The following is a 72089-nucleotide window of genomic DNA, read 5'->3' as shown; positions in this document are numbered from 1 at the left end:
ACAGTATCATATGCATGAAGTTTGGTTTAGTTTACATTTTAAATGGGCCACATTTATACAGTTTAGACAGTAACAAGTAAGGTGAGGCAAAAGTCGGGCGGCAGACTATATAGTGCACTATACCTTCCCGGCAAGTGTTAATAAGGCGATATCATTATATGGACGCTACTTCCAATTCTAAATCGATTTTGCAGGGCTTCGGCTGCAAAATTGATGAATAAATCAACAATCCCTATCACATTAGGGAAAATCCATGCAAAATTGTAAAAAATTTTGTAAATCGGAAGAGTCATGTTTAAGGCAGCTATATCTTATCTTATCATATTAGACACGTATGTTGAAAGTCATGGGAGAAATCATTGCGGCCAAATCGGATAATAATTGCGCTCTCTACAGGCTCAAAAAGTCAAAATCCCTGATCGGTTAATATGACAGCTATACCAAGTTATAGACCGATTTGAACCATATTGAGCACAAATTTTCAGCCAAATCGGATAGGAATTGCGTCCTCTAGAAGCTCAAGAAGTCCCCAGATATGTTTATATGACAGCTATATCAGGTTATGAACCGATTTAAACCATATTTGGCACAATTGTTGGATATCATAACAAAACACGTTATTTCATTCCAATCGGATAAGAATTGCGCCCTCTAGTGGCTCAAGAAGTCAAGACCCAAGATCGGTTTATATGGCAGCTATATCAGATAATGGACCGAGCTAAACCATACTTGCCACAGATGTTGGGTATCATAACAAAACACGTCGTGCGAAATTCCATTCCAATCGAATAAGAATTGCGCCCTCTAGAGGCTCAAGAAGTCAAGACCCGAGATCGGTTTATTTGGCAGCTATATCAGGTTATGGACCTATTTTAACCATACTTGGCACAGTTGTTTGATATCATAACAAAACACTTTGTGCAAAATTTCATTCTAATCGGATAAGAATTGCGCCCTCTAGAGGCTTAAGAAGTCAAGACCCAAGATCGGTTTATATGGCAGCTATATCAGATTATGGACCGATTTGAACCATACTTGGCATAGTTGTTGGACATCGTAACAATACACGTTGTGCAAAATTTCATTTTCCAATCGGATAAGAATTGCGCCCTATAGAGGCTGAAGAAGTCAAGACCCCAAATCGGTTTCTATGACAGCTATATCAGGTTATGAACCGATTTGAACCATACGTGGCACAGTTGTTCGATATCACAACAAAACACTTTGTGCAAAATTTCATTCCAATCGGATAAGAATTGCGCCCTCTAGTGGCTCAAGAATTCAAGACCTCAGATCGGTTTATACGGCAGCTATATCAGATTATGGACCGATTTGAACCATATTTACTGCAGTTGTTGGATATCATAACAAAACTTGTTGAGCAAAATTTCATTCTCATCGGATAGGAATTGCGCCCTCTAGAGGCTCAAGAATTCAAGACCGAAGATCGGTTTATATGACAGCTATATCAAAACGTGGACCGATATTTACAATCCCAACCTACTTACACTAATAAGAAGTGTTTGTGCAAAATTTCAAGCGCCTAGCTTTTCTCCTTCGAAAGTTAGCGTGCTTTCGACTGACAAACGGACGGACGGACAGATGGACGGACGGCTAATTCGACTTAAAATGTCATGACGATCAAGAATATATATACTTTATGGGGTCTTAGTCATGAAATTTTCACAGATGTTAGATTTTGAGCCCCCGCTTCAAATGGGGTACTACACTTTTTGATATCAAAAACGCCAGATATCGGAGATGGGTTCACCGATTTTAGCAAAATTTTGTATGCCACCTTGTGGTACTCCAAAAAATACGAAATTGTTATAAATTTTTGGGTCAAATAACCTGGGGGGAAGCAACATCCCAATACCCACCCGGACGGACATATTTATCGTTTGGGACAATATGGATATCAAATGAAAGGTATACAAGTAGAGTTTGAACTTGATATACAAATTTCGCCCAAAGTGTTGGAGGGGTCCCCCACCCAAAAAAACTCCTTTCAGGACAGTTTCACCGCTTTGGGCAATAAGGGTATCAAATTTAGAGTACAAATCTGACATTAAAATTTTGTTAATTAATTTTTTTTTTTTTTTTTTTTTTTTTTTTGCTAAGGGCCCTCACCACCCCCCACAACTTTACAGCAGTACATATTTACCAATTGGGACAATTTGGATATTACAACAGTGCTGATATAAAAATGTATTTCTTTGTGGTATAAATTTCGTGGCAGCATGGGTAATCACTAACCGATCGCCATTAAATTTCAGTTTCCAACAAAAAGCGAATGCATTTAAAAAGGTTAAGTGTTTTGTATAGCTCGGTCAAACTTTACACCACTATAATTGCTTTATTCTGCCTTCAGGATATGAACCCAGGTGTTTTTAGCATGAAAACTTGATACCTTCCTTGCTGCTCTCACAAAATCTAACAACTTCAATACTGGCAATGTTGCCAAAACCAAAGTTCCAGGAACTCTTCTTATATTATTATTTCTGTAATAGAGATCATCTCCTTTCAATATGTCCACAGACAAGGAGCTCCTCAAGCAACATGCATGTTTTTCCCACCCATAGTCAGGCCTTATGCTAATGGTTTTCCTATATTTACTGGCACCACAATTCTAGAAGATGACATGTTAACAAAATATATCTCTCCATGAAGCTAGAAAACTAACAAAAACTCTAAGTTTGTTAAATATTTAACAGAACTCAACATCCGTAGCAGAGAGTTCACATACACATCTAGTCCTGGCTAAGCTTAACGCCCATAATTCTTCTTATGTCCTTTCCTACACATTGCAATGTTTTGTGCAAAAGTCGACATAAATTAAAATGCAAATAAATCTTAATCCGAATATATAAACTCGCATGTGTGTATGTGTGTGTGTGTGTTTACATATACATACTCGTACACACTCGAACATATCAGCATATAATCAAATAAAACAACAAATGGCAAACACATACACAGTTACACAAGCACGCAGACAGACAGACAGGCAGGGAGAGACAGACACCGACAACATTGACAATGACAATGCCAACAAAAAAGAGCAAAAGTGTAAACAACACAAAACGTGTTAACAACATGTATTTTATTTGGGTGGAAACGGAAGCAAAAAGTCAACACAAACTCAAACAAGCATTCGTACTGGTACTCGCACAAGCACACTCAAGAAAAACGAGAAGGATTCTCCGCAAACGCACGCACACACATACAGTCTCTCCCTGTATCTCACCAAATCACGTACTTCCTTTGCAATGGAGAAAATGTTGTAGCAAATACGAAGAAAAATGGTCCTTGGGGAAGCATACCCCTTTATTTTTTTTTTTTGTTTTGAGGGGGAGCGAGATATTGAGAAATCAAAATACAACCACATTACACGCCCACTCACACAACTACTACTTTTTAGGGGGTCGTAGACATTCCTTCATGCACGACCATCCGTCCGTCCGTCTGCACGACCGAACGAGCGTAGCAAGGTGTGAGCGAACATTGTTGGCTTTGCCAACGTGTGAGTGTACAACACAATTAAAATGTAAATTTATTTTTTGCTTTCACCGCCTAAAAATCATCAACAACAACAACAATTGCCATAGCAGACTTTATGTTTGCCCATTGTTTCCGTTTCCTCTGTTGTAGCCAAAAGGCAGGCTTACAACCCCTCCCCTCCCCCCCCCCCCCTGCACACTTACAATCACATTTAAGTTTTCATATTATCTTGATGGTTTATTTGTTTACGTGCGTAAATAATCCACCCCTCACCAAAACAAAAAAAAAAAAAATGGAAAAAATAAATAAAGACTCAAAAACCTGGTCAAAATGTGGCAAAGTCTGGTTGCCGAAATGATTTCCTGAAAACAGAGCATATATAGGGAACAACAAATGTATTTGTTTTACAAATGACTTAAATTTTGTATTGTTCTTTGCAATTATGCACAGAGTTGGTTGGTTACATGGAAGCATTTGAACTAGTATGAGACAATTTTCAATGCGAGTGCTTTGGTGGTGGGTTAAATTGCTTAATAAATTTTGTGATATGTGGATAATTTGCAGAAGGATCCCACCAACGATGTTGTCTTGTGCTCTGTGAACAACGCCTAACACAACGCACTGGCCCAAATCTAGGTGAAATCGGACAATAAACGCGCCTTCAATGGGCCCAAGTCCTTAAGATCCAGAGATCGGTCTATATGGCAGCTATATCCAAATCTGGACCAATCTGTGCGATATTGCAGAAGTATCTCAAGGGGCTCAACTTACTCCCTGTCCTAAATTTTGGCGACATCGGACAATAAATGCGCCTTTTATAGGCTGAAAATCTTAAATCGAAATATCGGTCTATATGGCAGCTGTATCCAAATCTGAAAAGATCAGGGCCAAATTGAAGGAAGATGTCGATGGGCAAATCGGATAATGAAAGTGGCTTTTATGGGCTTAAAAACCTATATCGAAGATTCGGTCTATATGGCAGCTATATCCAAATCTGGACCGATCTGGGCAAAATTGACGAAGGACGTCGAAGGGCTTTACAGAACTCACTGTCCCAAATTTCAACAAAATCGGGTAATAAATGTAGGTTTTATGGACCTAAGACCCTAAATCGAAAGATCGGTCTATATGTCAGCTATATCCAAATTAATGAAGGTTGTTGTTGGGCTTAACACAACTCACTGTCCCAAATTTCACCAAAATCGGGTAATAAATGTGGCTTTTATGGGCCTAAGAGCCTAAATCGAAAGATCGGTCTGTATGGCAGCTATATCCAAATCTGGACCGATATGGGCAAAATTAACGAAGGACGTCGAAGGGCTTCACACAACTCACTGTCCCCTTTTTTAAGCAAAATCTGGTAATAAATGTGGCTTTTATAAGCCTAAGACCCTAAATCGGAAGATCGGTCTATATGGCAGCTATATCCAAATCTGGACCGATCTGGGCCAAATTGACGAAATATATCGAAGGGCCTAACACAACTCACTGTCCCAAATTTCAGCAAAATCGGATGTTAAATGTGGCTTTCATGAGCGTAAGACCCTAAATCGGCCGATCGGTCTATATGGGGGCTATATAAAGATATAGTTCGATATAGCCCATCTTCGAACTTAACCTGCTTATGGAAAAATAGAATCTGTGCAAAGTTTCAGCTCAATATCTCTGTTTTAAAGACTGTAGCGTGATTTCAACAGACAGACGGACAGACGGACGGACATGTATAGATCGTCTTAGATTTTTACGCTGATCAAGAATATATAATTTTTAGGATCGGAAATGGATATTTCGATGTGTTGCAAACGGAATGACAAAATGAATATACCGCCATCCTTTGGTGGTGGGTATAACAAGTAAAAGCGTGCTAAGCTCGGCCACGCCAAATCTTGGGAACCCACCACCATGGATTCTGCTAAAAATGTATACAAATTAAATTTAGTTTAAACTCATACAAATTGAGGTTTGCAAGGACTCGAGAAGTCAAATCGGGAGATCGGTTTATATGGGAGCTATATCAGGATATAAACCGTTTCGGGCCGTACATGGCACAGTTAGTGAAAGTCACAACAGGACACTATGTGTAAAATTTCAGCTAAATCGGAAAAAATTGTGTCTTCCATGTTTTCAAGAAGTCAAATCGGGAGATCGTTTTATATGGGAGTTATATCTAAATCTGAACCGATATAGCCCATTTGCAATCCCCTCGAAATATTGATCTAGGACCCCATAAAGTATATATATTTCTGATCGTCTCGAAAGTGGGATTCAATCTAACAACGTCCAACCGTCCGTCCGCCTGTCGAAATCACGATACCGGTCGAAAGCGTACAGCTAGCCGCTTGAAGTTTTGCACAGATACCTTATATTGATGTAGGTCATTTGGGATTCCAAATGGGCAATATCGGTTCAGATTTGGATATAGCTCCCATATAAACCAATCGCAGATTTGACTTCTTGAGCCCTAGGAAGCCAAAAATTGGCTAAAATTTTGCATAACGTGTTCTGTAATGATTCTCAATAACTGTGTTAAGTGCGGTTCAAATCGGTTAAAAAAACTGATATAGCTCCCATATAAACCGATTTCAAATCGGTTTATATTTCAGCCAAATCTGACAAAAATTGTGGCTTCCGGATTTGACTTCGTGAGCTCATAAAAGCCAAAAATTGGCTAAAATTTTGCATATAGTGTCCTGTTATGATGGCCGATTTGGCCTAAATTTTGCATATGGTGTACTGTTATGACTATCAACAATAGCTCCGATAAAAATCGATCTCCCGGATTGACTTATTAAGCCCCTGGAAGCCACAATTTTTGACCGATTGAGCTGAAATTTTCCACATGGAATTCGGTTATCGCTTTCAACAGCTGAGCCGAGTACAATTTAAATCTGTGTATAACCTGATATAGCTCCCATATAAACCGATCTCCCGATTTGACTTCTTGAGCCCTTACAAGACGCGATTTTTATGCGATTTAGCTGAAATTTTGCATATAGTCTTCTGTTCTGTTCAACTACTGCTCCAAGTATGGTCCGATTCGGTTTATAACTAGATATAGGTCCCATTTTTAGCAGAATACCTGATGGTGGGTTCCCAAGATTCGGCCCGGCCGTACTTAGCACGCTTTTACTTGTTTTGTACTCACCACCGAAGGATGGAGGGCATATTAATTTTGCCATTCTGTTTGCAACACATTAAAATATTCTTTTCGGCAGCCTACACATTTTTGGTCCTGTTAAAAATCTAAGACGATCTAGCAATGTCCGTTCGTCGGCGTGTCTGTTGAAATCACGCTATAGTCTTAATGTATATTTGGCTGATACATTGCACAGATTCTTTTTTTGTTCATAGGCAGATTAAGTTCGGAAATGGACTATGTCTTAATACAGCCTCCATATCTCCCGATTTAGGGTCTTAGACTGAAAAATTCTGTATCGATTTTGGCTACAATTTTGCACAGTAATTTGTGCTGAAAGATCCGATATGTGTGCCAAATATAATCCAGATCGGCCTGTGTCTTAATATAGCCCCCAACCCCAATCATATGCTCAAAAATCAGCATTTATTACCCGATTGGGTTAAAGAATGGCACAAAGATTTTTGCTAAGATCCTCGAAATTCGTGTCGAATATGGTTGAAATTAGTTGTTATCTTAACATAGCTCCCATATAGACCGATCTCTCGATTTAAGGTCTCAGGACAATAATAGCCGCATATTTTGCTCGACTTCGCTGAAATTCAACACAGTGAGCGGCCCTTCGACGTCCGCATCGAGTATGGTTTGGATTTACAACAACTATTAAATGACTACTGTAATGGATTGCGGGACTTGAATTCATTTCAGATTTTAATATTCTTTGACTCTATTTGTTCCTTTTGGAAACGCATTGTAATGCCAGGGGTGCATTGTGCCGTATTCGTAATTTTCTTGAATAAAGTATACGCACCCATCTACTGTAAACCGCACAGAATTCGCAAACTATGCTAATGATGGCGAACATCAGACTTTAATATTTTAAGGTACATATACAAAGGAAATTTAGATAGAATTGGGGCGGTTGGAGCGGATTAATATCTGAAAAGAGGGTGCAGATTTTAATGCGCCCCAATGCCACTATGGACATACTCCTAAGCCACTAATCGGCTTGTTGTGCTCTCTAAATATAAATTTTAAGTGAGGAATTCCGTGCTACTTACAAAATCCTTAATTGTTTCAATGCCACTCCCCTAAGTTGGTTCATGTCTGATATTGTGTCTCCACCTAAGTACCGGTATCTGTTGGACGCGAATGCCGGGCATTGGCAAAGGAAATGCTCCAACGGCTCATCACTGTCAGTCAAATCGGTCGAGAATTGCGCCCTCTACAGGCTCATGAAGTCAAGACCCAAGATCGGTTAATATGGTAGCTATATCAAAACATGGACCGATTTGGCCCATTTACAATCCCAACCGACCTATACTAAGAAGAAGTATTCGTGCAAAATTTCAAGCGGCTAGCTAGCTCAACTCCTTCAAAAGTTGGCGTGCTTTCGATAGACAGACGGACGGACGGACGCACGGACATGGCTAGTTCAATTTAGAATGTCATAACGATCAAGAATATATATACTTTATGGGGTCTAAGACTCATATTTCGAGGTGTTACAAACAGAATGACGAAATTAGTATACCCCCATCCAATGGTGGAGGGTATAAAAACAAGTAAAGGCGTGCTAAATTCGGCCGGGCCGAATTTTGGGAACCCACCACCATGGATTCTGCTAAAATATGGGAGCTATATCTAGTTATAGACCGAATTGGACCGTACTTGCAAAATCGCATGAAATTTTGCGGTTTCCTGGGTCTCAAGAAATCAAATCGGGAGATCGGCTAATATGGGAGCCCAAATTTCATTTTGGGTTTATGACCACGGTATGAGCGGTCATGACCTTGACCCTTATGACCATTGGGCGTTATGACGGACCGCCTTAAGACACTTGCAGTACTATTTATGCCCAATGATGTTAAATCTAGAAGAATAGAAAACAGTAAAATTATCATTGTTTTACCTAACCACGCTGAAATTAGTATTTTAAATATCCAGGTGCCCGTAAAATTTGTCGTTTTTGCGCATTCAAATAAATTCAAGTCATAAACTCAACTCAATCTCATAAAACGCATGCCACCATCAACATTGACATAATGGTTGAGTAACTTGAAACTTCATTATTACAAATTACCATGAATATAGAGCGGGAGGCACATAATGATTGTTCATAGCACTTGGTGACTAACAACCCTTAACAAATTGCCTTATAAGCATTTTGATATTTTCCCACATAGGCAACAGCGAGACATTCCAGAATGCCATTGGGTTAACAATAATGGATGCCATAAGAGTCTTATGTGGTTTCTGCCATAATAACCCTCAGTAAGTACTTGACGTGTTAAGAGATATCATTGCCAGTGAATGGCCAAATATTGTGGTATAGATTGCAGGCGGTATTGAAGATTCAATGGCTTGAAAGGTTTTATGGTAGCAGAATCGATTGTTTTCATTATGGTTGACATTTTACATTTTCTTGGTAAAGGCAGATACTTGTCTACTTTAATGGTTCACAGATTGTGAAGTTTTATGCAACAGTTCCTGGGTTTAATTTTAGCATTAACCATGACAAAATAGATATTCTGCATAGATTTCATAAGAAAATTTCTGAAGGATCGATATCCATAACAGGCGGCTTTATGATAAAGATTTTAAATATCTACTTTAGTAACACAAAAAGCAACACAACTTTTGTCTCCACGTGGATGATAAATCATTCACTTTTGCTCTATTTTTATGCACAGGGCGATATATTGGGTTGCCCAAAAAGTAATTGCGGATTTTTTATAAGAAAGTAAATGCATTTTTAACAGCTGATAACTGACAAGAGAAAAATGCAATTACAGAGTCACAAGCTGTGAAAAAATTTGTCTACGCCGACTATATGAAAAATCCGCAATTACTTTTTGGGCAACCCAATATATATGAGAGCTATATCAAAATCTGAACCGATTTCCATTAAATTCACTAGTAATATTGAGAGTCAAGAGAAAATCCCTCCTTCGAGAAAATCGGTAAACAAAAGACCATTTTATTGCAATATTACTTCAAATCGGACGAACATATATATGGGAGCTATATCTAAATCTGAACCAATTTTGACCAAACTCTATGTATATTGTGGTAGTTATTGAGGAAAGCGTTGTGCAATATTTTAGCAAGATTGATCAATAAATGTGCTTGCAGTGGCTCTAGGAGTGAAAATTGGGCGATATATATATATATATAGGAGCTATATCTTAATCTGAACCGATTTCCATGAAATTCACTAGTAATACCGTCGGTCGTAAAAAAATCCTTCCTGTCAAATTTCGAGGGAATCGGTCAACAAATGACCATTTTATTCCATTATTACTGAAAATCGGACGAACATATATATGGAAGCTATATCCAGATTTGAACCGATTTTTTCCAATTTCAATAGGCTTCGTCTCTAGGACGAAAAACATGCCCATACCAAATTAAAAGACGATCGGATGAGAACTGCAACCTGTACTTTGTACACAAATTAATATGGACAGACGGACGGACAGACAAGCAGACAGACAGACAGTCGAACATAGCTAAATCAGAAAGTGATTCTGAGTCGATCGGTATACTTATCAATGGGTCTATCTCTCTTCCTTTTGGGTGTTACACATTAATTCACTAACTTATAATACCTTGTACCACAGTAGTGGTGTAGGATATAAAAATTTTGTTCATGGGCTTAATTTTATTCTACTAATAAACTTCTGTCAAACCAGCAAAAATTAAAGCTAAAGAACCGAACAAGGATGATGAAGAGACCGGTTAACACGGGATCATATATCAGGTTCTTAACTGATTTTGACCGTACTAGACACATTTGTTGACAGTCATAACGGAGCACTATGTTCCAACTTTCAGCCAAATCAGTCAAAAATTGCTGCTTCCAGGGGCTCAAGAAGTCAAATCGTGAGATCGGTTTACATGGGAGCTATATCAGGTTATAGACCGATTTAGACCGTACATCGCACACTTATTGGAAGTTATAACAGAAAGTTCAGCCATATCGGATGAAAATTGAGGATTCCTGGAGCTCAGACTTCTTGAATCGGGAGATCGGTTTATATGGGAGCTATATACAAATCTGAGCCGATATAGCCCATCTGCAATCCCCAACGACCTAAATCAGCATTTAGAATTTGTGCAAAATTTCAAGCGGCTAGCTACACGCGTTCGACCGCTATCGTGGTTTCGACAGACGGACTGACGGACATGGGTAGTTCGACTCAGATTGTCTGGACGATCTAAAATATGAATACTTTATGGGGTCCTAGATCAATATCTCGAGGTGTTACAAACGGAATGACTTGGTTAGTATACCCCCTATCCTACGGTTGTGGGTATAACAATACTGAAATCTTTGTTTGTTTCTCTTTCGAGACGAGCTCAATGATCGGAGATTTTCTTTGCAAATGGAAAAGGAATACCAGAGATCGCAACATACACCAACCACCATGGGACGCGTTTCGTCATTGGTTAGAAGGCTTTTCACCTATATTAGCGATGGCTTCAAGGGCAATGCGTTGGTATGTTGTATTTAAATCGTATTTATTGCAAAAACGGCTCTATGATACAAATACGACATTAACCACGCTCGCCATCCCTCTCTATTAGTTGCACTTTTCCCAATGCATGTGTTTTCGTGTAATGACAGATTTTTTGTCTGCTACAATTACCCTACTTGCATGCTTCTGTGCATCTTTTGGAAGTTGTATTGATGGTTTCGAAGGTTTGACAATGTCTTCTTACCAAAGACGAAATGCGTCTCATAGTAGTTGGTGTATTTTGCGATCTCTGGCTTTCATTTTCCATTTGCAAAGAAAATCTCCGATAATTAAGCTCATCTCGAAAGAGAAACAAACACAAATTGTGAAGTTTTATGATCTTCGCCCTATCAGGCAAACAACTTGGAAATACTAAAATCTGTTTGTTGTATTTTAGTAAGGCTCCTGAATATTCATTCCAATTTGCCTCCAACTCAAACCATATATGGATATACATGCCAAATAAACCAAAAAAAGTAAGACGAAACACATCCTTTCGATAACCAAGGTACTAATGTGGTAAAAACCAGACTTTCCATAGATATGGTAGCCATATATACCAATCTTCTGATCTCCTGTAAATACTCGCGACGAATATGATATATTACGTTTAGGTTGAATGGTTAGCCCATCCTTAAGATGAGGTGTGTAGGTTAGGATATAAACGTCACCGATCAGAGTTGCCAGTTCAGACCATGAGGCGAGACAAGGATACAATAAACAAGTAAAAAGGGCTTAAGTTCGGCCGGGCCGAACTTTGGATACCCACCACCTCGGGTATATATGTAAAGCACTTTTCATCGAAATCCAGTGAAATTTGCATACCGTTTGTCCCATAGCAGTTATATCGAAATATGATCTGATTTGGACCAAATACTAATAAGTACAAGTCAATGTTCAATTATGTATAACAAAATATTGGTCTTTTTAGTAGCTATATCTAAAAATAAAGCGATCTGAACCATATACAATATGGATGTCCAAAAGCCTAACATAAGTCAATGTGTAAAATTTCAGTTAAATCGGATTATAAATGCGTCTTTTTTGGGACCAAGACCATAAATCGAGATATCGGTCTACATGGAAGCTATATCCAAATCTTGATCGATCTGAGTGAAATTGAAAAAGGATGTCGAGGGGCCCAACACAACTCACTGTCCTAAATTGGGGCGACATCGGACAATAAATGCGCTTTTTCTGACCCCAAAACCTAAAACCGAGAGATCGATCTATATGGCAGCTATATCCAAATCTTGGCCGATCTGTGTCATAATGTAGAACTATGTCAAGGGATTTAACCTAACTCAATGTCCCAAATTTCGGCGACATCGAACAATAAATGCGCCTTTTATGGGCCTAAGACCCTCAATCGGAGGATCGGTCTATATGACAGCTATATCCAAATCTGAACCGATCTGACAAAGGATGTCGAAGGGCCAAATATAACTCACTGTCCCAAATTTCGGAAACATCGGATAATAAAGGGTGATTTTTTTGCGGTTAGGATTTTCATGCATTAGTATTTGACAGATCACGTGGGATTTCAGACATAGTGTCAAAGAGAAAGATGCTCAGTATGCTTTGACATTTCATCATGAATAGACTTACTAACGAGCAACGCTTGCAAATCATTGAATTTTATTACCAAAATCAGTGTTCGGTTCGAAATGTGTTCATTCACCGTAACGTTGCGTCCAACAGCATCTTTGAAAAAATACGGTCCAATGATTCCACCAGCGTACAAACCACACCAAACAGTGCATTTTTCGGGATGCATAGGCAGTTCTTGAACGGCTTCTGGTTGCTCTTCACTCCAAATGCGGCAATTTTGTTTATTTACGTAGCCATTCAACCAGAAATGAGCCTCATCGCTGAACAAAATTTGTCAAAATTTGAACACATTTCGAACCGAACACTGATTTTGGTAATAAAATTCAATGATTTGCAAGCGTTGCTCGTTAGTAAGTCTATTCATGATGAAATGTCAAAGCATACTGAGCATCTTTCTCTTTGACACCATGTCTGAAATCCCACGTGATCTGTCAAATACTAATGCATGAAAATCCTAACCTCAAAAAAATCACCCTTTAAATGCGCCTTTTATTGGCAAAAACCCTTAAATCGAGAGATCGGTCTATATGGTAGCTATATCCAAATCTGGACCGATCTCAGCCGAATTGACGAAGGATGTCGAGTTATGTTATAACTCACTGTCCCAAATTTCAGCAACATCGGATGATAAATGTGTTTTTTATGGGCCTACGACCCTAAATCGGAGGATCGTCTATATGGCAGCTATATCCAAATCTGGACCGATCTGGACCAAATTGACAAAGGATGTCGAAGGGCATAACACAATCACTGTCCCAAATTTCAGCAAAATCGGATAATAAATGTGGCTTTAATGGGCCTTAGACCCTAAATCGGAGGATCGGTATATATGGCAGCTATATCCAAATCTGGACCGATCTGGGCTAAATTGAATAAGGATGTCGAAGGGACTAACACAAGTCACTGTCCCAAATTTCAGCAAAATCGGATAATAAATGTGGCTTTTATGGGCCAAAGACCCTAAATCGGCCGATCGGTCTATATGGGGGCTATATCAAGATATAGTCCGATATAGCCCATCTTCGAACTTAACCTGCTTATGGACAAAAAAATACTCTGTGCATAATTTTAGCTCAATATTTCTATTTTTGAAGACTGTAGCGTGATTTCAACAGACAGACGAACGGAGATGTCTAAATCGTCTTAGATTTTTACGCTGATCAACAATATATATACTTTATATGGTCGGAAATGGATATTTCGATGTGTTGCAAACGGAATGACAAAATGAATATACCCCCATCCTTCGGTGGTGGGTATAAAAATGAGATTAAAGAAGAGACCTGGTTTTAAGCTCATATCCGTCACATGTGAATTTGCCTCGACTGGTAGGTGGTCCCCTTGGCCTCCCATAACCGAGTATACTATATTATTATACGATATTATGCTGGCAACATTTGTGAGGTACTATGCCATTTAAAACTTCTCTCCAAACAGGTATTGCACTGTGGCACGCCGTTCGGACTCGGCTATAAAAAGGAGACCCCTTATCATTGAGCTTAAACTTGAATCGGACTGCACTCATTGATATGTGAGAAGTTTGCCCCTGTTCCTTAGTGGAATGTTCATGGGCAAAATTTGCATTTACATACGATATTATAGTGTTTCCTTAAGGTACCATCCCGTCTTGTTTACGTATTATAGCAATGCAAATGGAAATTTGCCTATGAACATTCCATTAAGGAACAAGGGAAAACTTCTCACATAACAATGACCGACTCAAGTTTTTTAGCACAACTCTATAGCCGAGTCCGGATAGCGTGCCGCAGTGCCGCAGTGTAACACCTTTTTGGGGAGAATTTTTTACTTGAAATTGTACCTTGCAAATGTAAACAGCATTAGAAGCGGATATCCACCGCTGCACATTTTTACAATTTTTTCTTTTTTTCTTGGACGGACATGGTAATCTATGCGCTACGGTGCCTTCTGATGTATTATAGCAGATCTCCAGAAAGAGGCATATTTCGAAGCGGCTGCTTCGTACGAATTTGGTCCGTGCCAGGATTTATGTTGATCTTGATCTTGGCTCGGATCGATTTGCCAAAACCGCATGCATAATATAGTGTTGGTGGTGAGTTGTAACCGGTGCATGGAGTGGGTACAATTCCGTCTATGCTTTCACATGACATCATTACGGGAATACAGTTATACTGACTACTTTACAAGGTGCGGTGCTAATGTAGTAAGCACGTTGGATTATGAGACTCCTCCCGTGTTGTAATATACGCAGCAGCGCTCCACACTAAATATTTTCGTGCCATCGCACGCTACAAACAACCCGCACACGAAATGGAGGCGGAGAACTAACTTTATGGATACAGCACTCCGTGCAGTTAGACCCATCTCGCTTGCGCCTGGGGCAAGATATTTCTATGTATAGAATCTATGGGGGTAGCAGTTAGATCTGGAGTTGCCCATATAAAGCTATACAACGTGTATATACCGCCGGGTAGCGGTTGTCAATGAGATAATAGGCTCATCATCAGAAGCCTGTTATGTGGCCATAATCGCTTGCTACTTCAATGTTTACTATGGGTTTTTATACCCTGCACCATATGATGGGGGTATACTAATTTCGTCATTCCGTTTGTAACACCTCGAAATATGCGTCTAAGATAATAAAGTATATATATACATGATCGTCATGACATTTTAAGTGCATCTAGCCATGTCCGTCCGACTGTCCGTCCGTCTGTCCGTCCGTCCGTCTGTCCGTCTGTCCGTCCGTCTGTCCGTCCGTCCGTCCGTCTGTCCGTCCTTCTGTGCGTCCGTCTGTCCGTCCATCCGTCTGTCCGTCCGTCATTACTTCCGACAACTGTGTCTGGTATGGAGTAAATCGGTTCATAACCTGATATAGCTGCCATATAAACTGACCTCGGGTCTTGACTTCTTGAGCTTCTTAAGGGCGCAATTCTTATCCGATTTGGCTGAAATTTTGCACGTGGTACAACTGTGCCAAGTATGGTCCCAATCGGTCGATAACCTGATTAACTACCATACAAACCGATCTTGGGTCTTGACTTCTTGAGTTTCTAGAGGCGCAATTCTTATCCAATTTGGCCGAAATTTTGCAACAAGTGTTCTGGTATGACTTTCAATAACGGTTCCAAGTATGACATATAAACCGACCTTCCAGTTTGAATTTTTGAGCCTCTGGAAGGTGCAATTATTACTCTATTTACCTAAAATTTTGAAGGTGGTGTTTTTCTATGACTGTGGTTTTTATACCATCCACCATTGGATTGGGCTATACTAATTTCGTCATTCTGTTTGTAAAACTTCGAAATATGCGTCTGAGACCCCATCGTATATATATTCTTGATCGTCATGTCATTTTAAGTCGATCTAGCCATGTCCGTCCGTCCGTCTGTCTGTCGAAAGCACGCTAACTTTCGAAGGAGTAAAGCTAGCAGCTAGAAATTTTGCACAAATACTTTTTATTAGTGTAGATCGGTTGGGATTGTAAATGGGCCAAATCGGTCCATGTTTTGATAAAGCTGCCATATAAACCGATCTTTGGTCTTGACTTCTTTAGTCTCTAGAGAGTCTAATTCTCGTCCGATTTGACTGAAATTTTGCACGTAGTGTTTTGGTATCACTTCCAACAACTGTTTTAAGTATAATTTAAATCGCTTCATAATCTGGTATAGCTGCCATATAAACCGATCTTGGATCTTGACTTCTTCAGCCAATAGAGCGCGCAATTCTCATCCGATTTGGCTGAAATGAGGTGTTTTGTTTTGTCCATGAGGTGTTTTGTTATGACTTCCAATAACTGTGCTAAGTATGGCGCAAATCGGTATAGAACCTGTTATAGCTGCCTTATAAACGGATATTGGATCTTGACTTCTTGAGCCTCTAAAGGGCGCAATTCTCATCCGATTTGGCAGAAATTTTACGTTAGGTGTTGTGTTATGGTTTCCAACAACTGTATTTAGTGTGGTTCAAATCGGTCCATAATCTGATATAGCTGTCATTTAAACCAATCTAGATTCTGGACTTCTACTGCCTCTATAGGGCGCAAATCTAATCCGATTTGGCTCAAATTTTTAATGAGGTGTTTTGGCATCACTTTCAACAACTGCGCTGAGTATGGTTCAAATCGGTACATGTTTTTATATGTGTGCCATATAAACCGTTCTTGGATCTTGACTTCTTGAGCCAATAGAACGCGCAATTCTCATCCGATTTGACTGAAATTTTGCACGTAGTGTTTTGTTATCACTTCCAATAACTGTGCTAAGTATGACGGAAATCGGAATAGAACCTGTTATAGCTGCCATATAAACCGATCTGGGTTCTTGACTTCTTGAGCATCTAGAGGGCGCAATTCTCATCCGATTTGGCAGAAATTTTGAACAAAGGATTTTTTCAAGACTTTCAACATACGTGTCTTATATGGTCTGAATCGATCAATAGCTTGATACAGCTCTCATATAAACTTATCTCCCGATTTAGCTTCTTGAGCCCCTACAAGACGCAATTCTTATCCGAATGAACTGAAATATTACACAATGACTTCTAAAATGTTCGGCATTCATTTATGGTCCGAATCGGATTATAACTTGATATAGCTCCAATAGTATAACATAACAGTTCTTATTCAATATTCCTTGTTTGCCTAAAAAAAAATACCGCGCATAGAACTCGACAAATGAGATCCATGGTGTATAAGATTCGGCCCGGCCGAACTTAGCACGCTTTTACTAGTTTGTTACTGAATTGGAGATCGCATTTTTTGTTTTCTATCAACAAAAACTATAGCCCAATAATGCAACTTCGGCCACTATCATTATATGGGAGCTATATCTAAATCTGAACCGATTCCAAATTAGTAATAAATCATTTCATAACTAATTCCGTGCGGATCGGTTAAAAATTGAGACAACTGCGACCATTTAACTGAAAATCGGGCGAAATATATATGGGAGCTATATCTTAATATGAACGGATAACAAATGCTACCTCTACCATGATTACAAAACACGGACAGACAGGCAGGCAGATTCTCTCCCAGACGGTCATAACTAGGTAATAATTTTAAGTCGATAGATATCCTTTTGACTGCCTAAATGATTAGGAGTATCTTTTGTTTAGCTAACAGAAAGTGCCATATAAATGTTTACTTTTTGCTCAAATTATATTCTAAGACGTAAAATCCTCCGATGGATCCCAAAAAGCACTTTTCCAAATTTTGGACGCCGTTGCGGCACGTTTTATCCTTTACCAATCGCCATGATATTTCGTATTTCGCTTATTAGGACGAAAAGCAAAGAAAGTGGAGGGTATGCGTTTCTCCATTGACAAAAAATTTGTCTCCCTTATGGTATGAACCGGTCTAATGTATATACTTTATGGGGCACAGATCAATATTTCGGTAGTGGTTATAATCATGTTGGTATTGATTACATTTTGCATACAAAGAATGCATGGGCAACATATTTTCTGTTTAAACCTTGAATTTGTATTAAAATTCTTGTGCTATGTATTTTAATGTCGTACGGTACGAGTAGGTAACATAATCAGTTAAATTTTTCGTCCACTTTGAAATGCTATACTAGTTTTGATGTGGGTTTCGTTAAAACTGTTTAATACCAAAATGTCACACTTAAAGTCAAACAACACTGGTCTACAACTATGAGTTAGAGGTAATTTCATAGTGAGCCATAACACACGGTTTTCTATCCCCACATCATAGAAGTAAAGATGTTATGTATCGGATATACTTGTACTTGCAAATCTTGATGAAATGCGGTGCGTTTACTTACTCCCCCCCCCTTTCAAGAGTTTCTTTCGTAGCTTAAGTTGCTTTCATTCAAAGAATGGCATAGCTTACTATGTATTTTCAAAATTCTTTTCCCTGGGTCCCTTCTTTGTAATGACCATGGCATCCGTTGGTACACGCCTAAAACCCAGCACCTACTACCCGATTTAAGTATAAACCACCAGCAAACTCTCCAAAGGAATGTTAAAATCAAACGTGGTTACGTTTGGGCTGGGACCGAAGAATCGGGAGCTCTTAGATATCTAAATTTAGCTAAATCTGTTAAATTAAAGTTTTTTTTTTCTTTCAGCCAACGCGCAGGGAATGTCCCCTATGAATGCAGTGCACTGCGTTGGCGTGAGGAAAGGGGAAAGAGGGTAGTGTGGGATGCAGTGCTTATTGACATTTGTCTTAAATCTTTGGATGTCAAAGTTGCTGGGAAAAACATTAGCCGGAAGTCGATTCCACATACGAACGGTTCGGGCGAAATAAGAATTCTCTCTATAATGGATTGTGCGAACCGAAGGCCAATCAATTACAAACGGGTGTGAGTTCCTGGAATGTCTAGTATCCCTGACATACATCCTTACATCAGGAATAAGAAGGCGAATATCAGACGAACATACACCATGAAAGTACCGATAGAACAGCGCCAAACAACCCACATTGCGACGATGATGAAGGAAGGCAATAGAGTTGGATACCCCACTGTCCCACATCAACGCGATCGCTCTCCTCTGTACACGGTCCAGTAGCTCCAGGGATGATTTTGAAGCTCCAGCCCATACATGTGGCTTTGTTAAGAAGATCAGACAGAGTGAAGTAATTCTTAGACCGTTTAAGAAAGCCTAAACACTTGAATGCTTCTTTCGACACTTCGAATACATGTTTAGCCCAACGGACATCACTTTGTATTCGCATGCCTGTTCTGCATCAAGAGTTTCTGTTTGCTCAACATCTAGACCGTTGATAGACAAAGATGATCGTAATGGGTCAGCGATTCATTTGTGTGACAACAAGCAGCACTGAGTCTTCCGTGCATTAAAATCTACTCGATTCATTCGACCCCACTCAGAAATAGCCACCAAATTCTGGCAGAGTGTATCGTCCATAACCCGCCTCTTGTCCTCAATCTCTCCAAGATTTGGCCTATGGTCGAATGAGTGCGAACGACAGAGATTACTGTCATCCGCAAATGAGTAGATCGGATTCGATGTCAGCCCCAACAGATTATTGATGAAAATTAGAAAAAGAGAAGGAGAAGGAACAGAGCCCTGGGGTACAACTGCGGTCAATTTGTGCTCATTGGATGTGACCCCATCTATAACGACTCGAATAGTCCGATCTTTGAGAAAGCTCGAAATAAATCGAATGAAGCCATTACCGACACCAAATGCGACAAGCTAGTAGTGCAACGTTTCAGACCTTATCAAATGCCTTGGAGATATCCAGAGCCACAACCTTACTCTCACCAAAGTGGTGGATTGAGCGACACCAACGTTCTGACAGAAGTGCCATGAGGTCAGCCGTAGAGCGATTTCTTCGGAACTCATACTGTTGCTCGCTAAAAAGGCCATTAGACTCTAAATACCTCGCAAGATGGTGATTAACCATGCTCTCCATGACCTTGGAGAGAGCGGAGCATATCGCAATTGGCCGATAATTTGCAGGGTTGTTTGCCTTACCCTTCTTGGGTATAGGTTGAACGTTCGCAACCTTCCAATGCTCAGGGAAGACTCCCGCACGGTAGGCAAGGTTGAAATGGTTGAAAAGGTTGCGTAATGGACGAGCGAGCATCGAAGAACGCTTGCAAAAGACAAGTGTTGAATGGCACAATAAATTAAATGGACAAACTGTTCTACGATGGTGCTGTATACGCCTTTTCAAAATTTGGAAATTTCGTAAGGCGTATGCTAATTATCGATTAAGCTTAATGACATTTCCTGACTTCTTTTACTTGGGCAAGCAACGGCATTTTAAAATTGATGACATTTTTGTAGTTGTGTGTATTGTCATGGTGATGGCAAATGTGGTAAACGTTATCATCATCCACACTAGCCTTTCAACGCCAAGCAAAACTTAAAGTCGAAAGTGTCTCCATGGTTCTTAGCCATGGTAATTGCAATGGGTCTAATGCAACGGCATCGTTGGTCGTGGTAAAATACCTTTTTGGCACCATTTAAAAAGTAAGTGAATATTTTTTTTGTGTGTTCCTCTTTTCAGTCATTGCAATGTTATTTTCACTGTTGGCGTCATTCCGATGAGAGGTTTTTCTATGGCTGCTCTGATCTTCCAAGTAGGTAGGTAGGTAGGTAGGTAGGTGGGAACTCTTAGGTGCATGTTGTGCATACCATAACATATGTTGTACATTAGATGGGGAACGTTTTTATTTTACACCCACCACCATAGGATGGGGGTATACTAATCTAGTCATTCCGTTTGTAACACCTCGAAGCATTGATCTGGCACCCTCCCCCTTACCCTTGTTTTCAGAAACGCCAGATCTCGAAGATGGGTGGTGCGATTTAAGCCAAATTTTATGTGCTCTCATATAGTGCCATAAAAAATAAAAATTTGGTATCCAAATTTCGGATGGGTTACCTAGGGGGCTGCCCCAACCTAAGACCTATCAAACATATATTTAAACCAATCACGATAGCATGGGACTCAAATGAAAGGTATTTAGGATACGAATACGTATCTGATATCCAATTGTCGGACTAAGTGTTATGGGGACTCAAATAAAAAGTATTTGCGATAATATCCAAATGTGGAACCACGTTTCTGGGCGTCCACCCCCTTCCCAAAACACCCCCCACACAGGACTTATCCCCCAAAGGGGACAAATTTACGACCATAGCAATATGAGGCTGAAATGAAAGGTCTTTGGGAGTAAAGCACGAATCTGACATCAATATTCGGGAAAAAGTGTTTATGGGCCACCCCATCTCCAAAACACCACCCAAATAGGAAGTATTTGCTGACCACTGCAATATGAGGCTCAAATAAAAGGTATTTTAGAGTAGAACACGAATCTGACATACATTTTCAAAGCCAAGTCATTGAGTGTCCGCCCCATCTCTCAAAACACCCCATGTCATGTTTGTCGACTATGGAAAAATTAAGGGTATATGGGAGTAAAGCATTAATATGACATAAACATTCGGGACCAACTGTCTAGGGGATGTCCCACCACCATAACAACTCCCAAGTATGACGTATTTGCTCACCAAGACAATTTGGGTCTTCTAGACAGTGGAACTCGATATTGATAGTTTTTAGGGCCCATACTCCAAACCGGACATATTTGCTGGCTTTTTCAATAGGGAGGTTAATTTAATGGTATTTGAGATTAGAAAGCGAATTTTTTGTCCAATTTTGAGGCCAATGGCAATATGGGGTTCAAATATATGAGAAAAGAGCCTGTTGCTGATATATTTTCAGGACTTGGTATTTTGGGGACCACCCATAAATCGGGCATATTTACCGACCATGTCAATGTGGAGCTTAAATGAAAGGTATTGGGGGGCAGAGCAAGAATTGATACCCACTTTCGACAACAATTTTCTAGGGGGCCTACCCCTTTCCCAAGATAACCCACAAACAGCTATTTTTTACTGACCATCGCAATATGGAGCTCAAATAAAGGTATTTGGGAGTAGAATACGAATTTGGTCTCCAATTGTAGGGCACTAAACACCCTCCAAAGGGTAAACATTTTTCAACAATGCTAATATGTGCCTCAAATGAAAGGTTTTCTCTGGGTTAACATTGGGACCCCTGGGACTAGCCCTGTCATATGCCATATGCAAGATCCTCTCGTCCCTTCTGCATAGCTGATTTGGATACTTACCCCTAAGAAGTATTATAACATCGTCTGCATAACAGACGGCTTCAAATCCCTCCTCAATCAGCATCCGTAATAGGTCATTTATGGTGGTCACCTAAAGGAGTGGTGATAAAATGCCCGCCTGTGGCTGTACCACTTTCTCTCTAATATTTATGTCATGGGACTTTACCCACCTTTTCCGTAGCATATGGTTTATCCAGTCTCTAAGGACCCTGTCCACCCGTTACTGGTCTAAGGATTGGATCAGTGTGTCGATCCGCACATTGTTTAAAGCCCCCTGGATGTCAATGCATACCGCCAGTGTGTACGTTTTAGCATCGAAAGATTCTTTTATTTTATGCACAACCTCGTGCAGGGCAGGCTCCACCGACCTTTCCTTGACATAGGCATGTTGTTTGTATTGGTGCAGTTTGCTTGATGTACTACTCTTTATCATGGTGTCCCCAATAAATTCCATGGTTTTGAGTAGAATAGACGTAAGGCTTGTGGGCCTGTAGGCCTTTGGTGTCGCATGACTTCCTACCAGGCTTTCGGAGTATAAAAGTCCTAGGAACGCTGTGAAAATAGTGGCCAGATGAGCCGCCAGATAGTCGGCCTCCTTTTGTAGTAACGCCGTAAATATTCCCTCATTTCCGGGTGACTTAAATAATTTGAATCTCCTCAAGGCTTCCTTGACAATAAATCCCGTTATGATAAACCATAATACCATATAGCATTGTTGCGTGGAGGCCACCGTAGCGCAGAGGTTAGCATGTCCGCCTATGACGCTGAACGCCTGGGTTCGAATCCTGGCGAGACCATCAGAAAAAATTTTCAGCGGTGGTTTTCTCCTAATGCTGGCAATATTTGTGAGGTATTATGCCATATAAAACTTCTCTCCAAAGAGGTGTCGCAATGCGGCACACCATTCGGATTCGGCTATAAAAAGGAGGCCCCTTATCATTGAGCTTAAAAACTTGAACCGGACTGCACTCATTGATATGTGAGAAGTTCGTCCCTGTTCCTTAGTGGAATGTTCATGGGCAAAATCTGCATTTGCATTGTTTGCTTGTTTGCAATATACAGAAGGACGGACATCTAGACTGCTGGACAGGGCCCAATTTCGTACTGTAGTAGGTATAGTGATGTAGATAAAGATTTCATGAAACCGTATCTAAATATTGATTTACTAAATGTACTGCCCTCTTTTGTTGCGAAATATCATTAAGGATCGATTTTTGACCACCTCCCAGAACTTTAGCATATTAAAAGATTTCTCGTTTATTTCAGCCACATGCATGGCGTTGGAGTTGTCGCTAAAAGAAAGAAATATCCAATCATAGGATCCTGAACTTTTTGATTCTGGGAAGTCAGCATTCTCATGGTGCTCAATGATGGACAAGATAACAGATATTCAGTGATATTTTCTCTACAGATTAAATGTCGAATGCATTTTGTTATCTGCTCCATGTCAGCTCCTTCTCCCCGCTACTTTAAGCTTTTACAAGTAAATTGCAATAAATTATGAAACCAAATGCCCCTGTAGTGGTGTAGTGGATATAAGAAATGGAACATTGCTTAAGTTGTTTTTTTTTTTCTGTATTACACCAAACCAGTCCCCAGATATTCTGGTAATGTACCCCATTTATTATTCAAATGCGGACATATGTTTCGGTGCATCCATGAATGTTGTTGAAATAAACGACATACTTATGTTCATATCAAACCAAACTGCACAAAAAAATGAAATTGAAAACAAAGACCGGAATGCGTTTGAACATTTTTATGTAATGTCAAATGATAGAGCCAGCAAAAAGCAGAAGATAACAAGTACATGAAACTACAATGTCGGTCATTTCATTTAAACCTCAGTGGACTGAGTGAAAATAAGAAAATATTTCTTAGGCCTTTGGTCTGAAGAAATGTTATCGGTCGTACCATGTACCATGTCCGTCCGTACGTCCTCTTGTCTGTTGTAATCACGCTACAGTCTTCGAAAATAGAATACCTGTAGAAGTCATTGTTTGGTACTCCCATGTACGCCGCCATGCGGCCTATGGCACGCCGACCGGTTATGACCCCTGTTACAGTACTCATCGACCTTTATCGAACGCCAGCAAATTTCCTATCAGGGACTCCAAGCAATCCACCAAGCAACTCGACCTCATCATCCTCGAACCCCAAGGCCTTGAGCGCCGCCATACTGGCCAGAATTTCTCTTACGGCTACTGTAATAGCACAGATTTCTGCCTGTGAGAGCGTATACTCGTCCGGAAGTCTCAGAGATAGACCGATGTTGAGTGCGTAAGAGTAGAACCCCAATCCTGTCCCTGTCTCTATCTTGGAGCCATCGGTGTAAAGCGAGGTCTCATCCTCTTCAAGTACAACATTCGTTCTACATTCATCCCTCCCAGGAAAACGAATCGCGAATGCCCCAGTCGGCACTTGTGCCAGGTATTCGGAGATCCTCCTCAATCTTTCCTACGCATCCATAACACCCAGCATCGAACTGTGCCCCCAACCGTCCTCATTCAGCATATCGACCTCTCTCAGCCTAAGTGCGATTTTGGCGGCGCAGTTCATAATATAGGCATCAATGGCCTGCATATTCAGCATCGCTTCCCGACCTGCCTGCGGTGCGGATCTTAGTTCCCCTGTGACCCCGATGCAAGCCAGTCTCTGGACCTTCTCGAACTTCATCGTACTGTCCTCTTCTCCACGGCCTTTCATCATACCAGTGCTCCATAAGTCATTACTGGTCTCACCATGGCCGTATACATCAAATAAATTATCTAGTGGGTTACCCTCCACTTCCTACCGAACATCCTCCTGCAGGAGTAAAAAACGTACAGTGCCTTACGTCTTCTTTTCTCGGTATTCCTCTTCCAGAATAGTTGCGAATCGAGGACCATGCCAAGGTACTTCGACAGCTTCAGCGCGATCCCGTCCAATGACGAGAGTATGAATTCCGGTATCATGTATCTAAGCGTGAAGAGCACCAGCTCCGTCTTCCCTCAACCCATTTCTGGTAGATCATCGGGACAATCTCCGCGATTACCCTTTCATGATCATACTGATCGTCGACAGAAAAATGCTTCAGCATAAACAATTATCCTTGTGCCATTCCCACAGAGATCCAATAGCATTTAATTAATCACGAGGTTCCATTGAATCGGCGAGAACACCCCTCCTTAGGGCGCTCATCTGGTCACCCGCCTTCTGACCACATTATCTCCCCGGTTCGCATTAATAATCCCGCCATAAAACATATTAATGGTCAACTGTGTGTTTATAGGGTGAATCCTTGTGCGACGACTTTCGATCCTACCTACACATTATTGGAGTCCCCCTCAATATCCAAGAAGGCCGCCAAAGTCTTCTCCTTATGTCGGAGAGCCGTCGCGACCTCCTAAACCACCTCGTGAACTGCCGTCTCTACCGACCTGCCTTTGAGGTATGCATGTTGTGCCCCTCTAAAGTTTTCCAGTGTCAGTCCTCCTTTCACCTTCAGCTCAATCAGTTTTCCAGTGTTTTCAGCAGAAACGATGACCGAAAATCCTTCGTCGTGTTGTGGTTTATTCTCCCCGCCTTGGGGATAAAGACTACCTTGGCCTCCCTCCACGTCCTTGGTATGTAGGACCATGCCAGACTCGCTCGGAAAATCCGCTCAATCAATGCAGGGTGTCTCCAAGGGACTCCTGCAGCAATGCCGGGATAATTCCGTCTGGACCGGACGAATTAAATGGCCGGATAGTGAAGACTGCACACACTTTCTTCCCCTCGTCAACGATGTCCCAAATGAGGTCATCCGTTGAGGCCACGTATGTAGGTATTGTGATATCTTGATCGCCGACCTCTTCCTGGCCACCCGGAAAATGCTCCCCCATCAAAAGTTCCATCGTATCTTTGCCATTCTCGTTGTAAGTACTGTTGTCCTTCCTTAGGGAGCTAGGCGTAGTGGATCCTTCGAGAGCACTTTGCGTTATCTAGATGCCTCGCTAGTGCTTTCCAACTCCCCATAGAATTTCCCCCAGGAAGTCCCCTTCGCCTTCCTCGTTTCCTTCTTTAACTTAACAAGGGCGTCGCGATACTCGTCCCAGCCCTCATCGGTGTTTTCTCTTTTGGCCGTGTTAAGAAGTCTTCTACTCTCCCTCCTGGCTGGTTTTACGTGGCGTTATCGGGACATGCCTTTAAAAAGGCCACGGTTGTAGAAAGTAAGGGCTTTGCCCCAAATGCATACAACCACACAGAATGTAATCAAAAGGTAACTCACCTCTTCCGTTGAATGTGACACTTCATGGTCCTCATCGCTCCGTCTATGCCAAGACAACATGTTCTCTGAACCTGTTGTATGGTCCTTATGTTGCACTTCTTCTCCATAGCAGTCCACCAAACTACTGAGGCGTTAGTAAGTATTGGTCTAATCACGTTTCTGTAGAGCCAGTGGACTATCCTCGGTTTCAGGCCCCATTTAGAGCCTACGGCATGTCTACATACTGGCCAACATCTGTGAGCCTTCTCAGTACACTCCTGAATGTGACACTTCCAATTCAGTTTCCTGTTCAAGATTACACCTAAGTATTTGACCTTGACATGTATCGAAATCGTCTTATTGAGGAAACGTGGTGCGTTTAATTGGCCCACTTTGGTCTTCTTCGTGAACAGGCATATTTCAGTCTTTTCTGTGTTAACATTGAGACCTCTGGGTCTAGCCCAGTCATATGCCATATGCAAGACCCTTTCGGCCCTTCTGCATAGCTCGTTCGGATCCTTACCCCTTAGAAGAGTTATAACATCGTCTGCGTAGCAGACCGGTTCAAATCCCTTCTCAGTCAGCATACGTAATAGGTCATTTATGGTGATCACCTATAGGAGTGGCGATAAAATGCCCCCCTGTGACGCGCTCTGTCCCACTTTCTGCCTTATATTTATGCCATGAGACACACAATTTATTCACCTGTTCCTTAGCATATGGTTTATCCAGTCTCTAAGGACCGGATCCACCTGGTACTGGTCTAAGGATTGGATCAGTGTGTCGGTCCGCACATTGTTAATAGCCCCCTCGATGTCATTGCACACCGCCAGGGTGTACGTTTTGGCATCGAAGGATTCTTCTATTTTATGCACAACCTTGCGCAGGGCAGTCTCCACCGACCTTCCCTTGACATAGGCATGCTATTTGTATTTGAGCAGTTCGCTGGATGTCCTACTCTTTATCATGGTGTCCACAATACGTTCCATGATTTTGAGTAGAAAGAATGTAAGGCTTATGGGTCTGTAGGCCTTTGGTATCGCATAACTTGCCATGCCGGGCTTGGGTATAAACACCACCCTTGCCTCCTGCCAGGCTTTCGGAGTATATACAAGTCCTAGGCACGCTGTGAAAATTTTGGCCAGATGAGCCGCCAGATAGTCTGCCTCTTTCTCTAGTAACGCCGGAAGTCTCTTAATGTTAGTCTCCTAATGTTAGTCCCCTAAAATTCTTAAATCAGTCAGTGGGTTAAGTCCATGACAACATTGTTGTATTTTGAATGGCATTAGTGGCGTGCAGGGCAAAAGGTACAAAATTATGATGCAACTTTTTTGTTTTTTGTTTTCTTACGCTCATGGAGATATTACTTGTTTATGTTTCCACTATGTTCCTTCTAATGATGGTACATATGTGTGCAGTTTTTGTTGGCACTTTTTGTGTGGTTTTTTGGTTTGCATTATCAGTTCGCTTTTGGCTTCGAGTTTCGTTTGTTTTGCTGACGCTTTTTGTGTACTTTTTCAACAAATAAAGTGTTAACACAAATGTCGCCAGAGTAGAGCAGCTTGTTAAAATGGTTTCCAGTGTGTTTCTTAAGCGATAAGCTTTTTAGGGCACTTTTACATTGTCCCAAATGTTAATGTTTTGCGAATAAAAAGTTATAAAATATTAAAGACACAAAGTAGTCGAGAGGGCACACATAATGTGGTTTTCATTTACTGCATTTTTGGCTGTAAATGGGAAACGGAAAGTTAAGAAGATAATAAGCTGCGCTGCCTTGCTGCTCCTAGCAATTATGCTAGTGCTTCAACTTGAAAGTAGGGATTTGTTAGATGCACTGGCGGTAGGAAAAGGCAGAATGGCATAATTTTTAATTTAAAATTCATAAAACGAATATGGAAATTTTAATTTGTTGAAAAACATAAAAAGCATTTCTTTTCTGAAAAAGGATTAGAAAAAATGCAGCATAAATTGAATGTTTTAAGTGAATGAGCTACATATCTATTTACCTTAACATATGGCTTATAATTCCACATAAAAAAAATTTCAAAGCGCTTTGGTCTTCTAGTTTTATTCCTTCTCAATTTACCATTCCATGTTTAAGTTTAGATGACAAAAAATTACGGTCATCGCAATCTTTGTAATGAAGACAACTGAACCAAGAAAATGTTGAAATATATTGGTTTGCCCAAAAATTAATTGCGGATTTTTTAAAAGAAAGTAAATGCATTTTTAATAAAACTTAGAATGAACTTTAATCAAATATACTTTTTTTACACTTTTTTTCTAAAGCAAGCTAAAAGTAACAGCTGATAACTGACAGAAGAAAGAATGCAATTACAGAGTCACAAGCTGTGAAAAAATTTGTCAACGCCGACTATATGAAAAATCCGCAATTACTTTTTGGGCAACCCAATAGTTTGTAGTTGAGCGTCCTGATAGATGGGTAGGTCAATAGCAGGATTCTTGGCTTTGATTCGCCTAAAGCCTTGGATCAGTCGCTACCACAGAAGTCATAGTAAAACCAGTAAGGAAGGGCAAAAGTCGGGCGGTGCCGATAATACCCTAGACCTACACTATAAGTACAATGTGGGAGCTATATCCCATTTTGAACCAATTATGATAGACCTCGGCGAGCAAATATGTTCAAACTGTAAAAACTACGGTTGACAAATGACAACATTATGGCAAATTACACAAAATCTGACGAACACATATATGGGAGCTATATCTAATTCTGATCCGATTTCGAGCGCACTTCTCAAATAATGTGGTAGTCGTTGAGAAAAACGTGGTGCGTTAAATTCGTGGTGGTCTAACAATGCGCTTGCAGTGGCTCTTGGGTTAAAAATCTGGCGATATACATATTCGACAACTATATCTAAACCTGAGCCGATTTCTATGAAATTCACCAGTAATAATATTGAGAGTCATCCTTCCTGCAAAATTTCGACAGAATCGCTTAACAAATGAGCACTTTTTTGCAATATTTCTCAAAATCGGACAAACATATGTATGAGAGCTATACCTAAATCTGAACCGATTTCGAGCAAACTCCTCAGATACAGTGGCAGTCGTCGAGGAAAGCAAAAATTTTGGCAAGATGGATCAATAAATGCTATTGCTGTGACTGTAGAAGTTAAAATCGGGCGATATATATATGGGAGCTATATCTAAATCTAAATCGATTTCTACCAAATTCACCAGTAATATTGAGAGTCATTAGAAAATCCCTCCTGCCAAATTTCGAGAAAATCGGTTAACAAATGACCATTTTATTGCATCATTACTGCAAATCGGACGAACATATATATGGGAGATATATCTAATTCTGAACCGATTTTGACCAAACTCTATGTATATTGTGGTAGTCGTCGAGGAAAGCATTGTGCAATATTTTGGCAAGATTGGTCAATAAATATGCTTGCTGTGGCTCTAGGAGTTAAAATCGGTCGATATATATATGAAAGCTATATCTAAATGTGAACCGATTTCCATGAAGTTCGCCTGTAATGTCGAGAGTCATTAGAAAATCCTTCCTGCCAAACTTCAAGAGAATCGGGTAACAAATGACCATTTTATTGCATTATTACTGCAAATCGGACGAACATATATATGGGAGCTATATCTAAATCTGAACCGATTTTGACCAAACTCTTTGTATATTTCGGTAGTCGTCGAGGAAAGCGTTGTGCAATATTTTGGCAAGATTGGTCAATAAGTATGCTTGCTGTGGCTCTAGGACTGAAAATCGGTCGATATATATATAAAAGCTATATCTAAATGTGAACCGATTTCCATGAAATTCGCCACCAACGTTGAAGTTCACCAACGAGGCTCGAGAGGAGTAGTCCCTCAAGCTTCTTGGCTACCGGTGAGAGTAGGGAGATCGGTCTGTACGACTCCCCCTTACTTGGATCCTTTCACCATCTGCCCATCTTCCAAACATCGGGTACTATAAGAGTGTTCAAAGACAGGTTTAGGACAGTCGTAAGGTATTCGAATCCAGATTGATGCAGATTCTTCAACATCAGTCTAGAGATTCTGTCGGGGCCCAACGCCTTGGATGACTTGGAGCCACGGATGACATTCGCAACTTTGTCCACGGTAAATTGTAATAGCTGCTCTTCCGCATGGAGACCGCGGATACGACGAATGGCTCTCCTCCGAGCCCTCTCACTCTCGGGATGCACATAAATTGACGGTTGAATAACACGGCGCACCTCTTAGATCAGTCACGGTTACGTCGCCAAAAGCGACTGAGGTCCTGTCGTCCAGCCGACAGCTTGCCTAAACCGGCACCTAAGTTACATTACCACAAATTGCGTTATGTTTGCTGATTCAGCTCAATGATTCTGGGGTAAGTGGGGTCTGTGCAAAGAATCCCATAACGTTCGTCTGTGAGTACCACTGCCTGCGCCGGGAAATTAGGTAGCACTTAAGGTATTCGACCGGCTGGTATAAAGCGAGCAGCTGCTACGTTAATAATGGCTCGGAATTTCCTCTCGACAACTAGCACATTTGACGAGGGTGTGCTCTCTGAAGCCGACCCAATCGGCCTTCTTTTGATTGAAAAACGTACGGCGCTCAGAGGTTATGAAGTCGGGTGGTCTGTCGATGATGTGAATTATGGGAAGTTGGTCCTATCCCAAAGAAATGACAGCTTACCAGGTTACGTCACTTAGGAGATCAGGGAATGCTATGGAAATGTCTGGCGAGCTGCTACACCACTCCGTTATCCTGTTGCTAAGTGTGGTTCAAATCGATCAACAACCTGGTATAGCTGCCATATAAATCGATCTTGGGTCTTGACTTCTTGGGACGCTAGAGGGCGCAATTCTCATCCGATTTAGCTGAAATTTTGCAAGAGGATTTTTGTTATGACTTCCAAAATCTGTGCTTAGTATGGCGGAAATCGGTGCATAACCTGGTATAGCTGCCATATAAATCAATCTCCCGATTAGACTTCTTGGGTCTCTAGAGGGCGAAATTCCTATCCAATATGGTTGAAATTTTGCATATGTCGTTTTGGTATGACTTCCAACAACTGTTCTAAGCATGGTCTAAATCGGTGCATAACCTGATATAGCTGCCATATAAACCGATCTGGGGCCTTGACTTCTTCAGCTTTTAGGGGGCACAATTCTTATCTGATTTGGCTGTAATTTTGCTGGTTATGCACCGATTTAGACCATACTTAGAACAGTTTTTGGAAGTCATACCAAAACGACATATGCAAAATTTCAACCATATTGGATAGAAATTTCGCCCTCTAGAGGCCCAAGAAGTCTAATCGGGAGATTGATTTATATGGCAGCTATACCAGGTTATGCACCGATTTCCGCCATACTAAGCACAGATTTTGGAAGTCATAACAAAACACCTGATGCAAAATTTCAACTAAATCGAATGAGAATTGAGCCCTCTAGCGGCCCAATAAGTCAAGATCCAAGATCGATTTATATGGCAGCTATATCAGGTTATGCACCGATTTAGACCATACTCAGCACAGTTGTTGAAAGTGATATAAAAACATCACGTGCAAAATTTCAGTCAAATCAGATGAGAATTGCGCCCTCTAGAGGCTCAAGAAGTCAAGACCCGAAACTTGTGAGGTGTTTGCCATTTTAACTTCTCTAGTAAGCGATGTCGCTCGGCATCAAACCGTTTTGGATTCAGCAACAACAAGTAAAAACATGCAAAGTTCAGCCGGGCCGAATCTTGGTAAGTCGCCATCATGGATTTTGCTAAAAATTTGCCTGTATTAACTCAGTGCCTATTTGGATTGGGTATTTAAGGGGCCTTCACACAGTCCGATTCGTATCATACTTGGCACAGACGCTGGTTGTCATAGCAAAAGTTAATGTGTCAATTTTCAGCTAAATCTTGCGACGATTGAGGCCTCTAGAAGCTTAAGAAGTCAAATCCGGAGACATGTTTATATGGGGGCTATCTCAGTGTATAGATCGATTTGGATCATAATTGGCACAGCTGTTGGAAGTCATAGCAGAAGTCTTTGTACCAAGTTCCAAATCGGATGAAAATTGAGGCCTTTAAGAGCTCAAGAAGACAAATCCGGGGATCGGTTTGTATGGGGGATATATCATTTTGTAGACCAATTCGGATCACAATCAGCACTGATGTTGGAAGTCAGAACGGTAGTCGTTGGGTCAAATTTTAGCCAAATCAGATGAAAACTGAGGCTTCTAGGGGCTCAAGAAATCAAATCCGGGTATCTGTTATCTACCCAAATCTTAATCGATATGACCCCTTGGCAATCCCCAACGATCGATAAGAAGTGTCTGTGCAAAATGTGAATACCTTTATTCGTTCGAACGCTATCATGATTTTGACAGATGGACAGACGAATTGATGGAAATGGCTGGATCGACTCAGTATGTTAAGACTACCAAGAATATATCTAATTTTTAGGGTCTCAGGTCAGGACAGACGAAATGATGGACATGACTGGATCGACTCAGTATGTCACGATGATCAAGAATATATCTAATTAGGGTCTCAGATAAATATTTCGAGGTTTTACAAACGGAATGACTAGATTAGTCAACCCATCATCCTATAGTGGTGGGTATAAAAAGGAGGTCCCTTATCATTGAGCCTAAACTTGTAACGGACAGCTCTCCTTGATATGACAGAAGTATTTCCGCTTAAAATTTTCGACACGGTCAGCCATGCCAAACTATTAGAGGACATCGCCAACACATTCCTCCAGCCAGGCCTGAAACGATAGGTCGCGAATTATCTGTGTGGTCACCAGTCATTTGTGGAATTTAGGGCTAAGAAGTCGAAGCACAGTAGAGTGAAACAGGGAGTTACCCAAGGTGGGGTGATATCTTCGGCACTGTTTAACTATCCTCCATTCCACCCCCTCCAGACGGCATAGAGATCATATCACCCCACCCATTGATGACATTTGCGATAGGTTGAACGTCAACGAACTTGTCTCATATTTCGCTGCAAGAAATCCGAAGATATCAGCCACCAAATCTTCAGCCACATTGTTCACTACAAATACGCGTGAGGTGAATACTGAGCTGAGTGTGATGGTCGATGGAGAAATGAAAGAAATGATGGAGAATGCATTCTATTGTTAAAGTTTCCACCTCTCCTCCTACGAATGAGGGTTTTTACAACATTATTCGTTAATAAAACTTCAAATCAATTTCAATGAACCTACATAGTCTAGAAAAATTTGCGGTAGGACAAGTTCTAAATTTAATTGAAATACTTTTGCTCTAAAATTTTGTCGGTTTTTTTGTTTCTATAATACTTACGGTTGCCCAAGCATAGTTTTCGCAATATCTTTACTCTCTATTCCGGAATCCTTTGTGTTTCATAGAAACCACTAAATTCATTGTTGCCCATTCGGCTGCTTGCCATAATCCGCAACAAAATCTCGAGTATATTTCAAATAGTTTCGACGTCCGTTTAGCTAACAAAATACATCGTTTTCTATGATAATGTTTATCATCCTTGAAAACCATTTATTGTAATTGATGCAACCAACCATAAAATAACTCAATTTCCGCAACGCCAGGAAACCCAGTAGAATGATTTCACTATAACAAAATGCTATGGCCAACCGAAATATAGCGGCCAGAATAAATTTAAGCAGTGCGCGAGGCACACACACACCAAATATCCTTAGGAAAAACTAAAATAGCGAAGATAATAATCATGTTTCAACTCACATAGATGCTGAAACATCGATGGTGGTTACTCGAATTTGTTGATAAAATTTTGCAGGATAGCATAAAGAAGATAGCATTGAATACCACCACAACATAAAAACACCAAAAGAAGGATAGGAGACCGCTTTTTGCCTTTAGAGTATTTTTGTAAATGTTTAAAAATGATGGACGTTATTATGTTTCACTTGCGTATTAAGAGCATTGCATTATGATTATTCCATATAGATGGCATCCACAAATTCTAGAGGCATTAAATTCAAAGTTGAAATCATTGATATTGAAGAAAAGTGGAAAAAGGTAGTAATTTGTCAAACATCCAAAATGGAAAAATAAAGCTTTTATGGGCTTCAGACCCTTTATCGGCAGATCGGTCTATATGACAGCTGTGTCTTAATATAGTCCGATCAGTACCATATTTGGTTCGGATATTGGGAGGCTTAAAACTGCGCAGCGAAATCAAATTTCAGCGAAATCGGGTAACATATAAAGCTTTTATGGCTTTCAGACCCTTTATCGGGAGATCGGTCTATATGACAGCTATAACTAAATATAGACAGAACTAATCCATATTTAGGTCAGATGTCGGGAGGTTTAAAATAACCCACTGTTGCAAATTTCAGCGAAATCGGGTAATAAATAAAGCTTTTATGGTCTCCAGACCCTTTATCGGGAGATCGGTCTATATGACAGCTATATCTAAATATGGACCGAACTAATCCATATTTAGGTCAGATGTCGGGAGATTTAAAATAACCCACTGTTTTAAATTTCAGCGAAATCGGGTAATAAATAAAGCTTTTATGGCCTTCAGACCCCTTATCGGGAGATCGGTCTATATCTAAATATAGTCCGATCTGAACCATATTTGGTCACAATAGACCTAACATTGTCTAAGTGAGTCTGTAAAGAACTGCCACTCTTACCTAACCTAACCTAGCTAAAATTTTGCACAAAGTGTTATGTTGTTACTTCAAGGACGGTTCAAATCGGTCAGAAACCTGACCGACCTAACTTCCGTATAAACCGATCTCCCGATTTAATTTCTTGACGCGGAAGTCGCAATTTTTGTCCGATTTGGCTGAAATGTTAACTTCCAAAAACTGTGCCAAGTATGGTCGAAATCGGTCAGGAACCTGATATAGCTCCCATATAAACCGATCTCCCAAATTGACTTCATGAGCCCCTGGAAGCCTCAACTTTCATCCGATTTGGCTGAAATTTTGCATATAGTCTAGGACTTTTGCATATAGTCTAGGACCTGATATAGCTCCCATATAAACCGATGTCCAGATTTTGCATCTTGAGCCCGCAATTCTTGTCCGATTTGGCTGAAATTTTGGACTCAGTGTTTTGACATGACTTATAATAACTGCGACAAGTACGATCCAAATCGGTCTTTAACTGGATATAGCTGCAATATTTAAGCAGAATCCATGGTGGTTGACTTGCCAAGATTCGACCTGGCCGATCTTAGCACGCTTTTACTTTTTTTTGGCCCAAAAAGTTAAATCGAAAGATCAGTATATGTATGTAGCACGGACGACAAACAGCTTGACAGGGCTCATTGTTAAAATCTCTGCGAAATTGGACAATAATTGCACATTTAATAGATAAAATACCTTAAATCGAGAGACCGTCTATATGACAGCTATATCAAAATATATAGCGATGTTATCAATATTAAGTGTTATTAGGTCGTTAGTATTCAAGAATTCTGTCCGCTTATTAAAATTGGTTCTACCCCACGAAATGTGTTGAGAGAGTTTGCATCGCACTCTATTAGTACCTCATTTCCTGTCTGTTTTGCTTTCCTCACCAACCATTGCATCTCCGAAGTAGGTGGCGGTATCGGAGAGTCAAAAGGCAGATAAAATGATGCCAGGTATGCTCCACCGTCTCATCACTGGATAACCTCAATCTTTGGTCCTCCAGTAAATGGGCATCTGTAGAGTAGATGGTAGTCTTATCGTCGGCTCCCTGTTTCCTTTCACTGCACTGCCTGATGGTTCTTAGGTTATTAGGCTCTTTGCCTATCCCAGTCTTCCGAATCTATACAAAGTCGGTAATGGTTCCATGGTTTGGTCCGTGTTCGTTAGGCTGTATTGAGTTTCCGTTCCCTGTACTGCCTGATGTTTCAATACCAGGATCTTTGCCTATCTTAGTCTTCCAAATCTTAAATAAATGGGCTCCTTCGGAGTTAGTGATGGTATTGTGCTGGGGGATACCCATCTTTCTCACTAGGTCCAGCTTTGCGCCCTCCCAGGGAGGATACCTCCGACGAGCTGTTTGACGGTATCAATACATTCCGCCGCAAAACGCAGCGTAAAGATATCCCCTCTATACTCGCAGCTCAATATTTGTATGGGTGGACCCTCTACAGAGTTCCACACATGTTCCAAGTGGAGGATCTGCCACTTGGGACCAATGATCTGGTGGAATCCTACAGGATGCACTGCCGATATTGACGACTGCGTAAGTCAGCTCATCTCTGTTGTGCTTCCTAGCCACTCTGGCGTAAGAGGGCGGCTTCTTACCATTCTCAGCGACCATCTTCCCCTTCCGTGATGGCTGTGACCTCCTTTTGGAAGTCACAGTCCTCCATGAAGACTCAGGGGACGTGCGCGCTTCCTTCGTTTCTGTTTGTTTCCTGGCTTTGTTTTCCTAGAGTACTTGAAGACGGTTAACTCTTTTTCTTCTTCAGTATTGCAGCAGTGTTAAGCTCTTCGGGAGATCTGATTCTTTTCCAGCTTCCGTAAAAGTGCTTAGAATATCAGTTTTATCCCTTTCAATATCCTACACTTTCGCCCTATTGCGCTGCCGGTACGTACCTCTTTCGTCGTGCCCCGGATCGCTGTCTCGGTCTGCTTGTGAGGTTAGCAAATCCATCGCACATTTCTGCCGTCATCTCGCTGCCCTCATTTCTCGATTCGGCTGCGATGGCTGTTTCATTGACACCGTCGCTGTCTGAATCCGAGTCGGAAACACCACCTTTACTTAAAGGCTGGGGACGAACTGTACATCCCTTTGGTTTAGCGTCTCTTCCTCATTAATTAGTCTGACGATTAGTTGTGCGCTTGAAGCATTTCTCTCGACTATAGGTGCCAAGGCATCAACACCTACAGGAGGGGAGAACAAGACGCTCCGGTCTGACGCCACCACCGCAGCTATTGGGTGTTTGGAGTCCATTTCTAGCCTCCTCCAAACAGGCTTTAACTTTTTTCGTAATAGGTAATACCTACTCCGAGATACGGATATTTTATCTTTGAGGAGCGAAATAAAAACACGTCCGATCTACTCAACGGCTAAATTGGACAGTAAATGCTCCTTTTATGGGCCTAAGACTTTCAATCGAGAGGTCGGTTTATATGGCAGATATATCTAAACCTAGACTGATCTTGGCCGTATTGCACAGAGATATCGAGGAGTCTAACACAGCTCGCTATTCCAAATTTCAGCAAAATTGGAAAATAAATGTGACTTTAATGGCCTAAGACCTGAAATCGGCTGATCGGTATATATGAGGGCTATATCAAAATATAGTCCGATATAGGGCATCTTCGAACTTAACCTGCCTAAGGACAAAAAACGTAACTATGCAACAGACAGACGGACGGACGGACATGGCTAGATCTTCTTAGATTTTTATGACGATCAAGAATATAGTCACTCTATTGAATGGAAATGGATATTTCAGACCCAACAAAATGTGTTACAAACGGAATGGCTAAGAGAATATACCAACATCCTTCGGTGGTGGATATAAAAAGTAGCCTCGCAAAGAAAATCTAAGTTTGGAACTCCGTTCCAAAATTGTTCCATCAACAAATCTCAGGAAACCTACCAGAGTTACATTCGCAAGTTCACCCAGATCACAGTAGAAACGGCTCCCCAGAAAGGAGAGCCTACGTCTCTGCAAACTCGGACAGAAACACAGCAAGAGCTCAATACTCTCCTTCTCATCCTCATCGAGGCAACTCCTACGGAAGTCATTATGCGGTACTCCCATGCGCGCCGCCATGTGGCCTATGTCACAGTGTCCGGTTATGACCCCTGTCAAGGTACTCATCGACTTCTTATCGAACGCTAGCAACTCTCTCATCCTCCTTTGATCGGTGACCGGCCATAGCGCCTATGCAGTCCGGCAACCATCAACAGAGTCCCACCTCCCTACTGAATCCGCCCTGGCTTCCCCCTCTACTGTGTTCAGTAGCTCGACAAATGACCCGTAGTAAAGACCGCTAGGCGCAGACGAACCACCCCACCCCTCCTCCCCCTAGCGCACTCGTGCGCTCTCTCATTCCCTGGAATGCCCTCATGCCATGGAATGCCCATGTCAGCGACACATCGTGTACCTGGGGCCTATACAGTGACTCCAAATAATCCGCCACACATCTCGACCTTCACCATCCTCGACCCTCTCCATCCTCGACCCTCACCATCCTCAACTCCGCCCTACTGTTCACATAAATTGTGAGTTTCGAGGGCGGTAAGTCCCTCACCATGATAAAGAGTAGGACATCCAGCGAACTGCTCAAATATAAACAGAATGCCTATGTCAAGGGAAGGTTGGAGGAGACTGTCCAGCACGAGATTGTGCATAAAATAGAAAAATCCTTCGATGCCAAAACGTTCACCCTGTCGGTATGCATTGACATCGAGAAGGCTTTTAACAATGTGCGGACCGACACACTGATCTAATCCTTAGACCAGTACCGGGTGGATCCGGTCCTTAGAGACTGCATAAACCAAATGCTAAGGAACAGGTGGATAAATTGTGTGTCGCATGTAAGGGAGAAAGTGACACAGGGCACGACACAGGGGGGCATTTTATCGCCACTCCTATGGGTGACCACCATAAATGACCTATTACGGATACTGATCCAGTGAGTTGTGTTAGGCTCTTCGACATCGTTCTTCAATTTGGCCCAGATTTGGATATAGCTGCCACATAGACCGATCTCTCGATTTAAGGCTTTGGACCCATTAAAGGCGCATTTATTGTCCGATGTCGCGGAAATTTAGGACAGTGAGTTAAGTTATGCCCCTTGACATACTTTCGCAATATGGCACAGATCGGTTCAGATTTGGATATAGCTGTCATATAGACCGATCTCTCGATTTAAGGTTTTGGGCCCATAAAAGGGGCATTTATTGTCCGATGTCACCGAAAGTTGGGAGTTGTGTTAGGCTCTTCGAGAGTTTACAGCAACTTGGCCAAAATCGGTCCAGTTTTACATATATACCCGAGGTGGTGGGTATCCAAAGTTCGGCCCGGCCGAACTTATCGCCTTTTTACTTGTTTAGAGCTTATTTTATAGTTTTTAGAACGCACAAGAAGCCGATTACTGGCTTAAGTATATGTCCATGGGGCGGATTAATATATGCACCCTCGTTTCAACCTAACCTTAATCCCTTACCAGAATTTCTCTTGGGGCCACTTCAATGCCACAGACCTCTGCCTGACAGACCGTACACTCGTCCTGCAGTCTCATTCGTACATGTTTCTTCTACCAATAACCTCCTTTTAATGTCATCAATTTAATATGTTCTGACCATTCAAACATAAAAGTCCACACAACTTCAAAACAATTTGAACTCCAACATTACGTAAAAAGTAAAGGATTTTCAATGTCCCTTTATTAAAATATACTCTAGAGTTTTCTTTTTAATAAAAAAAAGCCGTTCGGCAGTTCTTTTTTCCACATATTCTTTATATTGCTTGTAAATTTTTCACTTCAATTCTTTCCTTTGATTATCGTTGCCTGAGAACTGGATATGGATGAACTCTTTTGAAATGGACAAATATTACTATTTGTTTTACAACAGCTGCATGTTGAACACATATTTCGTAAAGGGTAGTATGGTTTTGAAAAAAGTATGCTTTAGAAAAGGGTTTTGGGCGGCAGACAAATTTATAGAAAAGTAACAATACATAAAATTTTCCGATATAATGTCTGGTACTACGTTAGATTTTGGCGAAATTTCGAAGCAACAAAAACTTGCTGCTTTCATTCAGTAGGACATTCCCCCATAACTATTTAAACAATTTTAATAAAATTATTATGCTATCATTGAGATTTTTGTAGTGTTTCAAAAAGTTATAGCGAAAAACATGTGTTGTCAACTATGAAAAACAGCCATAGTAGCAGCCATAAAGTCTTACATTTAGCGCCTACATTAATTAAACTTCCGATTAAAAAACATTTGAAAAGGCATTAAGTTCTGCAGGGTCGAACTTTGGATGCACACCACCTTGGGTATATTTGTTAACCCCCTTTCGTCACAATCCGCTGGAAATTGGATACATTAAGCATCCAAATTCGGCACGGACATTGAGTGGTCTAATAAGTCACTATTCAATTTTGTAGAACAAAATATTGGTCTTTTTGGCAGCTATATCCGAATAAAAACCGATCTGAACCATATTAAGGTCGGATATCGGGAGGCTCAGAAATACTCACTGTTTTAAATCTCAGCGAAATCGGATAAAAATTAAAGCTTTTATGGGCTTCAGACCCTTTATCGGGAGATCGGTCTATATGGCAGCTATATCTAAATATAGTCCGATCAGAATCATATTTGGGCCCTGTGTTAGAAGGCCTTAAACTACTCACCGTTTCAAACCTCAGCGAAATCGGATAAAAAAAATAAAGCTTTTATGGGCTTCAGACCCTTTATCGGCAGATCGGTCTATATGGCAGCTATATCTAACTAAAGTCCGATCTGAACCATATGTAGGACAGATGTCAGGAGACTAAAATAACTCACTGTTTCAAATTTTACCGAAATCGATTAAAGAATAAAGCTTTTATAAGTTTCAGACCCTTTATCGGCAGTTGGGTCTATATGACAGCTATATCTAAATATGGTCGGATCTGTACTATATTTGGATCGGATGTTGGGAGGCTCAAAATAATTCATTGTTTCATATTTTAGCGAAATCGGATAAAAAATAAAGCTTTTATGGGCTTCAGACCCTTTATCGACAGGTCGGTCCATACGGCAGCTATATCTAAATATAGTCCGATCTAAACCATATTTGGGTCGGATGTTGAGAGATTTAAAACTGCGCACTGTTTCAAATTTCAGCGAAATCGGATAAAAAATAAAGCTTTTATGGGCTTCAGACCCTTTATTGGTAGATAGGTCTATATGGCAGCTATATCTAAATATGTACCGATCTAATCCATATTTAGGTCAGATATCGGGAGGCTTAAAATAACCCACTGTTTCAAATTTCAGCGAAATTGGGCAATAAATAAAGCTTTTATGGTCTTCAGACCCTTTATCGGGAGATCGGTCTGTATGGCAGCCATATCTAATTATAGTCCGATCGGCACCATTCTTAGGTCAGTTGTAGGGAAGCCTTAAAATACTCACTGTTTCAAATTTCAGTGAAATCGAATGAAAAATAAATCGTTTATGGTCATTAGACCCTTTATCCGCAGATCGGTCTATATAGCAGCTATATCCAAATGTGCTCCCATTTGGCCCGTTCAAGAACTTAACCAGCGTACATCAAAAAGATGTATCTGTGCCAAATTTCAGCTCAGTATCTCAATTTGCGAAGGCTGTAGAGTGATTACAATTAATTTCACTTTTTTATACCCACAAATATTCCTGATCATCTTGGCATTCAAAGCCGATGTAGCCCGTCCGATATTAGATTTGATTATAAGCGATACCCCGATTTTACGATTCAATTTCTTGAAACCTCAACTTCTGAGGCATCTCAATTTCCGAAAAATGTTACCATACTATGTACACTCATCTTACATATAAAAATCAATTTGTGTTTGTTTCTTTGTTTGTTTTTGTGTTCCTTATACACTCAGAAACGGCTGAACCGATTTTCTTGAAATTTTCACTGATGGTGCACAATTATCCCGTGGTGAAAATAGGGTACTAAATTGTTTAATATCTGAAGGGGGAGCGGACCCTCCCCCTTACCCTAATTTTCAGAAACGCCAGATCTCGGATATGGGTGGTGCGATTTAAGCGAAATTTTGTGTGCTCTCAGTATAGTACCCTAAAAATAAAAATTTGGTATCCCAATTTCGGAAGGGGTACCTAGGGGGGCCGCCCCACCCTTAAACCTACCAAACATATATTTAGACCAATCACGACAATATGGGACTCAAATGAAAGGTATTTAGGATAAGAAAACGTATCTGATATCCAATTGTCAGACCAAGCGTTTGGGGGACACCCCCAACCCCCAAAACACCCCTAAATCGGACATATTTACCGACCATGGCAATATGGGACTCAAATGAAAGGTATTTGCGAATAAAATACGAATCTGATATCCAAATTTGGGACAAAATGGTGGGGGTCCACCCCTTCCCCAAAACACCCCCCAAACAGGACCTCTTTACTGATCATGGCAATATGGGACTTAAATGAAAGGTATTTGAGAATAGAACACGAATCTGATGTGGGACCAATTGTTTGAGGGCCCGCCCATCTCCGAGAACATCCCCCAAAGAAGACAAATTTACGACCAAAGCAATATGGGACTCAAATGAAAGGTCTTTGGACGAAAAGCACGAATCTGATATCAATGTTCGGGAAAAGTGTCTATGGGGCCACCCCACCCCCATAACACCACCCAAATGGGAAGTATTTGCTGACCATTGCAATATGAGGCTCAAAAAAGAGGGCTTGTAGAGTAGAATACGATATATATTTTCAAAAACACGCCATTAAGTGGCCGCCCATCCCCCAAAACACCCTCCAAACCAGTCATTTTTGCCGACTATAGAAAAATTAATCTCAAATGAAGGGTATTTGGGAGTAGACCATGAATCTGACATCAACATTCGGGACCAACTGTCTAGGGGACGTCCCACCACCATAACAACCCCCAAATAGGACGTATTTGCTCACCAAGACCATTTGAGTCTTCAAGACAGTGGAGCTCGATATTCATATTTTTTAGGGCCCATACCCCAAACCGGACATATTTGCTGAAATTTTCAATAAGGGGTTTAAGTGAATGGTATTTGAGATTAGAAAACGAATTTGATATCCAATTTTGAGGCCAATGGCAATATGGGGTTCAAATATATGAGAATAGAGCATGTTGCTGAAATATTTTCCGGGTTTAGTGTTTGGAGGACCACACCACCCCCCAAAACACCCCTAAATCGGGCATATTTACCAACCATGTCAATGTGGGGCTTAAATGAAAGGTATTGGGGGGCAGAACAAGAATTGAAACCCACTTTCGGGACCAATTTTTGGGGATGTATCCCTTTCCCAAAATACACTACAAACAGCAATTTTTTACTCACCCTCGCAATATGGGGCTCAAATAAAAGTATTTGGGAGTAGAATACGAATTTGATATCCAAATGTAGGACCATGTATTTAGGGCATCATCCCTTCCCCAAAACACCCCCAAAAGGGTAGAAATTTCTCGACCATGCCAATATGTGGCTCAAATGAAAGGTATTTGAGATAACGAATTTAATAACCAATTGTGGGACCAAATGTTTGGGGACGCCTCATCCTGTAAACTCCTTTTAAGCCAATGGCAATGTGGGGTTTAAATAAATGGTATTTGAGAGAAGAGCACGATGCTGATATTTTTTCAGGGCTAAGTGTTTGGGGGACCGCCTCACCCTCGAAAACACCCCTAAATCAGACATCACGAGAATATCGGGCTGAAATAAAGTATTTTAAGAATGGAGTACACCTTACATCCAAACTTAAATTCGTGGACCAATGAAGATCATATGGGATTCAGATACAGGCACTTATATTGTCAAACTGTTTGTCAAGCGAAATTTTCTATTTTCGTAGCATGGTATTTCACTAAAAGCTCCTTAATTTTCGAAAATAAATATTCCAAGGAAAATTTTGTTTCATATAAAGTAAAAGAAGGCACAGCGGAGCGGGCCCGGTGCAGCTAGTTCTTCATAAATTTCCAGCATCCCAAAAATATACCCCCATTTCAATCATATATGCGTAGTATTTGTTTGCAACAGCCTTTCCCACATGCACTTATTTGCCCTCGAGTTTGCAGAGAACCATTATTGACAACTTGAGTATGTTTGTTTGTATTCATGAACATTTCATTTTTGCAGGGCACAGTTTCAACTCAAGTACCAATTTACAATTTGCATCTTTAGTCTCAAATTTATTTGCTATTCGATATTTGCATTGAGTCCACCTCCTTTGAATTATTTGTATTTACAATGGGATGGTAAAGCAAAGCTCTACGTAGACATTTGATGAGCTATTTAATCACCAATTTCCAGAAGTAATGGTTTGCTGGAAAATTAAAGATTTGCTTGAGTATAGGATTGTAATCATAAATTGTAGTGTCATATAAACAAATGAAGTTTGTCCAAATAAAATAATAAGAGAATGGGAAAAGGTTAAGCTAGTTGCAGGTAAACCCTTTGGTGGCAGGTTGAGATAACGTTGATATTAACATATATCACCTGATGGCCAATTGAATAAATTAACATATCCCGGTATTGATTTTATCTTCCTTGTCAAGAATCGGAAAGTTGTATTTTCTTGAAAAAAAATGACAGCTTTAAAAAAATATCCCCAAACCTTAGATCTTGCTCACTTTTTATTTCAAATTTCTCACCGCATACTGCGAGTTGTTTTCCTCTACTTGATCATTCAATAGGAATTTTTTTCATTCTGGGAGTGTTCTGCCCGATTCTCTCGAACTTCGTGGTAAAAGAATTTGCAAGGACTGCTTTGTATTTGAACCAAGGAATCGTAGAGATCGGTGCCGGTTTGAAAGCGATGCAGAATTTCAGTCCATTTAGATTTAAATGGCCATCGTATTAGCATGTCCGCCTGTGATGCTGAATTCTTTTGCTTGAGTCCTGGCCAGATCATAAAAAGTAAGAGCGTGCCGGGCTGGGCCGAATCTTATGCGCGTTCTATGCGCGATATCTCTTTTTAGGCAAACATAGAATATTGAATAAGAACTGTTATGCCATTGTGGCTATATCAAGTTATAGTCCGATTCCGACCATAAATGAATGCCGAACATTGTAGAAGTCATTGTGTATTATTTCAGTTCATTCGGATGAGAATTGTGGCTTGTAGGCGCTTAAGAAGCAATATCGGCAGATAGGTTTATATGGGAGCTGTATCAAGCTATTAAACGATTCAGACCATATTAGACAAGTATATTAAAAGTCATGAGACAAGCCGCTGTACAAAATTTCTGCCAAATCGGATGAGAATTGCGTCCTCCAGAGGGTCAAGATGCCAAGATCCCAGATCGGTTTATATGGCAGCTATATCAGGTTATGTACCGATTTGCGCCATACTAAGCACAGTTGTTGGAAGTCATAACAAAACACCTCATGCTAAATTTCAGCCAAATGGGATAAGAACTGCGCCCTCCAGTGGTTCAAGAAGCCAAGATCCAAGATTGGTTAATATGGCAGCTATATCAGGCTATAGACCGATTTAACCCATATTCGGCACAGTTGTTGCAAGTTATAACAAATAACTGCATACCAAATTTCAGCCAAATCGGATGAGAATTGTAGTCTCTATTGGCTCAAGAAATCAAGATCCAATTGGTCTGCAATTTGATATAGCTGCTATATATACGGCAGCTATATCAAGTTGCAAACCGATTTTAACCATACAAAGTACAGTTATTGGAAGTCATAACAAATAACTTCATGCAAAAATTCAGCCAAATCGGATGAGAATTGCGACCTTTAGTGGCTCAAGAAGTCAAGACCCAAGATCGGTTTATATGGCATCTATATCAGGTTATGAACCGATTTGACTCATACTAAGCACAGTTGTTGGAAGTGATACCAAAACATCACGTGCAAAATTGAATAAGAATTGCGCCCTCTAGATGCTCAATAAGTCAAGACCCAAGAAAGGTTTATATAGCAGCTATATCATTTGCAATCCCAATCGACCTACACTAATAAGAAGTATTTGTGCAAAATTTCACCGTCCTATGGTGGAGGGTATAACAAGTAAAAGCGTGCGTTCGGCCGGGCCGAATCTTATATACCTTTCACTATGGATCGCATTGTCAAGTTCTTCGAATGACTTTTTCAAATCTATATGAGCTAGATCAAGTTATGAACGGTATGAACCGTGCTTATGATAAGAATCGCGGTCTCTAGAAGCTCAAGAAGTCAAATCTGGAGAGCGGTTTATATGGCGGCGATATTAAGCTATGGACAGTCCTTCTGACTGCTAGTGCGGGACACATATACAGAAGGTGTTCTATAGTCCCTTCTTTTTCGAGGTCCTCACAGTTTTTGCAAAATTCGTTGCTGTCAACCTTCAGTCTGTCAGCACGTTTTCCGATTAGACAGTGACCTGTCATGACGGACACAATGACTGTTCTAGCCACTGGCAGCAAAGCGGTAGACCTTTTCAAATCTAGATTAGGCCACATAGTTTTGGAATGCTACAGCCCCCTCTTTGTGACCATCTATCATTCGTTGTCCTTCGGGTCTGGTCCTGAAAACTTAGTTTACATGTCGCTAGAGGCATACCCACAGATTCCAGTAACCCTGCAAAGCGGAGGGAAGTTCCTAGTTTCGCAAGGTCGTCCACTTTAGAATTCCCTGGGATATCTCTGTAACCCGGCACCCAGAACAGGTGAATTTTGAACTGTTCAGCCATCTCGTTAAGAGATCTGCAACAGTCGAGGGCGGTTTTTTTGTACAAAAATACGTTCTCAAAAGATTTAATGACTGCCTGGCTGTCTGAGAAGATATTTATGCCAATCGTCGTAATGACATTATATCTTAGCCATTCCACCACTTTCTTAATTGCAAGAATCTCCGCTTGATACACACCGCAGTGGTCGGGTAACCTTTTCGATATGACCAGTTCTAGATCTTTAGTGTACACCCTAAGCCCACAGGTTGTCTAATTTGAAACCATCCGTAACTCCTATTACCAGGGATATTGTATTTCCAATTGGTTCTATCAGGAATAGTGGTACAGTACTTTTTATCAAAAAAGCGGCTCAGGTAGGGTGTAATCGACACTGCCTGGAACATCGGTTATTGTATCAAAGATAACACAGTGTCCGTTGCCGCCACATGACCAATAAGAAAGCTCCCTTAACCTTTTGGCAGTGGTCGCTGCAATTTGGATACCCACAATGTCCAGAGGCTTAAGATGTAGCATTAAGTTCAGTGCATCAGATGATGTCGTCCTAAGCGCGGCTGTGATGAATAAACAAGCCATCCTTTGGTTTCGGTTAAGTATTGAGCAGTAGGTGGATTTTTGAAGTGCCGTCCACCTTTTCACAACACCATATAGCATAATAGGTCTGACAACTGCATTATATACCCAATGCATGACACACGGTCTAAGCCCCTAACTTTTCCAATAGCTCTCTTGCAAGTGTATAGGGCAAGAGATGCCTTTTTGCTCTTCCAAAATGTTGGATTAGAAGTTCCATTTCCCGTCCAGCAAAATACCCAGGTATTTTGCGCTTTCTGTAAATGAAACATACTCTCCACCTAAGGAGACAGGTTTCACTGTAGGCAACTTGTGTCTCCTGCTGAAAAAAACTACTTCTGTCTTGCACAGACTTACACCTAGAGCACTTTCGGTAGCCTACTTTGCTGTTGCACGTAGTGCTTCCTGAAGTATATCTCTTAGAGTGCTGGGAAACTTTCCCCTAACGGCAATTTCCACGTCATCAGCATACGCGATCACTTTTACACGCTTTTCTTCCGAGACAATCATATAATAAGAGGAGACAGTACACCTCCTTGAATTGTTCCCCTGCTGACTCATCTTTTTAGATCCACAGATTTCAAGCCTGCCGTAAAAAGTACCGGCATAGTAATAGTCAAGGCAAAAGGTGGTCATACTGATCAAAAGTGGATTCTAAAATTTAGATTATTTCCACACATATTTGTCATGGGAAACAAATAAAAAAAAATTGCAAAAAATATGTGGTCATTGGAATTGGTTAGACTTCATTTCAGCTACTCTGTCTTAAGGTGAATTCAGAAGTAGGAGAATGTAAGGTGATTGTCTAATGAGTAATTAGTATTAGTAGTGACTTCACATTTCCTGGGAAACTCTACAACAGACAATGTGGCGCAGGCATGCACTGTCCTACAAATTATGTCTGAGTCGATAATACTTTAGGCTAGTTTAGGCCCAGATAATGTATCACCAGGTGAATACAAGTTGTATGCGATTGACTGGCTTAGGGATATAGACTATACTTGTAGCGGCTTGTCGTATAAACCTGTGGAATGGAGGAACACAAAAAAAAATCTCTCTCTCTCCACTCCACGTATAATTGTATTACCAGATGGAGGAATTCTTGATCCATCCAAAATGAATGTCTGTTTACTAAAAAAATAAAAAAAAAAATTTGCTGGCGAAATAAAAATCAATTTGTGTTTGTAGGTTTGTTTTTATGTTTGTGTGTTCCTTATAGACTCAGAAACGGCTGAACCGATTTTCTTGAAATTTTCACAGATGGTGCATAATGACCCCATGGTGAAAATTGGGTACTATATTTTTTGATATCTGTAGGGGGGACGGACCCTTCCCCTTACCCTACTTTTCAGAAACGCCAGATCTCGGATATGGGTGATGCGATTTAAGCGGCATCTTGTGTGCTCTCTTATAGTTATCTATAAAAAAAAATTTGGTACCCCAATTTCGGTTGGGGTACCTAGGGGGGGACGCCCCACCCCAAAAACTACCAAACATATATTTAGACCAATCACGACAATATGGGACTCAAATGAAAGGTATTTAGGATAAGAAAACGTATCTGATATACAATTGTCGGACCAAGTGGTAGGGGGACCACCCCAAGCCCCAAAACACCCCTAAATCGCACATATTTTCCAACCCTGGCAATATGGGACTCAAATGAAAGGTATTTGCGAGTAAAATACGAATCTGATATCCAAACTTGGGACAAAGTTTCTGTGGGACCACCCCTCTTACAAAACACTCCCCAAACAGGACTTATTTACTGACCATGGGAATATGGGGCCTTAAATAAAAGGTATTTGAGTGTAGAATTAGAATCTGATATCCAAATATGAGACCAAGTGGTTGGGGGGCCGCCTCTCCCCAAAAACGTCCCCCAAAGGGGACACATTTACGACCATGGCCACATTGGGCTCAAATAACTCTTTCGGAGTAAAGCACAAATCTGATATCAATATTCGGAAAGATTGTCTATGGGGCCACCGCACCCCCACAACACCATCCAACCCCCAAAACACCCCTAAATCACGATCAAATCATTGAATTTTATTACCAAAATCAGTGTTCGGTTCGAAATGTGTTCATTCACCGTAACGTTGCGTCCAACAGCATCTTTGAAAAAATACGGTCCAATGATTCCACCAGCGTACAAACCACACCAAACAGTGCATTTTTCGGGATGCATGGGCAGTTCTTGAACGGCTTCTGGTTGCTCTTCACTCCAAATGGGGCAATTTTGCTTATTTACGTAGCCATTCAACCAGAAATGAGCCTCATCGCTGAACAAAATTTGTCAAAATTTGAACACATTTCGAACCGAACACTGATTTTGGTAATAAAATTCAATGATTTGCAAGCGTTGCTCGTTAGTAAGTCTATTCATGATGAAATGTCAAAGCATACTGAGCATCTTTCTCTTTGACACCATGTCTGAAATCCCACGTGATCTGTCAAATACTAATGCATGAAAATCCTAACCTCAAAAAAATCACCCTTTAGATGCATTTTTAATAAAACTTAGAATGAACTTTAATCAAATATACTTTTTTTCTAAAGCAAGCTAAAAGTAACAGCTGATTACTGACAGAAGAAAGAATGCAATTACAGAGTCACAAGCTGTAAAAAAATTTGTCAACGCCGACTTAATTAAAATTATTTTTTGGGCAACCCAATAGTTATATGAGAATAGAGCACCTTGCTGATATATTTTCCGGGCTTAGTGTTTGGGGGACCACCCCAATACCAAAAACACCCCTAAATCGGGCATATTTACCGACCATGTCAATGTGGAGCTTAAATGATAGGTATTGAGAGGTAGAGCAAGAATTGACAACCATTTTCGGGACCAATTTTCTGGGGGTCTACCCCTTTCCCAAAATACTCCACAAACAGAAATTTTTTGCTGACCATCGCAAAATGGGACTCAAATAAAGGTATTTGGGAGTAGAATACGAATTTGATATCCAAATATAGGACCATGTATTTAGGGCATCTACCCTTCCCCAAAACACCCCCAAAAGGAAAAAATTTTTCGACCATGCCAATATGTGGCTCAAATGAAAGGTATTTGAGATTAGAAGACGAACTTGATAACCTATTTTGGGGCCATGTGTTTGGGGGTCGCCTCATCCTGTAAACTCCTCTTAAGACAATGGCAATGTGGGGTTAAAATAAATGGTATTTGAGAGAAGAGCACGATGCTGAAATTTTTTCAGGGCCAAGTATCTGGGGGACCATCTCTCCGCCGAAAACACTATTAAATCAGACATCATGAGAATATCGGACTGACATAAAGTATTTTAAGAATGGAGTACACCTTACATCCAAACTTAAATTCGTAGACCAATAAAGATCATATGGGATTCAGATAAAGGCATTTATTGGGTTGTCCCAAAAGTAATTGCGGATTTTTCATATAGTCGGCGTTGACAAATTTTTTCACAGCTTGGGACTCTGTAATTGCTTTCTTTCTTCTGTCAGTTATCAGCTTTTACTTTTAGCTTGCTTTAGAAAAAAAAGCGTAAAAAAGTATATTTGATTAAAGTTCATTCTAAGTCTTATTAAAAATGCATTTACTTTCTTTTAAAAATCCGCAATTACTTTTTGGGCAACCATATATTGGTAAACTGTTAGCCAAGCGATATTCTATTTTCGCAGCATGGTATTTCACTAAAAGCCCGTTAATTGTCGAAAATAAATATTCCAAGGAAACTTTTGTTCCATATAAAGTAAAAGAGGGCCCAGCGGAGCGGGTCCGAGTCAACTAGTATACCATAAATAAGCTTGAAATGCTAGTACGAAGTAGTTTGTAGCATAATTTATCTCTTATTTAGAATTCGTTGAGTTATTTTTAGATTTTAACCGAGGTGATATAGCTTTAAAATCCTTTAACACCCACTGCTGTCAACAGCAGTTTTGCAACTAATTTTTGTTCCAACAAAACCAATTAACATTGCTGTAAAGTCAATAACATTTCGCCATAATGTGCTCTCTGAGTGGTGAGTCGGCGCAAAAGTTAAGAAACAAATGCCGGTGTGGCGTAGTTTGTTCATAAATGATTAATGCCATTCGAAATGTGGCACACATTGCACTCCCCTCGAGCTCTCGAGAGGGGCCAGACATAGGAACAACGTCCTCACCACCACCACCACCATCCCCCTAGGCAGCAACAACCCACACTGTATAATTAACTTAAGAAATGTCACATTTTCAGATGATTGAAAAAGTGCCATTAGCCGCCTTAGATGCTGATGTCGTGCTGCACAGCATTAGAAGCAGCAAAGGTTACTTTCTCGAGGGTATACAAGAATTAAATAAATTATGCAAAAGTAATTAAAGTTTATATTTTCGCACCCGATTTTGATGAGATAATAAAAAATTTACATTTCGGTATGGAAATGTGCAAAAATCGCATCAAGCACCCTCTCAATGAGAGAATCCAACAACTTTGCGGAGGCGGGGTGTAAAAGCTTTAGCACCACAAGTAATTTGCATTTTAATTGAGAAACAAGTTCAATTTGTAAGACATGAAGCAATGAATGAGTATGTTGTCCTAATCACTTTAAACTTCATCCTCCTCACTCCAGATGTTGGACAAGTTAAATCCGAGTTTAAGTATCAATTAATATTTTTTATTTGTTTCTGAGAAGGACGGGGCACATCAAGTGTAAAACACCTACTCGACAAAAAAAAAAGCGTAAAAGAAAGGTAAGTTATTTGAACAAGGGATGAGGGTCTAATGGCCTCGTCTGTGACAAAGCACATTGAAATTTTAGAGTATCTCTGGCATTCGTACAGAGTAATGCTAAAGTCACAGCTTATACGTAGTAACGAAATTCGATATTGCAAACAAAATTAAGTTAAGGCTGACATTCCAATAGTCGAGGACTTATATAGAATTTCAGATTTTAATGATAGAAATTCCTGCCGTTGCACTGTGGTATGGAATCGAAAAAAATTGGAGTTTGAAAACGGGTAGAGTTAAAGGTTAGGGCTGAGGTGCTAACGAGATCATGTGCCGAATTTTAAGGCCCTAGGTGGGCCCGGGCCAGCTGAGGTGCTAACGAGATCATGTGCCGAATTTTAAGGCCCTAGGTGGGCCCGGACCAACATAGCTCAGAGATTAGCATGTCCGCCTTTGGCACTGAACGCCTGGGCGAACATCAGAAAGAAAATTTCCCAGGGCGAACATCGGAAAAAAAATTTCAGTGGTGGTTTTCCCCTCCTAAAGCTGGCAACATTTGTGAGGTACCTCGCCATCCCCAAAGAGGTGTCGAACCAAGGCACGCCGTTCGGTTGACAAACGGCATCTCTATTGCAAATTACCCAAAATCTAACGAACATATATATGGGAGCTATATCTTAATCGGAACCCATTTCGAGCAAACTTCTCGGATATTGTGATAGTGGTGGAGGAAAGCCCCGGCCGATACGGGATGACTATAAGCACCACACGGGCTGGAACTTTGAGCGCCGACTTGTGTGGTGCCCATCGTTACCAAGGGACGGAAGTTGAAAACTACCGGGCGCGTCCACAGGTTGCGGATGGTGGAAAGCTTCGTTTTTATGCGGAGTAGCTGCAAATGCGGCCGCGGGCAGTCAGCGATTTTCGAGAGGAGAGTCTCAGTGAGGAGTCAGGTGGCACTGGCTCTTAATTAAATACTGAGTGCCAATGATACTCGAGATGACAAGGCGAGTTATTGGCGCCTTTAATTAACCAATGCCCGGCCGATACGGGATGACTATGAGTATCACAAGGGCTGGAACCTTGAGCTCCGACTTGTATGGTGCCCATCGTTATCACTGGAAGCTTAGCTGAAAGCTACCGTGCGCGTCCACAGGTTGCGGATGGTGGATAGCTCCGTTTTTAAGCGGAGTAGCTGCAAATGCGGCCGCGGGCAGTCAGCGATTTTCGAGAGGAGAGTCTCAGTGAGGAGTCAGGTGGCACTGGCTCTTAATTAAATACTGAGTGCCAATGATACTCGAGATGACAAGGCGAGTTATTGGCGCCTTCAAATAACCAATGGCCAATATCAGTGTCTGTTCCTAGATTAGGGGTGGCTGGCGGCGAGCGTCAGATCTTGGAGCAAGCGGCTCGCCACAACGAGGAATACGTGTGCAATCCCACAAAACCCATGCGGTTGGGGCGCTGGGCCAGTAACCCGCCCCCGGAAAACTGAGAACAACTATGAGAGACAAAGGAATAGTAACAAGTAAAAGTGTGATAAGTTCGGCCGGGCCGAATCTTATATACCCTCCACCATGGGTCGCATTTGTCGAGTTCTTTTCCCGGCATCTCTTCTTAGGCAAAACAGGATATAAGAAAAGATTTGCTCTGCTATTAGGACGATATCAAGACATGGTCCGGTTTGGACCACAATTAAATTATATGTTGGAGACCTGTGTAAAATGGGCGCACTTTGGGAGCTCAAGAAGTAAAATAGAGAGATCGATTTATATGGGAGCTGTATCGGGCTATAGACCGATTCAGACCATAATAAACACATATGTTGATGGTCAAGAGAGGATCCGTCGTACAAAATTTCAGGCAAATCGGATAATAATTGCGACCTCTAGAGGCTCAAGAAGTCAAGATCCCAGATCGGTTTTTATGGCAGCTATATCAGATTATGAACCGATTTAAACCTTATTTGACACCGTTGTTGAAAGTAAAAATAAAATACGTCACGCAAAATTTCAGCCAAATCGGATAGGAATTGCGCCCTCTAGAAGCTCAAGAAGTTAAGTCCCCATATCTGTTTATATGACAGCTATATCAGGTTATGAACTGATTTAAACCATACTTGGCACAATTGTTGGACATCATAACAAAACACGTCGTGCGAAATTTCATTCCAATCGGATAAGACTTGCGACCTCTAGAGGCTCAAGAAGTCAAGACCCAAGATCGGTTTATATGGCAGCTATATCAGGTTATGTACCGATTTGAACCATACTTGGCACAGTTGTTAGATATCACAACAAAACACGTCGTGCAAAATTTCATTCCAATCGGATAAGAATTGCGCACTCTAGAGGCTCAAGAAGTCAAGACCCAAGATCGGTTTATATGGCAGCTATATCAAAACATGGACCGATATTGCCCATTTACAATACCAACTGACCTACACTAATAGGAAGTATTTGTGCAAAATTTCAAGCGGTTAGCTTTAGTCCTCCGGAAGTTAGCGTGCTTTCGACAGACAGACGGACGGACAGACGGACAGACGGACGGACGGACGGACGGACAGACGGACGGACGGACGGACAGACGGACGGACAGACGGGCGGACGGACGGACGGACATGGCTAGATAGTCATAAAATGTCGCGACGATCAAGAATATATATACATTTTGGGGTCTCAGACGAATATTTCGAGTAGTTACAATCAGAATGACGAAATTAGTATACCCCCCATCCTATAGTGGAGGGTATAAAAACGGATGTTGTTGAGCCACGCAAATGAAAAAAGGACCATGATTTGCGAATCTGCACCTGGAATGTCCGCACTCTTTATAGAGAAGATGCAATATACGCGCTGGCGGATGTATAAGAGAAGTACAAGGCAGATATTACCGCCTTACAGGAAGTGTGATGGACTGGGAATGGCGTCACTACAACACCAAACTCAAGCTGCCATAACACAAGGCATGAATTTGGCTGTGGATTTGTGGTTAGTCGGAGACTGAAACACCTTGTCTCCAGCTTTACTCCGGTGGATGAGAGGCTAGCCACAATCCGCATAAAAGCCAAATTCTTCAACAACAGTCTTACTTGTGCCCATGCCACGACGGAAGACAAAGACAAGCAGACCAAGGATATTTTCTACGAGCGCCTAGAGAGAGAATATAACCGCTGCCCCTCCCATGATATTAAAATCGTTCTGGGTAATTTTAATGCGAAAATAGGGAAGGAAGACATTTTTGGTCCAACAGTCGGAAAGTTAAGCCTCCACGAGATAACGTCCAGTAATGGGTTGAGGCTGATAGATTTCGCCGCGGCAAAAGAGATGGTAGTTAGTAGCACCATGTTTCAACATAAAAATATTCACAATGTCACATGACTGTCACCCGATCAAAACACGAGGAACCAAATTGATCACGTTGTGATAGATGGAAGGCACTCGTCCAGCGTGTTAGATGTACGATCGATCCGTGGAGCGAATATAGATTCGGATCATTACCTTGTTGCAGCAAAGATTCGCATCCGTTTGCACATGGCGAGGAAAGTACGATCTGACACTGCACGGAAGCTGGACATTGAAAGGCTGCAAACTCCACTCGACTGACCCAACTGCTTGATGAAATCACTCCTTGATCCGATGACATAATGGCGCAGTGGCAAACTATTGACCACTCCATGGAAAATGCCGCGCAATTCGTACTTGGATACCGGAAGCCTCCTCCAAGAAACCTATGGTACGACCAAGAATGTCTAGATGCTACTGAAACCAAGAATGCAGCATATAGAGCAACCCTGCAAATCAGTAGCAACGCGCCAGATGAAGGAGAGGTAATGGGGCGAAAATGTGAGAGGAGAAACATCTATTCCGCAGAAAGAAAAAGGAATTGAATAGACGTGAGTGTGAGCGAATTGAGATGTATAGGAGGCAGAATAAAATCCGGAAATTCTACCAAAGAATTAAACATCAAACCAATGGCTTTGGTGCAGGCACATCCTCCTGCAGAGACATGGAAGGAAATCTAATAACTGACACAGATAATATGCTGAGGATATGGAAACAACATTTTACAACTGCTAGTGCCGCCAAATCCGTGCTTGAGTACTGAAAGCCTCCTCTAAGAAACCCATGGTACGACCAAGTGTGTCGAGATGCTACTCAAGCCAAGAATGCGGCATACAGTACAAACCTGCAATCAGTAGCAACGCGCCCGATGAAGTAGAGTTAATGAGGAGAAAAGGAGAGAGGAGAAACGTCTATTCCGCAGAAAGAAAAAGGAATTGAAAAGACGTGAGTGTGAGCAAATTGAGATGTACAGGAATCAGAATGAAGTCCGAAAATTCTAACAAAGATTTAAACATTAAACCGATGGCTTTGATGCATGCACATCCTCCTGCAGAGACAAAAAAGGAAATCTGGTAACATGCTGAGGATATGGAAGAACACTTTACCCAACTGCTAGTGTCCGACGTTGGCGTCGAAGAGGATACTGTAGAACCAATCCCTGATGATGGTATAGAATGTTTACCTCCTAGTCAGAATGAGGTCCAAGTAGCAGTAATCCGACTAAAAAACTACTAAGCAGCAGAAGCCGACGGGTTACCCGCTGAACTATTTAAGACCGGAGACGACACGCTGATAAGGCGTATGCTTCAAATTATCTAAGCAATCTGGCTAGAATAACGCATATCCGATGATTGGAACCCCAGCATACTATGTCCCGTACACAAGAAAGGAGACAAGACGGAATGTGCCAACTACAGAGGAATAAGTCTTCTCCCCATCGCATTAAAACCTAAAGTCAATGAGATAATTGGGCCCTATCAATGCGGCTTTAGACATATTAAATTAACCAGATATTCACACTGCGCCAAATCCTGGAAAAGATCCGAGAAGGACAAATCAACACCTACCATCTCTTTGTTGACTACAAAGCCGCCTTCAATACTCCCTTACGTTCAAAGGTATTTCAAGCCATGTCTAAGTTTGGTATCCCTGCAAAATTAATAAGACTCTGCAGGATGACACTTGCTGAAAGAATCTCTCCGAACCATTTAATACTCAACGAGGTTTCAGACAAGGAGACAGTCTGTCGTGTGATCTCTTTAATATCCTCTTGGAGAAGATTATACGAGATGCAGATGTGAATAGATATGCCGCACTAATCACAAGAGAACACATGCTACTCGCCTATGCCGACGACAGCGATATCATAGGTCGGTCACCGGAAGTAGTAACTGCAGCCTTCGGATGAATCGAAAGAGAATCAGTGAAAATGGGTCTAAGCAGCAAATGGATTTAAGATGAAGTGGATGATTTTAACTCCTGGAATGCCTTGCATAACCGAGCAAATAAAGAAAATGGAGAAAGTTGGGAACCACAACCTTGAGGCAGTCAGTAACTTTATCTACAATACTTCCGCAACGCCGTAACCGAAACAAATGACACTAGTTTTAGTCTTCGCCTAAAACTAGCAAACAGATGCTACTTTGGACTTAGCAAGCCTTGTAGGGGCTCAAAAAGCTAAATGGGGAGATCGGTTTATATGGGAGCCGTATCAAGCTATAAATCAATTCAGACCATATTGGAGAAGTATATTGAAGGTCATGGGAGAACCCGTTGTACAAAAATTTCTGCCTAGTCATATGAGAATTGCGCCCTCCAGAGGCTCAACAAGTCAAGACCCCAGATCGTTTTATATAGCAGCTATATCAGGGTATGGACCGATTGAGGCCATATTTCGCGTAAATGTTGAAAGTGATACCAAAACACCACGTACAAAATTACAGCCAAATCGGATAGGAATTTCGCGCCTTCTAAAAGCTCAAGAAGTCAAGACCCAAGATCGATTTATATGGCAGCTATACCAGGTTATGGACCGATTTCAGCCATACTTCGCACAGTTATGGGAGGTGATATCAAAACACTATGTGCAAAATTTCAGTCAAATCGAACGAGAATTGCGCCCTCTAGAGGTTCAAGAAGTCAAGGCCCAAGATCGGTTTATATGGCAGCTATTGTATATCAGGTTATGGACCGATTTGAACCATTCTTAATACAGTCGTTGGAAGTCATAACAAAACACGTCATGCAATATTTCAGCCAAATCGGATTGGAATTGCTCCCTGTAGAGGCTCAAGAAGTCAAGACCCTAGATCGGTTTATATGGCAGTTATATCAGGTTATGAACCGATTTGAACTATTCTTAGCACAGTTGTTGAAAGTCCTAACAAAACGCGTCGTGCAAAATTTCAACCAAATCTGATTGGAATTGCTCCCTGTAGAGGCTCAAGAAGTTAAGACCCCAGATTGGTTTACATGGCAGCTATATCAGGTTATGGACCGATTTAAAATATTCTTAAAACAGTTGTTTGAAGTCATAATAAACATTCTCATGCAAAATTTCAGCCAAATCCGATAAGAATTGTGCCCTCTCGCGGCTCAAGAAGTCAAGATCCCAGATCGGTTCATATGGCAGCTATATCAAAACGTGGACCGATATGGCCCATTCACAATCCCAACCGACCTACACTAATTGCAAGTATTTGTGCAGAATTTCAAACGGCTAGCTTTACTCCTTCGAAAGTTAGCGTGCTTTCGATAGACAGACGGACGAACGAACGGACGCACGGACATGGCTAGTTCGACGTATAATGTTATGATGGGGTCTTAGAGGAATATTTCAAAGGTGTTACAAACGGTATGACTAGAATAGTCAACCCCCATCCTATGGTGGTAGGTATAAGAAACGAAGATGGTGCTCTTCACTCGGAAATGTAAGATACCGGATTTTAGTATCTTGTCCTTGGACGAGACCTCTCTGCCCTTGTCAAATGAGGCCAAATTCCCAGGCCTATATCTCGATTCGAAAGTCTACAAACTCTAGAAAAACAATACAAAGGAAAGAACCGGATAAGCACTATGCTACATCTAAGTTCGAAAAGAAATTTAGTGTTAACTCAAAGACTTTTTACAGGATATTGCAAATTGCAAATTTTACCCATGAACATTCCACTAAGGAACAGGGGCAAACTTCTCACATATCAATGAGTGCAGTCCGATTCAAGTTTTAAGCTCAATGATAAGGGGCCTCCTTTTTGATAACCGAGTCCCAACGGCGTGCCGCAGTGCGACGCCTCTTTGGAGAGAAGTATTACATGGCTTGGTACCTCACAAATGTTGGAAGCATTAGGATGGGAAAACCATCGTTGAAAATTTTTCTTGATGGTCTCGCCAGGATTCGAACCCAGGCGCTCAGCGTCATAAGCGGACATGCTAACCTCTGCGCTACGGTGGCCTCCGTTTGTAACACCTCCAAATATTGATCTAGGACCCCATACACAGTATATATATTCTGGATCGTTTCGACATTTTGATTCGATCTGGCCATATCCGTCCGTCCGTCTGTCGGAATCACAATAGCGGCCGAACGCGTAAAGCTAGCTGCTTGAAATTTTATACAGATATTTAATACTGATGTAGGTAGTTGGGGATTGCAAATGGGCCATATCGATTCAGATTTGGATATTGCTCCCATATAAACCGATCTCCTGATTTGACTTCTTGAGCCCATGGTACCTTTACATGGCATAGTACCTTACAAATGTTGCCATCATTAGGAGGGGAAAACAACCGCTGAACATTTTTCCTGATGGTCTCGCCAGGATTCGAACCCAAGCGTTCAGCGTCATAGGCGGACATGCTAACCTCTGCGCTACAGTGGATATACACGGTCATTATGAGGCCAGTGCTGACGTTTAGAGCGCTGGTATGGTGAAAGGGCTGTAGAGAGGAAGATTTGAATCTGGATTTTGGAGAGTAACATTTTGTTAAGATACATCATATGCTCCTAATCATTGAGCTAAAACTTGAATCGTGCAGCACACTTTGGAATGAGTATCATACGACTCAAACTTTAGCCATATGATTAAGCTACACCATTTTGTAGAGTAGTTTTAAGTAGTAAGGGATTAACGTTGAAGATCTTTTCTTACGTTTTCGTTAGACCCAGGATTACAGCATCATAGGTGGACATGAACTCCGCCCCATCGTTGCCTTCAAACGCTGATATGATGACAAATGTTGTCCTCTACCATCACACATAACATTCTGCGGAATATACACATGTCATGCCAGCTGTTCTTTCTGTAAGCACCATAATAAGTCCGTCCATATAAATATTGTCATTGAATTGTTTTGATTGCATACTCACACAAAGACTAAACATTTCAAATTAATTGACAAATGTATGAATACATATGCATACAGGTAAATACAATACTAACACATGCACAACAACGCGTCAACTGAATATGTTTATGTCCAATAAAAATATTTATCATATGTCACATATATATTGTGACAGAATTAATTACACAGCTGACTTGGCAAGACCTCCTGGTAAAACGAAAAACGAATTAATTAATTCCAAAATCCAGCTATCCAGTGATAATGAATAGTGCTAAAACAATTATGCCAAATTGATTTAATAATCATCACTCATTTCACTTTGAATGTACCCGCAGCTGTATTTCTAGCTGGTTATTCAATTAAAATGCGATTGAGCCTGCATTGATTGCTCCATTTGTGGAAATTATTGCTCATCTATAAATCATTGCTGTTGGTGTCTGTTGTTCATAATCTGTGTTTTAAATTCTTATAATTCTGTTTATTTACTTTTCGTTTAATTTTAACGGCGGTCTCTTCTAAATGAACAGGCAGAAAGAAAAAACCAGCAAAAAAAAACCATAGAGCAGAGGCAAAATTATTTATTGTGACAGCAGCACAAGACTCAAAGTGAGATGGTATATCCTTGGTTTTGTTGAAAACATCTGAGGCTCGCTGAAAGCTTGAGGAGCACCCCAGACAAATGATACTCCCACAATGGCGTCACTGGTGCTGGCATTACTGGCATTAGCGGCATCATATCAATCTTGACAAAATTATTATTGCATGAGGGATATTAAGGTAGGCAACGGAAAACGTTTCATCTCTTCACCCTAACCACCCACGCTAACATCATCGTCAGCAACTTTACACTGTATTTGCAGGCAGTGTTGCCGTTGTGTGTTTGTAGTCGTAATTTATGATTTCTTCATACTTGGACAAAGAATAAGTTAAAATTCCACACAAATCAATTTTACATCCAAGGTCAGGGGGTCTTGTAGGTAAACAGGTTAAATAGCGCTGGTTAATAAAACTGGGCGTAATGGATATCAACGAATTGCAACTTGTCAAATTCCAGGTCAACATTGATTGCTCCTTCATTTCAACTCTGGAGACTGACTTCTCCCCTGGTTTCACAATGTCAAGCTATCTTTAACATCCGTTTAAGGTACTGAGGCAATATGTGACGCTTGTTCCACATGTTTTTATACCCTCCACCATAAGATGGGGGTATACTAATTTCATCATTCTGTTTGTAACACCTCGAAATATGCGTCTAAGACCCCCAAATGAAATTTTGCACGTAGTGTTTTGGTATCATTTCCAACAACTACGCTAAGTATGGTTTACATCGGTCCATGTTTTGATATAGCTGGCATATAAACCGATCTTAGGTCTTGACTTCTTGAGCCTCTAGAGGGCGCAATTCTAATCCAATTTAACTGAAATTTTGCACATAGTATTTAGGTAGCACTTCCAACAACTACGCTTAATATGGTTTTAATCGGTCCATGTTTTGATATAGCTGCCATATAAACCGATCTTGGGTCTTGACTTCTTGAGCCTCTAGAGGGCGCAATTCTCGCAGTGTTTTGGTATCACTTTCAACAAATGTGCTAAGTATGATTTAAATCGGTTCATAATCTGGTATAGCTGACATATAAACCGATCTTGGATCTTGACTTCTCGAACCAATAGAGCGCGCAATTCTCAACCGATTTAGCTGAAATTCTGCATCAGGTATTTTGTTATGACTTTCAATAACTGTGCTAAGTATGGAACTAATCGGTATAGAACCTGAACCTGGGATCTTGATTTCTTGAACCTCTAGAGGGCGCAATTCTCATCCGATTTGGAAATTTTGTACAACAGCTTCTCTCATTACCTTCAACATACGTCTCTAATATGGTCTGAATCGATCAATAGCTTGATACAGCTCCCATATAAACCTATCTGCCGATTTTGCTTCTTGAGCCCCTACAAGGCGCAATTCTTATCCGAATGAACTAAAATGTTACACAATGACTTCTACAATGTTCAGCATTCATTTATGGTCCGAATCGGACTATAACTTGTTTGTAGTTCACATGTCCCTCTGTGACGCTAAACGCCTGCAGTCCGATTCAAGTTTAAAAGCTCAATGATGGTTAGGGTTAGATAAGAGTGGCAGTCCTTTCAGACGACAAGCTGCGACAATTTTAAGTGTGCCGTCTCTCCCCTTTAATACCCACCACCGAATGATGGGGGTATATTTATTTTGTCATTCCATTTGCAACACATGGAAATACCCATTTCCGACGCTATAAAGTATATAAAATTCTTGATCGTCGAAAAAATCTAAGACTATCTTGCCATGTCCGTCCGTCTGTCTGTTGAAACCATGCTACAGTCTGTAAAAATATTGAGCTGAAACTTTGCACAGATTCATTTTTTGCCCATAAGCAGATTAAGTTCGAAGATGGGCTATATCGGACTATATCGTAATATAACCCCCATATAGGCCTATCCGCCGATTTAGGGTCTTAGGCCCATTAAACCACATTTATTATCCGATTTTGCTGAAATTTCGGACAGTGAGTTGTGTTAGCCCCTTTGATATCCTTCGGTTCAGATTTGGATATAGCTGCCATATAGACCGATCTCTCGATTTAAGATTTTGGGCCCATAAATGGCGCCCATTAAAAGCGCATTTATTACCCGATTTCGCTGAAATTTGGGACTAGGATCTATATTAGGCTTTCCGACTTCCGTTGCCTATATGGTTTAGATCGGTCTATCTTTGGATATAGCTGTCATATATACCGATCTCCCGATTTAAGGTCTTGGGCACATGAAAGGAACATTATTTACCCGATTTCGCTGAAATTTTGCACAGTAGGCTGTGGTAGAACGTTCAACATCCGAGTTCAATATGGCCCTCATATAGATCAATCTCCCGATCTAAGGTCTTGAGCTCATAAAAAGCTCCTTTATTTCCTGATTTCACGGAGATTTGGCACAATGACCAATGTTAGGCTTTCTGACATTCGTTCCCTATATGGTGCAGATGGGTCTAGAGTTGGATATATCTGCCATATTTACCGATCTTACTATTTCGCTTAAATGTGACACAGCGAGCTATATTAGGTCCTATGACGTCCGAATTCAATATGGCCCCCAGCGGTCTATATTTGGATATAGCTGCCTTTAGAACGATCTCCCGTTTTAAGGCCTTAGGTCCATAAAGGGTGCACTTATTACCCGATTTCGCTGAAATTTGATATAGTGACTTATGTTAGACTTTTCGACATCCGTGCCCTATATGGTTAAGATCGGTAAATATTTTGATATAGCTGTCATATTGAAAAATATTCTGTTTTAATAACTTAAACAGTGAATTGAATTTATTGGACCACTCGACGTCTGTGCCGAGTTTGGTCCAAATCGGACCATATTTAAATATATATGCAATAGTTATAATAACGAAACGAGGTTAAAATATACACTCGAGGTGGTAGGTATTCAAAGTTCACCCGGCCGAACTTAATGCCTTTTTATTTGTTTATTTATAAATGCGTACGGTGTAAATAGTTTGAATCCCCAACGTAACCTCTCATGATTGAGTCGCAGTGGTTACCATCACCCCCGAAACACATCTGAAAAGACACCTATTTACAGTGTTTAGATATGGCAACTAAAATATAGAAATATATTGTACATGCGCCTGGGTCTCAAAACTCTCCTAGTCCCTAGGAGCTTCAGGCACGAATATAGAGCCCCAAAAGCCGTTACAATCCTCGATTCCATGTCTGTGTTCAGTCCAGATTGTTGTTTACACTGAAATTTTTTTGTCCTAATTTTAAAAATTCGAGCCAAATATGATGGTCAATTTTTCAATTTTTTAAGGAAACATTCCTATTGGTGAAAATATTTTCCTTCACATTAAAGATTTTTCGACCCACAACCATAGGATGAGGGTATACCAATCCAGTCATTCCGTTTGTAACACCTCGAAATATTCGTCTAAGACTGCATAAAGTATATATTTTTATATTTGTGATCGTCTCGACATTCTGAATCGATCTAGCCATGTCCGTCCATCCGTCCGTCTGTCGAAATCACGATAGCGTTTGAAATTTTGCATTGATACTTAATATTGATATAGGTCCTTGGGGATTGTAAATGGGCCATATCGGTTAAGATTTAGATATATCTCCCATATAAACCGTTCTTCCGATTTTACTTCTTGAGCTCCTGGAAGCTTTAAGTCCGATTTAGCTGAAATTGTGCATCCGATGTTCTGTTACAACTTCCAACAATTGTGCCAATTACGGTCCAAATCAGTTTATTACCTGATAAAGCTCTTATGTAAAACGGTCACTCGACCATCCTTGATCGGTTCTTAGAAGCTTTAATTTTTGCTGGTTTGACTAAATTATGGCATTCAAATAATAAATTTATTTTGTTTTCGACGTTCTCAGTCGATCCAGCTATGTCCGTACATCCGTCTATCGAAATCATGAAAGGCGTCGAAAGCGTAAAGCTAGCCGTTTGAAATTTTGCACAGATACTTATTATTGGTTCAGGTCATTGGGGATTGCAAATGGGCCATATGGGATTTGATATAGCTCCCATATACTCCGATCTCCGATTTGACTTCTTGAGCTCCTGGAAGCCGCAATTTTTGCCCGTTTAGGCTGAAATTGTGTTCTGTTATGACTTGCAACAACTGTGCCAAGTACGGTTTAAATCGGTTTATAACCTGATATAGATCCCATATAAACCGATCTCCCGATTTGATTTCTTGAGCTCCTGGAAGCTGCAATTTTTGTCCGATTTAGCTAAAATTTTGCACATAGTGTTCTGTTATGACTTTCAACAACTTTGCCAAGTAAGGTCCAAATCGGTCTATAATCCGATATAGCTCCCATATAAACCGGTCGCTCGATTATCCCTAATCGGTTTTTAGAAGCTTTAATTTTTGCTGGTTTGATAATGCCCTTTAACTAAATTATATTTGTATACATTTTTAGCAGAATCCATGGTGGTGGGTTCACAAGATTCGGCGCGGCCGAACTTAGCATGCTTTTACTTGTTTTCATATCTCTCCTTCTCCCAATCTCCCGTTTGGACGGAGCGGCGAGCAGTGTACATAATCATTTCCTTTTTCTTTCTCACAATAGGCCGAACTGGCTTCCATATGAACTCAACCTTCGGGTTGGGCTACCCATTCAACCTAACCTAATCTACTTTGGCCCGCTTGGCGGAACTAATGGTCATTCTGATGACAGGAGAATTTGATGTCGTTCTTATCTTGGAGTCATGGGTGTGATGAGGAATGGTTTGTGGACTAAGAATTCCTGGAATTAAACTAAAATACTTTCAAGGTTAGGTTAGGTTAGGTTTAACTGGCAGTCTATCGTCAGTCTCATTTAGACATTTTCGGTTAGGTTTAACTGCCAGTCTATCGCCAGTCTCTCTCTCTCCTATTCACTCTGAGGGTCTTTGCACTTACGACACCTCTTTGTGGGGAAGTTTTTGAATGACTGCTATATCAAATGGTACGACACCTTACAAATGTCGCTAACATTAGGAGGGGATAGGTTAGGTAAGATTTAAATGGCAGTCTGCTATCAGAATCACTTAGACGTTTTCGTCCATTGTGATACCACAGGAACAGAAGAAGGAAGATGCCTTCCAGTTCCTACCGTTGAACCATTCAGATCGCTTTAAAAAGCCCAATAACTTGCAAATGTTCACATCCGTTAAATCAGACAGGTTCTCAAAGAAATGAGAACCTAAAGTGAAGCTCCTTCTGACCGCCAGTACGGGACACACACAGAAGGTGTTCTATTGCTCCTTCCTATTCGATGTCCTCACAACATCTGCAAAAGTCGTTGCTGGCAACTTCTCCAACCTAGTCTGTTAGCATGTTTTCCGATTAGACAGCGACCTGTTATGCGGACACAATGACTAAGACGTCTGTTCTAACCAATGACAGCTAAGCGGTAGACCTCTTCATGTCTAGATTAGGCCACATAGTTTTGGATTGCTATGGATTGATTGAAAACTTAGCTTACATGTCGCTAGAGGCATACCCACATATTCCAGTATCCCTTGGATGCGTAGGGTAGTTCCTAGTCTCGCAATATCCTGGGATATCTCTGTGGCCCGGCACCCAGAACAGGTGAATTTTGAACTCTTCAGCCTTCTCATTGAGAGATCTGCAACAGTCGAGGGCGGTTTTTGTGTTCAGAAATACGTTATCCAGGGATTTAATGGCTGCCTGGCCGTCTGAGAAGATATTTATGCCAATCGTCGTAGTGACATTATATCTCAGCCATCCCACCACTTCCTTAATTGCAAGGATCTCCGCTTGATACACACTGCAGTGGTCGGGTAACCTTTTCGATAAAACCAGTTCTAGATCTTTAGAGTTCACTCCAAAGCCCACCTGGTCGTTAAGTTTAGAACCATCCGTATAGAAGTCTATGTAACTTCTATTACCAGGGACATCGTAGTTTCAATCGGTTCTATCAGAAATAGTAGTAGAGTACTTTTTATAAAAAAGCATACATGGGCAACTTACATGGTCCAGAAAGTAGACCGTCACTCCTCGAGCCACCTTTCATAATTTCATAGCAACACATTTTGTGAACTGCAATCCCACGGAATAGGAGAATTTGTCACCAATGTGCTTTGGTGACTGGTTACAGATTAAAGTGCCCATTGGGCACAGCATACATTTGAACCTTTTGAGGCACAGTGGCTGGATGTCTTTTATCCAAGGATGTTTCAGGAGAACTTCGATTGTATGTATGATAAATACATTCAAGTGTTTAGTATGATCCTAAATCTTGGATGTGGCCTTTGCAAGCTTTTATAGCGAAGGCAGAAATGCTGCAATACAGTAGATCCAACGATTTAATAGTGGTTAGTCTCTTCCCTCTTCTTCGGAGGCCACTGTGAAGCAGAGGTTAGCACGTCCGCCTATGACGCAGAACGCCTGGGTTCGAAACCTAGCGGGACCGTCAGAAAAAAATTTCAGCGGTTTTCCCCTCCTAATGCTGGCAAAATTTGTGAGATACTATGCCATGTAAAACTTCTCTCCAAAGAGGTGTCGCACTGCGGCACGCCGTTCGGACACGGCTATAAAAAGGAGAACCCTTATCATTGAGCTTAAGCTTGAATCGGACTGCCATCATTGATATGTGAGAAATTTGCCTCTGTTCCGTGGAATGTTCATGAGCAACATTTGCATATAAGGAGTAAGTTGGGGACGTCCTTCTTCACTGCCTATATTAAGGGCAGATCTGTGGACTTGGCACTGCAGGACTACTAAGGCGTGCAAGTTTGGGTAATAATTCACAGCCGATGATAATGGACAACGAGGATACCACAAACCAAATGACGTCGGTATATTTCGCATAGTCAGAATGAAGTCGGCAAAGCTGTGACACGGCTAAAGAACAATAGGGCAGAAAAAGTCGATGGATTACCAGATTGACTATTTAAGACTGGATGTACAAAGTCGATGAGGCGTATGCATCAGCTGGTCTCCGCACCCCGGCTAGAGGAATGCAAATCCTGCAAATCGAACCTCATCAAACCTGTTTTCATATCTCTCCTTCTTCCCATCTCCCGTTTGGACGGAGCGGCGGGGAGTGTATATAATCATTTCCTTTTTCTTTCTCACAATAGGCCGAACTGGCTTCCATATTAACTCAACCTTCGGGTTGGGCTACCCATTCAACCTAACCTAACCTACCTTGGCCCGCTTCGGCGTCAAGGTAGACAAGAAATGTCTCGTAGACAAGAAATGTGCCAACTTCATAGGAATACTATACTCATCTTTCCCATTGTATTAAATATACTATCGGGCGTCCTTTGTAAGAATTAAATCGAAAGGGGCATCATGGAAGTTTTTCCAAAATCCATTGTATTTCTGTAAACGATTTTATATTTGTACTTTGTTGCCAAGCTATTGTATTTTGTACGAATTTTCAAATAACCTGAGCGGCAACACTACCATCCAGGTGACTTTAACGTGCTCTGGGCTGTGGTAGTACAAAATGTTACGTTTTTGAGGTTTGTTTGGCCGCAAGATGCTGTTGCCATTACCGGAAAGCAGTGTAATAAGAACATACCAAGGATGTGAAAATTATGCTTAGGCTTTATGCTGACAGCTTCGTTGATAGCGATATGATGGATTTGTTTTGTTGCGGATTTCCACTTCACTGAAGGCATTCGCCGTAAATATTTACCATTTAACATGGAAATGAAATGCCCACAGGAATCTCATAGGACGTTTGAGTGGGCAGGTCGCCCATTGGGGCAATGTAAGTTAATCCGCTGATCAAGTTAATTACATTTCTAATAAATTCAAAAGTTATTGTTTGTTGTGAAAGCAATGTTGAAGTTTGTGAATAGGGCCGCAAGCCCTATTCATTGCCTTTGAGGCAGGGGGAGAAAAAGTTGGCCAACACAAAGGTAAAAAGATCTATTATTCATTTAATTACTTACTCTTATTGCGAGAATTATTTCAGAATCTTTCATTGTGTCAAGTTAAAAACTAATTGGTCGAATGAATCGATTAAGATTAATGGAAACCCATGAAATAAGCCTCAATAACCGCAATATATTGCATTAGGATATTATTCCAATGGGAAAGGGTATAATTAGTGGCTGTTGGAAATTTATGTATTTTTACTCTATTTTTTTTATTTTATTTTTTGATATATCTTTTTATTGTTTCATTTATGTATTTACAAATTTATCATTTTATATTAATCATCTATTTTGTCTGTAATATTTAATCTAATGATTCTAACAATAAGAACCACCTTAATGTCCGATGGTACATGAGGACCTAAGAATTCTCTGTTGCTTTGCTGATGTTCTTTTTGTTATATGTCTATTATGCTAGTCTATTTGTTGCTATCCATGGCCAGTTATTGTCTGCCAAACACTTATGATTTGTTTCTTTTTCGTTGCTGTGGCGGCTTTCATATGTTCACTGAACTTTTAGCTAGGGTTCTGTATGAAACATTTTGTTTATATACTTAAATGCAGGTAGCAGTATAACACTAAAATTTAAGTGCATATGCACTGACTTTGCCTTGAAATGCAAATGATTGAAACAACAGTCTGGTTTTAGCTCTAGTCGCCTATATAACTGCCTTGCTGTACAAATAAATGATATATATCTACATAAGCTAAGATTAGCGAACTTAATTATTATATATATTTTTTTGTGATTATTATCAAATAAATTTTGTGTGCTTATTGTAACGTTGTGAATGGAAAAAAAAGAACTGATTTTAATTTTGTAACTTAAATAAAAAAAGAGAAAAAAACTCCTACATTAAATTTGGTGCCGAAACCCGGGAAAGTTAAAGACATATTTCCTATATGAAAAGAAGAAACATATAACTTTATATAAAAAGATAAAAAGGCAAGAAGTAAATTAAATTTAATTAAGAGACAAGCAACTAATTGATTACTTTGTGACACAATGCCGGATCTTGACCGAGCTATAGAGGACCAACGTCTACTAATTACGAGGTTGTCTCGTTTTATGGATGAATATGAGAAACTGCCCACTATTTCTAGAACCCGTGGAATATCGCAGACCGTTTTGGATAAGATTGAGGAAATAAATAGATTGTTCGAAAGCAACCATGAGAGGATATACGATTATATTCGCGACAGTTCAATTTCGACAAGTGATGTTCCATATTTGTCTGAGGATGTTTATTTTGCTTTTTGTCATGATTTTATGATAGCCAAAGGTAAATTGCTGGATGCTATGGTTGAATTTAATGCCACTATTTCGCCTACCCTACATTCTAGTACGTTTCATGCTTCGTCCCATAGAGGTGATAGTTCTTTGAATGATGTTCGCCTTCCCAAGATAGATATCCCGGTTTTTTCTGGAAATTATTTGGATTGGATATCCTATAGAGATATGTTTGTTTCAGTGGTACACAACAACCAGGGTCTGTCTGATGTTCAGAAGTATTATTATCTAAAGGGTTCGTGCAAAGATACACCATTGTCCATTGTGAACGACTATCCTGCTTCTGATACAAGTTACCAGCTGGCTTGGTCAGCTCTTACTAGAAGATATCATAATAAAAGGAAGATTTCTGATACGATTTTCCGGAAGCTATTTGATATTAGGAAATCTGATGGTTCATGTGATAGCATAAAGAATATTCTTGATTCGACTAGGACGTGTATTGCTCTTTTTACTACATTGCAGATAGATTGTGGGAATTGGGGTCCTATTCTCATCCATATAACTGTTTCTAAACTGGATATTCAGACCTGTAAGGAGTGGGAACGGTCATTGAAGGCATCGACGGAGATACCTAAGCTTGAGGAGCTATTTTTATTTTTGGAAACCACGTTCCGTACGTTGGAGTCTGTTAACGACCATGATCTGTCTATGGTTAGGCCCACTGTGAAACCTTTTAATAACTCTTTCAGGCCTTTGCAGACACGGAGGGTTCATTTGGTATCAAGTCATGATGACAACTGTCCTTGCTGTGGGAAAAGACATCTTTTGTATAAGTGTTTCCAATTTGCTGCTCAGTCCTCCACGGCTAAGCGCGACTTAATTTTTTCCAAGAATATTTGTAGGAATTGTTTGAATGTTGGCCATTTTTCTAAGGATTGTCGTTTACATACTCGTTGTCATATTTGCCAACTGCCTCACCACACGATAGTGCACAATGAGTTCTCCAATGACAGGCAGTTGGCGAGTTCTTCGTCTGCTTCCACTTCTGCTGCATCAGCTGATATTGCTGATGTTGTCGAGTCAGCCACCCCAGACCTTAACTGCCACTTGTCCGTATTGAATTCGATTGTCATGCCAAATGTACTGCTTGCCACGGTGCGTGTCATAGCTCAGACCCATTTCGGGGATTTTACTCTACGAGCGATTTTGGATCAGGGTGCCCAGGCTACTTTAATCACGGAGAGTGCGGCCCAGCTTTTAGGACTCAGGAGGAGTAGTACCCATGTTCGTATTAATGGAATAGGAGGGGAGTCCATCGTTGTTCGGAGCTATGTCAACTTTTGTCTCATTTCTTCATATGAGAAAGGGTTCAGACTTGAGAGCAATGCATTTGTGATGCCATCACTGACATCTTATCATCCAGGTCCTATTGGTCGATGTCAGTTGCCAGATTTGGAAGGCTATCACTTAGCCGATCCTCAATTTTATGGTAATGATAAAATTGATTTATTGATCGGTGGTGACCTATATGGCGACATATTACTCCCACAGCAGAGGAAATTTAAAAAGGGTATATTTCTTCAGCTTTCTCATTTTGGTTGGGTTGTTTCTGGTCCAACAGCTTCCCCAGGGTTTTCCTTTGATGTGAATGTGAACATGTGTTCTCTGGATAGTTTGCTGAAGGCATTTTGGGAGCAAGAAGAATTGGTGGAAAAGAGAGCATCTACGCAAGAGGATAATTTGTGTGAAGAATACTTCAGGAGAACTTACAGTCGTGGAAAGGACGGTAGATATACGGTGGCGCTACCTTTTAAGTCTGAGTTATATGGGAAGGAGGCTCCTAAGTTCAGTCATACTGATTTTCTTGCACTTAAAAGACTGAAAAGTATGGAAGACCGCTTCGATCGAGACAACGGTTTGGCTCTGCAATACAGGAGTTTCATGGCAGAATATGAGTCTTTAGGGCACATGAGAAACAT

This window comes from Stomoxys calcitrans, chromosome 3 (assembly GCF_963082655.1).
Source record: "Stomoxys calcitrans chromosome 3, idStoCalc2.1, whole genome shotgun sequence".
Taxonomy (NCBI): Eukaryota; Metazoa; Arthropoda; class Insecta; order Diptera; family Muscidae; genus Stomoxys; species Stomoxys calcitrans.
The sequence above is the reverse complement of the archived record's forward strand: the minus strand, read 5'-3'. Positions refer to the sequence as shown.